This window comes from Amblyomma maculatum, chromosome 5, assembly GCF_055883805.1.
Source record: "Amblyomma maculatum isolate TAMU_Amacu chromosome 5, ASM5588380v1, whole genome shotgun sequence".
NCBI classification, from domain to species: domain Eukaryota; kingdom Metazoa; phylum Arthropoda; class Arachnida; order Ixodida; family Ixodidae; genus Amblyomma; species Amblyomma maculatum.
In genome coordinates this window covers 121,277,021-121,349,109 of record NC_139348.1, presented here as the reverse complement: position 1 = coordinate 121,349,109, position 72,089 = coordinate 121,277,021, and the positions used below count along the sequence as shown (strand labels likewise).

General features: G+C 43.1%; 2 protein-coding genes and 1 long non-coding RNA gene across 3 annotated transcripts in view; 1 reads left to right on the top strand and 2 right to left on the bottom strand.

Annotated features, from left to right (window-relative positions):
- The window catches only part of LOC146189367 (uncharacterized), an 84,356-nt gene extending 72,960 nt beyond the window's left edge, over positions 1-11,396 (bottom strand). The window contains exon 1 of the mRNA XM_084604208.1: positions 11,340-11,396. The gene's annotated coding sequence lies outside the window, so the exon portion shown is untranslated. The remainder of the gene's footprint in view (positions 1-11,339) is intronic.
- Positions 11,397-53,640: 42,244 nt separating this feature from the next.
- Positions 53,641-57,541, top strand: LOC146189366 (4-vinylphenol methyltransferase 2-like). The gene is made up of 3 exons (XM_084603251.1): positions 53,641-54,271; positions 56,200-56,365; positions 57,350-57,541. Exons 1-3 carry the CDS (start codon positions 53,726-53,728, stop codon positions 57,520-57,522), a joined length of 885 nt encoding a protein of 294 aa, XP_084459377.1. The 5' UTR covers positions 53,641-53,725; the 3' UTR covers positions 57,523-57,541.
- A 3,670-nt stretch (positions 57,542-61,211) lies between these two features.
- LOC146189365 (uncharacterized) lies at positions 61,212-71,208 on the bottom strand. The gene is made up of 3 exons (XR_014707653.1): positions 70,976-71,208; positions 65,959-66,048; positions 61,212-61,740 (listed from the first exon to the last, which is right to left on the bottom strand). It is a non-coding gene; the product is annotated as an uncharacterized LOC146189365 (long non-coding RNA).
- Between the last annotated feature and the right edge of the window lie 881 nt (positions 71,209-72,089).

The following is a 72,089-nucleotide window of genomic DNA, read 5'->3' as shown; positions in this document are numbered from 1 at the left end:
CTCAAAGCAGTTGGCGCAAATTACATGACCTATTAAAGTTGCCGAGGTGAAAAGCTTGAACCCATGCATAGAGAACAGTTCGCCACTGATGAGATTTCTCCTATGAACAATCTCTGATTTTGTCCGGATGTACTCCTCATGATACCTGCTGTCGTGTCCTCACTTCTGCAAAGCGTTGTTGCGTGCTACGGGACAGACATGATCCAAAATATTGTCCTTCATTCGGCTACAAAATCAGATAAACAGTGGCGAAACAATTTATTATCGCATAATAGAACATTTTATCGCCGAAACAATATTCCGAGCAAAATGCATGGCCTAATGAGCAGTCAAGGAAGTGCTGTTCACTTTGTGTTTAAGGACCTAGAGCTCTCGAAAACATGGTTACTTTTTAGGCACCAAAACCGTGCAGATATTGCTCTCACGAACCAAAACAAGAGGCGAACAGAAATTCAAATTTTTTCAATATTAATCGTACAGAGGTAAATTACCAATAAGGCAGTTAATCCGGCATTGTTGTTGTGAGCGAAAAGTCCCGAAAGTGCTTTTAACAGGCAGTAGTCGGCAGTAACATGGCGGGGACTGATTTGTCGCCGTGTTATGAGACGTCACGTGACTGCATGCCATGCCAAGATTGGCAAGAGCTACCAGCTAAGTTAGAACCGCTGAGACAACAGGTGTAGATGGGAACCGAACGAACCGAGTGTCTTGGATTACCAGTCAAACGAGCTACAAATAGAGCATGCAGGCACATTTGCAGGACTTGGTGAAAGCGGGACGTGATATCAGTTTTGGGAGGTCTCTCGGATAATGTGACAGTTTACGACTGTATAATAATAAGTGTATGTGAGATAATAGAAGCACGAAGGTTGTGATTAGCTTAGTAGCAATCTTTATGTACGAGTATGAGGATCCGTAGGAGGTGCTGCAAACGGGAGCTATGAACGCTGCCGTACCCTACACAGAAGCTTAATTACCCCCGCCCCCATCACGTTTTCAACCGCAAGGAGGAGTACAACTGTGAAGCGCACACTACTGTTCAGTTGCAGCACTGAAATTAAGCATACAAGGCAAAACAAATTCATTCTATGTCATTTGGGAATCAGAAGCTTTTTATATAGTTAGTCATTTTTTAGTCATTACCAATAGTTTTTAGGCAAGCAAATTAAGCCACTTTAATGTTGAGATACCATTTCTGAAGTGGTTAACAATGCAGATTTTGAAATAAATATCGCGCAGATGTTAGCTAAGTTGGCAAAAGGTAAAGTAGGAGCTTGAAGTTTGCTTTAGGTGCGACTTCTTTAGCCTGATATTGCTTTAAGAATGCAAAGTCAGGCTTCAAGCAAAAGTCGGCGGAACTGCTGACTACAGACCTTAGTGTTAGCGCACTGTGAATTTTTCCGACCGGATAACGCACCTTAAAAAGGCAGTGCAATAGCGGTATATTTAACACCATTGAGCATGGAAGAAAGGTGAAGAAGACATGCAGTGACAGAGAGTGACGGTCAAAGTACACTGACTGATCGGCGTTCTCTGAAAAAAAAAAAAAAAAAATTTCCTACCCCGTATGGAATTCGATACATGCCTGTTTAAAGTGAAGAAAGTTTATCGAGTGATGTGTTCATGGCCTTGGGCCTTCGCATTTTGTAGAAGACGGGAATGTCTGCTAGACGTGGAGATGTCGAAATGCCTTCGGCGCGGGATAATTACAGTGAAAGCGTTTCATTCAATAAACAAGTTTTCTATATGTTTATTATAAAACTCTCAGATTGGGTGCGCATTCTTGGATACCTTATGTGCCTTGTGCAATTTTAAAGTGCATTTGTGTATTCTATATTCATACAAGGTCTGTGATACGGGCCGAAATCCAAATGCACTCTGCCTGAGAAGCCACAAGCACTCAATGCTCAGCTTCCAGGATGCAGCAGAGGAAACAAGAACAATTTGCAGTCCTGTCGCACACAAAACCCTGTTATCAAAACTAAGAAAATAGCTAAAGTACAGAGGTTTCCAATAACACATAAAACATTGTGTAAGTATGAAGTATGCTTAAAATAAACGATTCAAGAGAAAGCATAGAAATAACATAACATCAGCAGCGTAAATAATTTATACAACGAAAACCTGTTCTTCGTAAGAACAATAAGGGAGGTAAGCTTTAGCTTTGTTCTTCAACAAATTATTAAACATAGATTTCTGTATAATATATATGACCTGTAAGTGTTTGATGAGAAGACAGGAAACTGAGTGTCGAAGCATGCTGGTCCCATAGCTGGCCCGCACATTTGAAATTCCATGGTTGTCGTGGCGAAATATATAATGGGGATTACTGCTTAATGGTAACTGAAAATAGTTGAAAAGATTAAGGTTTAATTATCTAGGGGCATAAAAACGATGTTTATGATCAAACATTCAAGTAAATTCAAGTACGGAGTGCGCTAAAAATGCGAATGTCCAGTACAATCATGATAAGAAACGTTTCAGCAGATTGGGTTGGATTTTTCCGCCTTGTTATCAACTTCAGAAGAATGGTTTAGGTTGTAGACCGCCAGATCATTAAACAGCAATGAAGATGCGAATGAATTAAGGTGTAATAGAGCAGCCATTTCAGCCATGAAACAAGGTTTCAAATTTTAAGCAATGCACGTAGTGGCATTGATATGTTCGAATGAATATTTCAGAAAGTAGCTCTACTGCTACTTGTCTTCAAGGTCATTAATCTGCACAAGCTACGTACTGCACCTTGCGACTATTTTAATCTACGACTCTCCATAGATGCGTTCCTTCATAGCTCATTCGGACCGCCGCCTTCGGTACTACTAGTGACGCCAGCCTCGCATTCACGGGACCAACAGCTGCTCCTTGCGGACCGCTGGTTTAAACCTGAACTCGCGCCACTATATAACACCGGCTTAAAGAGGGTGTGCTGCTAAACTGCAACTCATTTTCTTAATCCAGCCATGAATGATGCAGCGCCTTGACCGTCGATATCTAGACTTTGTAGCAGTTAGCGTCCGGCTGAATCAGATATTCCTGGTGATGTAGCCAAGCGCGAGGCCTAAAGAGCTTATCCTGGTTAGCTTGGTTATGCCATTTTGAACCCGGTCAATGTTATTATAGAATGACCATGTCAAGTGCTCTTTACAAGAACCCTAAAAATGTTTGTAGTAAAACCCATTCAATTACATAGTTTTGAGCATTAGGCTGAAGTTCCCAGCTTTCAGGCTTGTTGCATGCTTTGAATACAATAATCATTGACCTCTTAATTAACGCTTTGCATTGCAGATATTCATCTTTAATTTTGTGTCATTGTCTAGACAGGCAACAAAGAAAAAAAAGCTGGGATGGCTATGAGGTTCCGTAATTGCTTTCCTCGGGATTTCCCTGTGTTTGATTCTGTTCCGTTCAAAAAGGTTAAAGGTCAACGTTTCAATATACCTCGAAATATTCTGATTTACCCAGTGCAGCAGCGCTTTCGCAATAACCGCCAGAAGTCTATCGCATGGAAGACTACGCGTATATGGCATTATATTGCATCGTTATCAACTGAATAAACTTTGATCCGCCAGGTAATCTACCTTTAGTTTCTTGCGCAGTTTTAAATCTTCGATGAGAAAAGCTTCTTAACGATCCGGCACTTTTTGGCTGGATGATGTTCGTAGATACACGAGATGCATTAATCAAATCGAACAATTCACAGCCAATTATTGCGTAATTAAGCTGCTGACAAGCACAAAATAGGGCTGATAACAGTGACCTCTTAAATCTTACAAGAGTGCAAGCTTTCAGTAAGAATTGCTGAGGCATAGGAAAACCACGAACAACAAGGACTATGCTAATGATTTCATTGTAATGAATAATTTGCAGCATTGCTGAAGAATAAAATATTTTGTTTTTCTAAATACGGTCAGAAACTTCACATACGTATTGAGAGAGCTGAATATTGAAGAAAAAGGCGGTTGACTTTGGCGCTTATTGATCTTCTTTATTTACCTCTTTAATGGGAGTGACAGTGTTGCCAATTGTCATAAGATCGTCATAAAAGCGCTTCTCTCGGGACAATCGCGACGCGCTTAACTCTATGAACACTGAAAGTACGACAAAGGTAGGGCCTCACAATATTTTAGGACTGCAGATTTGCCAAAACGAAACTTGATTCGGAAGCAAAAGCGAAGATAAAAAATATGGACTGCTGAACGCGCTGTCCACAAGAAAGCCAGAATTAAGACCCTGTTGCATAATCTGGGCGTGAAGGAATGGAAATTTTCATTCTTCCATTACAAATTTCACCCTGCTTCTACGTAAGCTTGCACAAGAGCTTCCGGACAGGTTCTACTTTTTGCACGGGTGCTTGGCTTTGGTTCTATCTTTTTTCCGTATTTATTCCTGAAATGTTGACGCCAAGGGTTGTGCTGATGCCAGAACCTCGTCGTGTGTTCAGTATTTTGTGCGTATGAAATTCTGTGCAAGGCCTTCGATCAGCGTTCGTTCCGAATACCTCTTCGGGGCGGAGCAGATACTCTTGTCGCTTTTTCTTAAACTGATTTACGTGATGAAAGACCATGACTTACGATTCTTGTTCCGCGTTTTTCAGGATGCCCAGTGGTGGACCCCGCCTATCCAATATGATGGGGCCTCCGACTTTACGTAATTCCTTCTTTAATAATACTCTCTGAGAAATTTAAGTGAGGTCAATGTAAGGTACCCCAGAAAAGAAAGTAACTGATAACAATCCTTTAAGATTTCTGACTTTTTGGGTATGGGTCACTCCGCACAGGCGTGCGCAAAAGTTAGTGGGACGAAACGGGCTTCTCTACATGCAATGGATCAGATCTGCGCCTTACCGGATCAGATCACCCGGCAAGGCAGCCTGCTCGAAATTGTATACACATGAGTTGCAAGATTAAAGAACATTGCTGGTACTGTTTAGGAAAATACATTTTAGAAACCAGTAGTGTTCACAAGCACGACCATTTCCCCAAGGCACAGTGTCCCTTCCGGTTACTGCCTAAAGAAAGCTTTTCAACGTAGGCTTTGAATGTGATTTTTTTAAGATTCTCTTTGTTATTTATTTTTCTAACCTTGCTAGTTGCGCATGATAGCCTTAGTTGCTTATCTGCCTCAGAACCCAAAACAACATTTAATACTCATTTTGTGTTCGCGGCAACTGACAACAGTAACAATAATGTCAAAAATGCGTAAGGGAACGGATTAAACTAAGAAGCTAACTTAAATAAAAAGTTATACATTTTTAACGAAAGGCGAGTATGTGTGACAAAATAAATCTGAATTTATTTTATTTAAACATACTAAAACTCTCGAAGATGATGCAGAAGTTACGCAGAACAAAATAAACCGTAAAGTATTACTGTGAGCAAACAAGAAACATAAACATATAAAGAGGCACACATAACGACTGACAGGAATCATCAGACAAGCAAATTCTCAACAAATTCTCGCATGTGCATTCCTTAAATGTAGGCACGTTATCAACAAAAAGGCATCTGTTGATGGGGTATTCAATTCCACTGTGAGATATCACGTGGTAAAAATGAAGTCTTAAACGTTTAGTACGCTTAAGGACTACACCCTGGCTATAAACATCGGAGTGTAGAGTATGATGGGCCAGACGTCGATGAATGAAGAGTCCCGTAGTGACGTTATTTTGAAATTGTAAAGCAGCTAGCGGGACTGTAACCTGGAATTTTAATTTCGAAATTCATTTCGCACTCATCGGAAATGAAGGAAACTTTAGTCACATATGCACCTATAATATTACAAACTGCTTTTCTCGGGCAATTTCGTTTGATTTAATGAATTTTCTCAAATAATGTGTCCTGCTTTGGCAAAGCAAGAGTAGTGTACACCAACAGCTTGACACATTAAGGTCCATAACAATTCTAGCATTTACTTTACGCTTACGTACTTTGTTCGTCATTAGTTACAAATGCTAGTCGTAAATATTTATTTACACAAAGAGTATATTAATGTTTATTACTTATTGGTAATTTTTGACGTTTTGCCTTAATTACTTTTCAAGGCTTGCTCCCCCGGAACACTTCCATGTCTCCCATTGCACCCCACGTTTTAAAATTACTTTCATTTGGACAGATAATGGACCCTCGTGGACGTCCATGGGAGCCAACAGCAATGGATTGCCAGGATTGGATGGCGACATCGAACCACCGCACTCTCCGTAGGCTTCTCACTTAATATTTAAGGAGAAAGCCTTGCTAGGCTCATGGCCGAGCGCAGAAAGAATGGGGTCCCACAAAGTGTCCCCTCCTTCTACCATCAGAATAAAGATAGGAAAAAAAGAAGGATTGCATAAATTAGAGGGGCAAAATTACCCTAGAATCAAACTTTGATGACCACACAGAAATTAATTAATTTGAGCCAAAAATGTCAAATTTTCGTTGAAATACCGTGGACGTCGATATAGCCACGGGGCCGTGCGAACACCGCAAACATCAGAATAGCACAAAAAGCGTCAAATTGGGCTTGGTCGCTCAGGCTTTATGTCGAATTAGATAAGGAACGTTTAATTATGACTCATTGATGCTTACGTCACCAAAAAATATATTTCGGGTAAAAATAGTCAGAAACTAGTGTTCTGGCGTCACATCGATGCGAAGTCGTCGAAAGAGTGTGAAAATATCATAGAACGGGCGGAAAAAAGCTAGGTTTGTGTCCAATTATAATTAACGTATGTAATACAACGTAAATAATGCTTAAGAACACCGAGAAACTTGTCATTTGGGTAAAAGTTTCACAAAAATAGGGAATCGTGGATTATGACGTGACTTAAAATGGAATAGATCGAAGCAGTGTGATTCGTTTCAGGAATGATTCAGCTTCAAAATGTAACTAATAAGAAGACACGAATTTGCTGATTACCAAAAATGAATTCATATAGGCCTGCAAGAAGTCGCAAACAGCTTTAGCCTTAGCGTACATGAAAGTTATTTAAGTACTTCCAGAGAGTGTTTCTCGACTATTTTTAAGCTTGTGTTTTCAGACTGTCTCATTGTATACGGTGATTGCTTCGTTTATGTATATGTATTCGCATTAGGTTGTTGTCGCACTTTTTCCCTCTGTCCTAATTTTTGTTATCATGTGAGTCATTGTCGATTCTTGCTGTACTCCCGCAAAAATTTTGTTTTGCAAGCATGCCGCATAATAACCACGCCTAGTGCAGGTCTATAGCAGGTAACGTACAATGCGTAAGTCTATCTAATGCATATTCGCATACTTACTAGCGCCGCTTCATAAGAGTGGTTTTGCTATGAAACAAATATGCAATGTCACGAAGTTTAGTGGTATTATGCTTTACAGGTGTGCATGAAAAGACATGCATAATACAAAAAATATGCACTACATAAAGTGAGTAGGTCGTTGCTAGGGCAAGCACCCCGGTATGGTTCTATCGCTGCCCTTCGCCGCCTCATGTATAGATAGTCTCGACTTATTCTCGGGGGAAAAAGGAATGAATAAACAGCCAGCCTTGGCATAGGCATAGCAGTGAAGTTTCACTACTCCTCATGTGGAGGCTGCGTCACGCTAGGTAGCAAATGGTCCTACCATTAATCTTTCCAAGGATTTACTACTAACTAACTTCAGTAGACGGCGCCTCAGAAAATGATGCCAGGAATACGAAGTGGTGGCGCCATGCCATTTCGCTTCCAACTTCACATTCACCTAAATGTCCAGTTCGAGGCTGCTTTGTTATAGGGATAACAACCAATGGCATATGCACCTCCAATGGTGACCGCAGCTTTCGTTGTACAGGGCACTTTCAAAACAACACTTTTACGCAACAATAAAGCTCGCAGTGCCCGAGTGATGAGTGATTTCCCGTCGCACGTGGCATGCGGCTGTTATCTGAGTTGCAGAAGGCTTTCGCCAGCCCATCGTGTAGTAGAAGAAACATCTGGGCGAGTTGGTACGGTGACATGATGAAAAAATAGCGCTATAGACGTGGACGGAGGTCAAGAACAAACAGGACGGGCGCTGACTCGCAACTGAAGTTTATTGAAAAAACACAGAGTAGAAACAACCCAGCCAAGCAGCATCAACCCACAAATTAAACAAAAAACCAAATCATGATGACCCCACACACACACCACGTTCAAGAAACCCGACCTCATTATCTGTTAAAGCGATTGACGGTTCACTAACACATTTTTCACCCAATCGCATGTTATGCCTGGCCTCAATGGGGGCCGTTTATGGGGTTCAAACAGGCAAATGTATCAATGGTTAATTACGAGAGCACGAGAGATCATTAGAGATAGGTAGATGATCTAATTTGGTTGTACACTGTAAGGGGTGAGATGGCTGTCATCCTTTTCTAACACAGACAGGTATTTTGGATGCCCATCCGGCACAGATTAACCGGGAAATCATTGATGCCAGGCATATCATACGATTGGGTGAAAAATGTGTTTGTGAACCGTCAATCGCTTTAACAGATAATGAGGTCGGGTTTCTTGAACGTGGTGTGTGTGTGGGGTCATCATGATTTCGTGTTTTGTTTAATATGTGGTTTGGTGCAGCTTGGCTAGGTTATTTATACTTTGTGTTTTTTCAATAAACTTCACTTGCGAGTCAGCGCCCGTCCTGTTTATTCTTGACCTCCGTCCACGTCTGTAGCACTGTTTTTTCATCATGACATGGTGTATGCAGTCTTAAGTATCTAGCATAAGCTTTGCCTAGGACCCAGGTATGCCGAAAGCATGTTCGGAAACGTTGGAGGCTGGTTCGGTCGCGGTCGCGCCTTTCATATCATCATGAAGGTAGACCTGAAAGGTGCCTGTGGGTTTCGCCATGACTGTGAACGTGAAAGAAACCCACGTGTTCTAAATAGGAGTAGGAGGTAAGATGTTTGAAATTATCTTTTAGATTCACTTGTCCGCTGAGAGGAAAGCTATTACTGCCGCCTTTCGTTTTCTGAAAAATATTGTGCATTTTTGCCCCCAAAACTGATTTTATGCCTCTCTTCTTCCTCGTGTTGTATATGTACTATTATGGTAGGTACTACTTATATAGCAGCTGGTACTGCCCCGGCCGTATGTAGGCAGCGTTTGTAACGATGACAGGTCTGGCTTTGAGGTTTTCGCATGTCTCATCGCTGGCCTTTCGGGCGTTCAACGGTGACCTGAGCGAGCGTTCGCGAAGTATTGTCTTCTCGGCTTGCGCTGTGCGGTTAGTTCGTCGACGGACTTGTAGTATTCTGATCTTTGCTCTATTCTCAAAAGTAAATCCAGCAAACTGTAACTTCTAGCTTGATAATTTGCTTCACGCTGCTTCTGAGAAAAGCTAATATAGTTAAAGTGTTTATATTGCCGCCGTTCAAAACATGAACCTGCTACGAAATGGTACGATAAAATCTGTCAAACACCTCGTAGTGTGGCAGCAGTTGGCTAAACAACACGTAAAAGGTTTGTCAAATTCGTACGTACGTCAGCGCAGTCACGCAGGAAGCTTGTTCTATACTTAATGTACCCGTTGCCAAAATATACCATATTTATAGGCGCATTTCTTGAGCTCACAAGGCTGCTAAGAGAAGAAACCACAAACCCAAGGTCGCTCAATGAATTCCATAAAAAACGAGGTTGACACTCTTTTGTGTGCAGTGTTTTATCACGTATAAATAAGCTACACCTGTGCTTTCCTTTCAGTTCGCTTGGGTGAATCTTGGGAGCTGTGACGCTGCGGCTTACGAAGAACGATTTCAGTAGTGGATCGCCACTATGATCTGCACTCTGCTACAACAAAAATAAACCTTTCAATATTAAATTCACAATAAACTATCTTACACGAAAATGTGCCAGAGTGGGAAAACACTTATCTTTGATCCCCATGCGCAATACCAGGATCATGCACTTGTGCTCGCTCTCTGTCATTCTTCATCCCTGTCATCTGGACTAGCATGCCACGCGCACAGACTGGCTAGCATTCGCAGCAGCTTGAGTGTTTTTTCTCATTTTGTCGTTCTAATAACTACTAGTTGTGACCTTTCCTAACAATTTTCGAGAAATATGATATTAATGTAGCCACAGTGACTGGAAGGCTGGAGACATGTTTTCTCGGTGAGCGGCATTGTCTTGGGCTGGTCGTTAACCATACAGCCAGACATGGCGAAGCATGCAGAGGTTATAGAGGTGTGTGCTGGTTTGTTTGGTAATTCAATAGCATCCACCCTTATGCCTGTACTCTTGATTGAACATAATACTAAATTGCAGCCACTTTCTCGGAAAATGCATCTAAAAAGAGTAACATGAGGTCAAGCTGCTTTTCCCATTTTTAAGACATATTGTCCCCAGCCTCAAAATTGCTGCAAAAAGATGGCAGTTTGTTAGGGATTCTGGAGTATAACAATTAATAAAACTAAGCGGAGGTGAATATGAAGGTTCGGGAGTAAATGGTGTCCTTTCACTATTCTTGACTGAGCTAGCACCAAATTAACGTGCAAAGGTGTTGTGAGAATGGTTAGCGGGGCATTTAGGCAGTTAAACTTCAATGCTCCTAGATAGGAAGCAAACAGAGACGCGAGAAATCATAGATGTTCATCCAGAGAAGCAGAATGCTCTTCCGTTTCTTGATGAAGTAGGTGCGCAGTTAAAAGGGATAAGTATTTCTCCATAGAAATTAATGTTCACAGGAACGCTATTTTGTTTTGAGGCCGGCGTGCGCTACCTACTAGCCTGTAGATGGGGCCTCTACACTGAGCGTGAATTTCTAAGAGCAACTTCAGGCATACGTGGAATGTGCTGCTTGATATGACAGTGATGAAGTATGACATAATGCACTGTTATAAGTGCACGCACAAACACAGCATATCACTAATTATCACAAGACAAAAACCCGCCTTTCGATTGTGTGTTGGCGCGCGCCATGTATAGGAAGCCACAAACAGAAATCACAAGACATCAAAGGATACTCGCACAGTTTTATGCTGCAGAGTTTCAAGGTAGTTCTGAAGGTCACTTTTGAGATAATACAGTACTAAACACGCAGTACTCCCTAAAGTTTGAAACCCCCGGTTGGTGAGCTAGAAAGACAAATCGGACTGGTGCGCGTAAAGTGCAATGTAAAAAAAAAGGTGAAATAAAAATACGTAGTGTCCCAAAAACGCAACAGTGTACAGAAGCTGCGAATTACAGCAAGTAAAAATAAATGTGTTTTTATAAGTGATTACACCTGACTTGGATCGTGAGAGTTCAATAGGAACTAAAACAGACACGATTTCATCTGGCATATGTTCTCAGGCTTTTATTGCCAGCCCACTGGTAGTCTTCAAGAACTTATAAAGGTGTTACGCCTTATGCAGCTCTCACCTGTGGGGCTAATACCTCGAGTTGAGTGTAAAGGCTTGAGGTCAATGCAACGATACGTCAACGCGCTAGGGAAAGAAAATGGTTAGTGCAACGTTAATACACAAGAGAGAAAAACTGCTTATGAAACAAAAGCTAGGCAATTATTACCTATTGAAAATTAGGCAAAATGGGGCAGAATTAAGGTTTGTAAGGGTACGGACACACTGGCGGGAGAACGCGCGCGGTGTGCCGCTAGCGGCAGGACGCCCGCGCGGCAGAGAGGCCACATCGGTTTCGCGCGGCGGTCGCCGCGGAGGCCGTGTGTCAGCGCTGATCTCTCCTTGTGTCGGATTGCGCGAGCAAAGCCGCTACTCTTTTTCGTCCAGCAGACCGCATTCCAGTTTCTCGCTGTCCCTCGTCATCTACCGCGATGATCGTGCTTGCTCCGCAGCACACCGCTCGAGCACTCTAAACAAGGTTACTGTCCTGTTCACATCTTCCCCGACGTGAATGTTCAGCGGGCGCTCATGTATGAAAACAAGTCGCCTGCGAGATCAAATTATTTGCCGATGATCGCTCATCGGTTGATTTTCGCGTAAAAGGGGCAGTCTCAAGAAACTGTTCCATTATATTCTCTCACTGAGGCTCAGCTTTCAACGCGGAGGCACAAAATGAGAATGCTCGCTTCGTCGTCGATGGCACCGAGCGCTTGATCGTGGTTTCGCCGCCTCAGCCGCGGGAAGTTAACTTCGGTAGTAGCCACGAGATGGCGACACTGGCCAGCACGTCGCTGAGCCGAACGTCTCTCATTGGCTCATCCGATTCGCGCACGCGGCAAGCCGCTGAAAATGGCTCCTCGACCCATTCGTCGCGCGGCAGATCTACCCGCCGCCGCGGCAGGTTTTGCGGCAAGCTGCTTGCCGCCGGCGGCATGCCGCGCGCGTCTTTCCGCTAGTGTGTCCCTACCCTAAAGCAGAAAAAAAAAACTAAAGAAAAATGCCGCACCTTAAACAATTGTCTCAGTAGAGGCGTCTAGGAATCTTAAATTGTTGACATATTAGTATCACGTTGTAAGACACCAATTTTCGTAAAAGGCCACCCGCTAGGCATTTAAACAGCTACCTCCTCCCCCCTTATCCCCAAGCCTTTCAATAGTAAAACTGTATGGCCCAGTTGGCCATTTCTCTGGCTCAAAAACCAAACAAACATCGTTGGCGCTATACTCGCCCGAAGAGAAAGTAGTAGTTCTTGGAACTGTTTGAGCCGAACAATTTCTTTGGGCTTTTAGTTATTTGAAAATGCTGCCGATGTTTATTTCTCATTTCGTTCAAACCACTTTAGTTCCACGCATGTCATGAATTTCACGTGAGCAGATGTTAATTGTTTGAAATATCCGCGCCAAGTACTCTAGGGTTGGCGTCACGATCCTCTCAACCAGTCAGGAGCCCCGCGCTAGGACGGAAGGGAGCCGGTGGGGCAACATCGTCATTTTCGTTGATCGGGGGCCTTAAAATTGTCGCTAGATGGGGTAACAGTGACTTCAAAGAATAAGCAAACCTACAAGGTAGCACAAGGTGGGGTGGTGGGTGGATTATATTAGATATATAGCAAAATATATGGACCGCAGCTGGTGCTAGATTAAGTTGATGGGAACAATATCTAAGCTCTACGTCGAAAAAAAAAAAAAACAACGATATAATTTTGGCAAAAATAGGAGAAATTTTTTATAGGGATTTCTTGATATCACATTTTTCTGTAGTTATGCAGCAGTTTGCACTATTTCAATCTTTTCTATAGTATATTCTGTTGCAAGTGTCGTATAATTTTTTGTACTTCGGTAGTTATTGTTTTGTACCTGCTCTATGCTATGATTATGCAAAATTCTTTGCTGGACAAATTTATGTAGCCACAACAGCTACTCTGTCCAAACCGAGGGAGAAAGTCTCTAGTGCCAACGCAAGATTTTTTGTAGCCTTTTTTTTTACTTGAAGAGGCAGCAAAGGCAGGTATTTTATTGATAATGATGACTTAGCCCTTATTGAAAAGCGAAAAGAAATTGCCAACAATCGCAGCTGGATATATATCGATGTGTGATATGTGAGGTGAGCGCAATACACAAAGACCGCGAATTTCGCAATAATAATCCTTAAATTTAGGTCCACGAGAAGCATTTTAGTGAACGACAGTTCATTCGGATCACTTATACATGCTGACGTCTAACTGTGGCAACCAAATAATGAAACATGTTTCTAATATGCTTAGTGAGACGGTTTTAGTAACCGTTAAACTATAAGTCTTTAAGACATGGAGAACGTCTCTTGTTTCCTTTTTAAGCAATCTCGCCGTGAGGGGCACTGTAAAGGTTAATCTACACGTATGCGTAGAGAAACTAGCAGGAATTATCTGCAAAATGTGACTACGTTTTGCTATATCATTCTCCTTCCCAGTTGAGGATTTCGATGAAGATTGGCGGAAAAGCCCAGTTGCAAGAGAGACCTGCATAAACGTTAGACAACTACGAAACGTTCCACTCTTTAGAAGCCTCGAAAATTTGTGTGATACATCAAGGTGTGACGTTTAGCACGTTTAATCTCTGGTAACACCCCTGGTATTATGATGCCATAAAGTACATCCCAATAAAGTTTTTGTTGCCTCTAAATAGACTGCAACCATGACCAGTTTAAAGGCGTCCGCCATAGCTTCACGTGCCAGAAGTTCAATATTTTGGTGAAATTCTTTATAGGCTTTAAGTGTCCGGACGTCCGCGCGTGCTTCCGCGAGAAGTGTTACACTTCTTCGCGAGTTTCTGCGGTGTTGTTTACCTTTAGAGCTGTGAGTGAAGAACTTTAGTTAATGGTATATAGTGACCGATAGTGATAGCGGTAGTTAGTGATACTCATTAATAGTCATAGCGATGATGATAATCAGCCATGACCGGACCTGACCGGACCGGACATGACTTCACCAGGCGATTCACGTGTATACAAAGCTGACCCCGCAGGGCATCCAAACAGGAGTCCGTTCCGCGTCTTTCCTCAGGCGCTCCGCACCACATAACGTCCGGTCGAGGCGTCTGCGCTGCGCCCACATAAATAAATAAATAACTAGTTAGTTTGTGGGGTTTAACGTCACAAAGCGACATTATTAGTCATGGCAATGATGATAATCAGCCATGACTAGACCTGACGTAATGACCGATCATTTCACCAGGCGATTCACGCGTATGCAAGGCTGTCCAATGGCGGAACGGATCACTGCCACATCGGCGCAACTATTTGGGCCGTGACCTCTTTTCCCAAGCATTTCACCCCAGAAGAGCTGAGCATGAGGCTGGGGAAATGCCTGTACCCATTGAAAACCGGTGGGTAACCGGCGGCACGGGGGATCGAACCCAGTACCTCCCGAATGCGAGGCGGATGCTGTACCACAAGGCATTTTTTTCTTTATTTCCTGTTAACGATGATATTTACAGTGGGGCAAAGTCAAAGAATAAGGGCACAAAGCGCTCTAGCAAAAGTAAGGTTGGTTTGTGGGGTTTAACGTCCCAAAGCGACTCAGGCTACGAGAGACGCCGTAGTGGAGGACTCCGGAAATTTCGACCACCTGGGGTTCTTTAACGTGCACTGACATCGCACAGCACACGGGCGCCTTGCTTTTCGCCGCCAGCGAAAAGCGGCCGCCGAGGCCGGGATTCGATTACGCGTCCTTGGTAACAGTGGTATAGCGCAGTAACCACTGCGGCACCCCGGCAGGGCCATACATAAGAATGTACTCACCTTTCTTTAGCGAATGATCTTTACTTAGCTCTCGTTATGTATGTGTAGCAGTCTCCGTCATTATAAGACGAAGCAAAATAGGTGCATTTTGGCATTGGTTATAACACTGTTTTTTGCGACAGCAACGGTCTTTGCCGTTATCTGGCCAAACTTGTCGTATAGCCATTAATAACTCCAAACATTAATGCAGGATTACCAAGAGGCTGATGCTTTTTAGTAGTCTGTCTGGTACATTTGATGTGGTTTCATTATTATCCTGCCGTGGTGGTGCAGTGATTAGTGCACTCGACTGTTGTGTCCAAGGATGCGGGATCGAATCCCGGCTGCGACAGTTGCTTTACGATGGAAGAGAGAAGCCAGGCGGGCGAAAGATTGGAGGCGTCACTGCACTTTAAAGGACCTCGGGTGGTCGAAATTTCGGAAGCCCTCCACTACAGAGTCTTCGAATCGCTTTGGAACGTTAACCCCAATGAACCAAACCAACCAAGCATGGCTTCATTTATCCATGCGCTAGTTAAAACATGATTTCATCAGAATTTGCTATTTCTATCCTTAAGAGCATCGTTATTGTACAAGCTGAGATCAGATTGAAGTATGGGTGACTACCGATCTTCCAGAATGTATTTTTCCCGTGAAATGTAGACTATGCTATAGAGGCGGACACGCTGCAAGAAAATTTATGGCTTTTTAATCTGCTAAGAGTTTGTGGGGAGTTCGTATATCTGTCATAAGGAGCTAGATGACACTCACTTTGACATTCTCTGAACGTGTTCGGGAATACCGACGACTACATTTAGGTCTGAAGGCTCCGCTTCTTGGTGGTGAATGCTGATAGCCTAGGCTTTGATGTGTACATTCAGCGCCTCCTCTATACTTTCTGTGCAGCGTATGCCTTCGTGCGCTTCATTAAAGTCAATATGATGCGTACATTCCTGAAAGTTTGAAATTGAATTGATGTGCCTTTTTTTTCGGCCTGCACTTTTCCTGGATATCCAGTAACTTATTTCGCAATCTTTTAGATAGTCCTGGAAATTATTTCTGCAATTGTAATTACCCCGTCGACTGTACCACTACAGTAGACAGCTGCTGCTCCAGAGCTGTGTTGTATTCTGAAATGAGGCCGTTCAGAGCGAACATCTCTCCTGGTTGTAATATGAATGATTTCAGAGAAATATTTAGAGGGCGTATTTGATGTGTGCCGGAAATAACTTCTTCAACTAAATACTAAAGACAAACACGGTTCTTTGAACAATATTTTATTCCGAAAAATACTCCACTGCACCCTTTAAAAAGTATAGTCTTAAACGTTTACTGGGAATAGATATGCGCTGTGTGCAGGAATTGATAATAGAGAGCACACGACCGCCGGTTCCCCCGGCGTCAGTATATTACGGCTCTATGTTATGGAAGATGTTTCACACACTTCAATCATGGTCATCACGTTATTCTAATAAATATCAACGTGCGTGTCTGTGCATCTTGAAAGCACCAAGTTCCTTTATTAGCAAGTAATAAAAAAAATAAAAATATATTGCTTTTTGCAGCTCGCATTTAGGGATGACACTGCCTGTGAGGAAAATGACGGAAGGACACCCGTTGGAACTAATACGCCCAATGGGAAGACATCGGGAGCCTGGGCTAGGTATGGTTTCAACCGTATTTTAAACTAGCTTCTTACGAAGAATTAAGACTTCTTCATTACCTAACCATCAGTTGCGGAAAGGTGTCACCTATGCTTATGGTTCAGCAATGTATGGTCGAGCCTTAATTTCAATCTTAGTAGATCTCGCGATGACGTTATTTTTTGCATAAATAGATGATGGTTGAAGGACGGCGCAGGTGACGGATGCAGAAATTTGTCCCAGACCTCATTTGTAAACTGGTTTGTAACCTGGTCGGTAAGGATGTTGAATTTAGTTTTCTTACCTAAACTGCTTTTCTTTCCTTATAATGCAAGTAACACAGCTGTTAAGGTTGATGACATTCAGTACTGATTGAGTGTTCGAAATATACATCAAAACTGTTTTTCAAAATCTCTATGCAGCAGCATCCAATGGCTCACTTTTTGCTTTGCAAAATGGTGATTCCACTCCGGAGAAGTACAGTAGTCTTGGGGGAAGTAAAAAATATACGTGCCAAAGTCCACTAGATTCTGAAATGATATCCCACTTTATGAGACTGACCGGAACGAGTGAACGGTCACTGCTGTTTATCGCGTATTGTTTAGGCACGTTAAAACAGCAAGCACATGTAATCTGATCACGATACTGATAAACCAGTTCGAGCTATGACATCGGCTAAGGTACTAGTTAATTTTTATCCTGGCCCTATTAAGGTGCCGATTCCAACTGCGAACTTCTATTCCTTTCTTTAGAGTTTCCAGGTAGATTTATTGTGACATGAAAGTTACCATGCTTGAAAGTGAACTTTAGTGCGTTTGTCCCGCTTTCTTTATATTAGGGCACGATGTATTTTTTTACTTTTGGTATGCAGGCTGCTGACGACTCAGTGCGCTACTGCGGATTGTACTGAGAACAATAAAATACATAAACATAGGTTGCTCAATCTTTCCCTGTTGTTTTATTTATATGGTATTTCTAATAGAAAACATGATAGTACAGAAATTACGGGTACGGCAAATCTCTCCTGCGACCTAACAGGAGTAACGTTGAGGATGAAAGGAATTGGAGAGCGACGAAAGACTTTTTTTGAGACACATAAATTACAGCGGATGAGTTAACCTCATTAAATCATGGTTTTCTAATAAAATAGAGCGTGTCTTTTCTGAATCGTATTTGGCAGATTTTAACTCGCTCATGTCACTAAAAGCTTTTAGCGACATGACATTGGAAGATTCCTGATCAGTGTGGACCACTTAGTGCTCGTTAACGTGCTGTTACATAGCACAGCAGAGATGGTTTTTATCTATTACACCTAAATTCGAATATGATCATAGCAGTAGACATCGCGAATGAAGTCCAAGTATCCTCCAGCTATCATCTCTCTATTAAGGCGAAAAACTAAGATTCAATTTCATGTTGTCCATTCATAGAATGAAGCTCTCATTTAGACAAGACAGGTGCAACGTGCATAAACAATTCGTCAATGGCACTAACAGAAAAGAAATCTGACATCTGGACACTCATGAAAGCCATATGTAACAGAAGGAACTTTCCGTGCTTTCTCTGTGTTCTTGGGGATCGGCTGGGTTCCTTCCCAGGGTTTTTTTTCTTCGCATTTGTTTCTTATACTTTTTTCTGTTCTATTTATTTTCCTTTGCCTGGTTTTGTTCTAGGGTATTGCTAGTTCTATTTTTCTGTTTGAGGATTAAGAATATGAAGTAGAACCATCAGAGGTGGGCGCATGTACGCTAGTAGCGAAGGCTCCATAGGCGCCCATACGTTCAAAACATGGTGGCTCATGGGCACTCCAGCACCTTATGAACCTGAGGGGTGAACGAAGTTAGTGACGTTGAATCACGTCAAGACTGCGTATAGCATTGGCGGGAACTATAAAGTATCATTTTTCTGGGTGCACTCGGTCGTATTTTAGAGGTCATTTTTTTGAAGGGTGCCTTTCAGCGCTAGCGAACCTTTCTCATTCTATTGCATTCCAATTATACTGTTTAAGTATAACTCACAATCAAGCCCAGCAATCAGAAGACGGCACAAAAATCGAACAAACCAGCACCTCTTCCAAAGGGACATTTTAAGCATACTTGTACAGCATGACCTGTAAAACACTGGCGCAACTCCCTTATCCAATTTGCAATAGAGTTTCGAAAATATTCGTGCTTTATTATGTCAAGGCCACAAATACAATGACAAGGCATTCCAGCAAAGTTCACAACAAAGCCAGCACTGACTAATATATGTAAGTTACCAAGGCGCACACGTAAGAGAGACTACATATGCAGACGGGAGCTCATGTGTGGAAGTCCTGCGAGAAAAAGATGCAGTGTGGCACCGACAGTATATAGTCCTCGCTGTTTCACAGCGTGTCAGTCCATCGTATACCGGGAGCTAAATTTTATTACAGCCAAGCGCTTTGAAAGAAACAAAAACGTGCCACAAGAGCGCAACCAGGTAGTGCTGGCCGCAAGTAGAACGCGAAAATGAAGGACTTACAAAACACCGTAAGGATCATATCTAATAGCAATGACTAAGAAGCAACTTGCGCGCAAGACAAAAACGTCGCAACCAGCACGTGTTTTACAGGCGAGCTAACTTTGTAACATTCCGGGAACACCATCGCAGTCAACGTGACGGCAGCGATCAAAAACTGCTCCGTTGCCTCCTTCGCAAGCACTCAGCAAGGCCTTCAACGTTTCACCAATGCTGATGCAACATTTAAAGGGGACGCAACAAGGTGGCGGCAAATTTAAAAAAAAAAAGTGGTTTCGTTTAGTTTGTAGGGTTTAACGTCCCAAAGGGATTCAGGCTATTAGAGACACTGTATATGGGAGAAATCCAGAAATTTTGACCACCTGGTGTTTTTTAACTGGCACTCACATCTCACAGCACACGGGCGCCTTGATTTTCGTCTCCACCGAAAAGCGGCCGCCGAGGCTGGGATTCACTCCCGCATCCTTGGACACAATATGGAGTGCCGTAACTATTCACCACCACGGCTAGGCTAAAAAGAAAATGAAGCATTTTATGAAAATAGCTTAACAAGGTAAAAATATTTATGAATATTGTGTTAGTGCATGTCTATTTTAATTTCGGATTTTATAATTCTCTTATTTGAGTATTTGGCCCTCCGGCCTTTGGCTGTGTCCCGCTGAACCATTTTTGGACCCAGCTTTCGCCATCAGTTCACTTCCGCCATGCCATCGGTAGATAGTCAGCGCAGCGTTTGTGCGTGCGCGTCTCCTGCCCTCTGTCCCATTTTTGGTGCACTGTTTTCATTAGCACACCACTAATAATGATGAGAAAATGAGAAAGTATAGATCTGGGAAAAGTAAAGTACGGCAGATTATCACGTCAGCAGCTGCTTGAAAATCGGGTGCTAAAACCAAACGCTTTCGAAGATTGTTCCTGTCAAGACTTGCGTGAGCAAAAACGAAATACATAAATACATTAATGCGGAGTTCGCAACCCTTAAATTTTTTCGTGTCGCAAATCTCTCCGATATATAGTGCCATTGCTTTAGACAATATGTTTTATTAATACCGGTGCAATCGTTTTGAACACTGTATACGAGTTTCAGCCTGTAGTGTTTTCTACGATTTGTAGGAGTCTTCACCCAAACCTTTCTCGTGTTTTTGAGGTCAATATTTTTGCCGTTTCCTGGCTCCACTTTTCAACAAACATTGCCGCACTTTTCAGTATTCTTTCTAACTTATCTATAAGAGCTCAAGCCAATGGGACCTATGGCACACAAGCCTAGTCTAGCACTTTAATGATATGAGTGAAGTACAGTGTTTCTTTCAGTACTTCGGCAGCACTGCTAAGCAGAATTTTGTTGCATTCACATAAGTGTGGTTTTCTTTCTCAGCCTTTGCAAAATGTGACAATTTTTTACTATTTTCGTCACTATGCCCAATATTTGATTTAGTGGATAAGTTTGTATAAATTCAAAGTTTTACGCATTGTGACACCCCTGCCGACTCCGACCCGTCGCATCCCTCAAGCTGCTCAGAGAACAAGGCTTGCTAGCTTGTTATGTCGAGAGTAAAAAATTTACCGAATGATTCATTTCCTAAAGGGAAGCGTCTAAAGCTTCCGTATAATTTATCTCAAAGTCCTTTATAGCGCTATAAATGCTATGGCGAGACATAGGTGATGTTCTCTTTTGCGGAATGTAATTCCCAAAAAGAAAAATTGACACGATACGAATAAGCACCGATGTATACTTTCATTCGTAGTCGTAGGTAATTTGTTTTGCTTAGGAAAATAAAAACTGTCGTTTCCTCTCTGTTTTCCAGTAAAAATGGGCGAAAATGCTTTGAAATATAGGCGGAGTACTTATAAATAACTCAATATAGAGGGAACAGCGGTTTGATCACGGGAGATAAGCAGAACCGCTTTATGATTGAAATTGAACATTAATTGATAGCCGAAGCGAAGCTGCCTTAATATATAGGTGGCGCCGCGTTTGCTTGTTACATCGCGTTTAAGCAGGCGCGCATGTAAAGATAGCCTAGGCAGCACCAATCACCCTTTCAACCTCCCGTCGAGACGTGCGCTGTAATTGGTCAAGCGCCGAATTAATCTGGAGAAATAGCTCCGCTGTCGTCAGCGGTTAGCGCACGCGACTACTGAACACAAGGAAGTGGAATTGAATTCCGGCAACGGCGGCAGATTTTCAATGGATGCGAAATAAAAGGCCCTCGTGTGCTGTGCGATATCAGCGCACGTTAAAGAACCCCAGGTGGTCGCATTTTCCAGAGCCGCCCACTAAGGCGTCTATCATAACCTGAGTCTCTTTCAGTTAAGCCAAACGAAACGAAACCAAATGAAAATCTGGAAAATGCTAACCAGCTTCTTTTCTGTCAGGCGGTCACCTTCGATTGCGAGCAGTGTGAAACGAGCGACTATTAGTGCTCGCAAAGATACATGCTCTGAATGCGTAAAAAGAAGTCTTCTTCAAGTTTAGCGCGTGCTTCCTTCCCACCACGCCGGCTTAAAACATGTGCGCTTATTTCATGACAGTTATGAAGGACATAGATGGTGTTGTATTAATTTCAAGTGATGCCATTTTATCAGTGTCTAATGTAAAGAAGATAACTTGAAGATATTTGAAAAGCCTTTTCTGAACACTCGATACAGCGAACCATGGTGCCGAGTTTAAAAGTATGTAGATTGGGCTCCCTTTTTATTCTGGTTGCAGTAAATATCACATTGTAATTATTTGAACACGAACAAAAATTTAAAAAGTGATTATTTTGCCTTCTTTACTTGCCCACTTACTGCGCCTTAGTGAGCAAATCCCGTGCCCGTTTCTTGCCAACACCATATGCGGACCGCACCAGCGTAACATTCATGTCATTTGAAAAAAAAAATATCTGCAATGGTTACTTGAAACCCACATTAGGTTTGAACTTCATGGTTAGTGAGAATGGCTCCCGACTCAATGGTCACAGCTTGGATTTCTAGATTTGACTAATGAGACCTTCTTAAGGAATGCGGCTACGTAGAAGAATGTGTGCCGGTTCCTCTTCATCACTCAGAAGTTTCTAACCATGCAGGCTGACGCCAGCACTAGGTTTTGTTCCGAATGGGACACTTGCTATCAGGTTAAAATAGTGCACGTGTTTTAAGCGCTATGTATACACAACACAAGCACAATCCCCTTTAATATGGCCTCATTGAAGTGGCTCAGTGGCTAGCGAACTCGACTGCTCAGCGGAGGGGCCAAAGCTCGGCTCCAGCGGCTACATTTAAATGGAGGCAAAAAGAAACGTGCCCGTTTACTGTGTGATATCAGCACACGTTAAGCAACTCCCATGCCCAAAAATTTCCACAGCCCTCAACAACGCCGTTTGTCATAGCCTGAGTTTCTTCGGAATGTTAAGCTTGATAAGCGCAACCTTGTTTAGAGTTCACTTGCCGCATCGTCCTAGGGCTAACATTTTTTATCTGGCAGCGCGCCTAGGTAAATTCCTCGCAGGGTAATACTGTGGCATGACTTAGTGGCTAAATTGGGAAGGTAACTTTGGTGCATGAGAAAATCCATTTTAATCCTCTCTCTAGCTTATACTCTGAAAAATAAAATAATTCACTATATTTGTCGCTCTACGGTGCTGCATTTCCTGTTATTTAACATTTGTGACTTGCTCTACAGTATACAACTTCTGTTATGACTGGGACCCAATTTATTTTGCGGCCTAGAGTAAGAACAGAATTAAACAGATGCGAATCAAATCGCATAACTAATGTAGTCTGAACATTGCGCTGAGTCGTTATAGACTGCGTCTGCTGAACTTTATTAGGTTCAAGGCTCGGTCATTGATTTTAACTGCCGTGCTCTACTACTACCTTTTTTATATAAGAATTGTTCTTGGTATCTCGCAGGCTTACATCCTGCCGTTTGGATCAGAAGGCAGCCGGGGTAAGTTTCGCATTTCGTCCACTCTCACGGAATATTGCAACGTGCGGACGAAACTTTTGTACACGTTATGAAACCAATGCTCGTTAAACAAAAGCAAGTATCATAGCGCTGATTTTCACATGTTTTCTTTTTTATGCTAAGCCATATTATACCATACCACACGTGTACATCTGAGGACGTGCCGTAAAGGAAGGGAGGTAGATGAAAGTGAAAGCAGAAAGGTAGAAATAGGAGCCGTAGTGGAGAGCTGCTGAGTAATTGCGACCACCTGGGGATCAATAACGTGCATTGATATCATAACACATGGGCGCCTCTCAATTTCAATTGCATCAAAGCGCAGCCTCCTGCGATTCAATGGATTCCAAATACCAACTAAGCTAGGACGACGGCTGTTCAATCTTCTACTTTTTTTTGCCATTTATGCTGCGTGTAACCTATCCCTTAGAGTGTTACCAGCGTCATTTGTTACTTTGCTGCGCACGTAGATCGTCTTGTATTACCGCGAGTACCGCGCGGAACATGCTCTAAAATAGAACGTGGAAGATCGATGATAACCAATTTCAGCTATGTATAACATCAATGCGGCCAGATTCGAGGCTTTCTTCGGGCTAGTCAGCACTAAGACTTAGAGACTATTTGGGGCTAGTTATGATATACGTACGAAGGGAGCCGACAGCCACTAATATTAAAAGAAACCCATATTTATTGTTGTTGATCAATAAGAAATAATGATTCAATAATACAAAAATGCAGAATACAGTTTAAAGAGAAAAAGAAAATGCAGCCACATCTTTGCCAATGAAATACTACCCACGACTTCCGAATTTTGTACTTTGTGTTGTAGCAACTGTTTTACGGCGACAACTGTTTAGTCTTCTCATTTATTGAGTGCTAGCTTTTTGTGTAATCTATCGTTCACATTGTTCACCGGTGCCCCTATGTTCAATAAAATAATTATTTTCTTTCTTTATACGCAGTAATGGATAGCATTCGCAACTAGCTCGGATTGGTAAAACACGTGAAAGCCAACGAAAGACGGTCCATCTAGTATGCGAGTTGTTGTGGCTGTAGGAAGGAGGAAAAGAAAATGCACTGGCCTGCTACTGGCTCTGTAGCTGAGCCACCTCAGCTGCCTCGTGAGGACAGAGGAGAGAAAGTAGGGAAGAAAGAAAAAGAAGAGAAAAACGTGCGCCGCAACAGCCGTCGTCCACCACCGAAGCGGTGGCGGGTGCAATGACGGCCTACAACAGATAAAAATTCGATGGCAGGGCAGTCCTCGCCGCAAGCGGCAGTGGCCCACCTGTCCCAGCCTCATCAGGGCCAGGATCAGCCACGCTCTGTCCCCCTTCTAGTATGCGAGTGCTTTGAATCTGGGACGCTGATAACGTCATCATCAGTGAAGGAGTGCGCAAATCAAGACCTAGCATTTTAAAGAATTAGTATGAGTCCGTTAGTGCGTGTATCCAGACACTGCGTTTTAAACAAAGCGGGCTGATAACGTCATTATCAGTACCTTAGTACCGATGATGATGACCTCGAGCCGAGATTATCAGCACCCGACGTAGCCCGAATGCACCCCCTCCCCCATCTCCGAGCGCGTGGTAGGAAGTTTTCTGATGCATCTTTTTTCACTGCATTACGAAAGGATACTAATATATCTTTGTCAAACTTTCAGACACATGAATGCGCCAACCATCCCGGGATCGCTGCATCGTATAGACCCCAACTTCGGTATTTGAATTCATTTTCTGTGTTTTTTGCACATGTGGAATGCGCTTCTTGTTTATTGACATTGAGCACGTTTTCAAAAACTTCACAGTGAGTAGGAAGCCAAAGAAAATTTATGATGGTTTAACTCCACTAATACCGATTAAGAAATACGACCTCACTGTTTGGCAAGGATTTGCTTGGCGGTTTACCAATGAGAGACTGGCAAATATAATAGTGAGTAGGAAGCCAAAGAAAATTTATTAGAGACAGAATTTAGAGACTGGCACAGAGTTTAGAAAAGTGTTCATTCCCCGAAAGAAAAATTTCTTGGCTTCGGTGAAGGCGTCATGTTCTGTCTCACTGCTTTGTGGATTTACAATCCTGAGCATTGAGAGTGCGGTACATAGGCCATCGGTTCGAATACTTATCGCAAACTAGCCTGCAACTTAACTAGTAGATGATGCTAAATGGAAAGCGAAATGGCATTACACCATTCCGAATCCTGCTTTGAGCGTCATTCGAATGGAGGCAGATTAGCATTCGATGCTTTTATTCGGCTGCTACAAGTGAGCATATGATGCCAGAATGTTGGAATGAGATTCGTGATTTAACGGGTTTGGGAAACACATTCGCATTCGATATCGAAATGAATGCATTATCTAGGCACAAAATATGAAGCAGAAATAAGCAACTCGAAGCAACAATGTGCGCACTGCCAAAACGACAAGCTTTATTCTGGAGTTTTGATAAAAACTTGAGTGTGCCTTGAAAGTATTCGCACCGCAGGTTGCCGTGAAAAACCATTACACTCGGTCACAGCAACAGCGTCTCTATTGTTGCGAATGTCGATCAATTTGAGTTTTCGGTTTCTTTCTGGACGCGTCTTCACTGCGTTTATCTGGGAAGTATTTAAAGCTGTAACTGAAAGATTAACCTTTTGGATGCGAACCTAATGAACCGCGTGTCACCGTGCGTCTCAGCGTTGTAATCCGCGCTCCGGTTTTTTTTCTCAGCCATATTGTTTTTTTTACATCTATTGAATGTGTGAATTCTAATGTTCTCGGCTTGGATTTTGATGGCTAAAATGCTGCAACTTAATCTGAAATATTTTTGACACTATATTATTGCCTAGAAATGTTTTATTCTGCTTTAAAATTCTGCATAACAATTTCAGAAGGATTTTACTCGCACTCATTTTCCTTACTCAGGAATTTGTTTTTCATTGATCGTAATTGCTATCAATTCCGAATCGTATTATAGGTAACCTTTGAGCACCGAAAGGAACCGAATGACATTCGATGAGTCGAATACTATTCAATTCGAAGGACAATAAATCTATTATAAGAGCGGTAATAATCGCGTTGGCCTAAATTTAAAGGGAAGAGCAAAGTGCTGAAACGTACAAAATTCTAGGCTGTTAGCTACAGCACAAATAAGAGGCTTAATTACGTGTCCAGCAATTGGTTTAAGTTTTGTTCAGTCCTGTGTCATTAGACGTTCTTCACTGGCTGTATCAGCCTCGCTATAGCAAAGGACTTCATGATGAGAAGCATGGTTTTACATGATTGTGTCAGAGCTTTGCACTTGCAATTTTTGATATCAATATGAAATGTTGAGCGAAGCATGAAGTCAATAGAGAGATCACATTGAGGGCCGAAACATGCAAGGAATCTTTCAGAGTCGCGATGCATTGACTGCAGACAATCAGCTGGAAACTTTGTTGCTTATTGACGAATACTGGAGGGGGGAGCGGCGGGGTGACGTGAAAACTTTATTCTAATACAAATACGTAAAAACAAACAAACGAATGTTTGAAATCAGTTTTTTCAAATCACAGGTCGCCTGTGATGTCGTTCCTTGGTGCAGGGAAGCCATAAACATCCTAAAAGAGAATTGAGGCAGTAACAGACGTTTGGTTTTAAAGTTGGGGCACTTTAAAACAGCCGCAAAATCTACGGAGGCATGAAATGTTGAGTTCGTTTACTTGTTTTGCGAAGCACAAATGGGTCCAGTCATAGGTGGGGGTTGACGAGTTGAAGAATGTGCAAAAAATGCCACGTCAGGTCGGACGCAATATAGCTTAAAACGTTCCGATAAATGTTTGTGAAGCAGGACAGACACCAGAATAGTCTGCTATTCGCTAGCTGATTCTACGATTTGGCCACCCTCTCGCGTAACCCGACATACCGCCTCGACCGCTACATTGGCTCGCAAATGGCGTTCAGTGGAGAAGAAATGTTTACAATAAACACAGCCATCAGCCAGCGCAATAAACAAACCGGGCACGGTAGCAGAGGAGCAACATTGTGTTTACATACCCAGGTACCATTTGCGGTCGCCGGAGCCGGAGGCGGCCGTGGGTACCGTGTGAAATGGCGTATGCAAGAGAGCGCGGTTTTCTCTTATTCGCTCGGAGTAGGGTGTTGTAACTAATTTGCATATGTAAATGCTGCATAGGGTGAAAGCTAGTAGTACTAAGGAACTTTCGCTCTTGCAGCAGCATGTCTCGCTACGCCAGAAGTTTGTAAAATTTGAAGTAACACCCAGCGGAGAAAGGAGACTTTTCGGTCATGTCCAGTTCCCCAACCGCAGTTATCAGGGCGTCTTAAAAACTTTTTAGGTTGCCCTCTAAACTACTCAACATACTTTCTGAGACAATTCTTGAGACCATTCGCCACATTTTGTGGCCGGCCACCTCGGTCTGCGAAACAACTAAACTATTTCGGTACAATTTCGGTGTTTTGTTTGTATTAGTTTGTATGGTTCGCGCTCTTTACTCGTAACCCTGTATGTATATGGATATTTTGAAAATATTCTACCTTTCCAATTATATTTCAGTTTTTCGGTTTGTTCTAGGCTGTTTGTGACTTCGCTTCTTGAAGAAGCCCCACCATAAATGTCAAAGCAGAGCACTACCGCCTTGTCATTTTGCAATGCAATGTATTCCTATAGGGCTAGCCTTCTTTTCTCTCTCTCCCTCTCTCTCTTTTTAGCGAAGCTCATGAGCGCCCACTTTGTTAACATGTTTTTGACTTGAAGACCGCTTCCATGAGGCAGGCATTGACATAGGCCTAAAGTCCAGAAAGCCGTGTTAGCACCTAATCATAGGTGGGGAATTCCCTTAGCGACTTGGTACAACAAAAAAAATGAATTATGTAAGCATCCGCACTTCCTCATATATAAATGGGTTTAAATAGCATTTTGCGCGAGATTCATATTGCCCGACACATCGCTAACCTCCTCTTCCACCTACCGGCTCAAAAAAAACACCTCTTTTAAAAGTAGTGCGTACATGACTTTCACAGCAGCGACTTTTAAAAAAGATGCTCCTGTTTAAAAAAGTTCAGTTCGCAGTGAGCGCCTTGTTGTATATCCTTTTCTTACCATTGTCCGTGCGCGCTGGTCCATAGCGGTTAATCTGTACCCGCTAGCCGAATAAGTTGTTCAAGCATAGTTCCCTAAACCTCTCAGCGTGTGAAACAACTCACGAAAATACAACTTTTACTGTATTAAAATTGTTTACTGCTTGAAATTGTTTTCTTCAGGCTGGAACACAAAGGTGTATTATAAAATTAAAAGTCGAAAGGTTCTTCGGGGTCACTCCCCAGAAATGGCTTCTGTGGTAAGACTAATATTGCTACGGAAACATTGTAAAACTAAGTACCTCTTCATATATATTACCGCTATGTATAGGACGAATGCGACTGCACTGATAGAAAGGCAAATATATTGCCTTAACTTAAACGCTCAAATGAGTAGAGACCAGAAAAGCGTCATGCACTCGAGAAGATCCATTAAATATGAGCGTGAGCACTGCCAAAAAAAGGCAGCCTATTTACCTAGGCAAACGTCTATTTACCTAAACGAACGAATCATTTCAGGGAGAATTTAAACAAAAACTAAGAATCCAATAGCAAAACACAAAGTAGTTGCCGACAGTGTCAACTTAACTCCTAATTGATAGATAACAAATGCAGATTTCCGGGAAAAAAGGTGCAGAGTCTACCCCTTTGCTATGAAACTCACTAATTAGAACTTTAGCCTCTTTGTTTTGCATAACTGAAGAAATTGTGTTGCAGCAAGAACATCAGAGTTGTGGCCCACACGCTCATACACAGAATAATTGGGTTCTTATGATGCACGTGGAATTTATGCGGAACAACTTTCCTTTCATATTCCAGCGAAGTGCAGCGCTGTATTTATTAAGGCCAAGATTCCCGGTACAAAAATACTAGAATATGCAACGGCCCAGAAGTTACGCATCCAAAGGCATCGAACGAGGGAGATATTCCTCCGGTATTGAATTCTGCGCCCCGCACGTGCACCTTGGAAGACGCCCAAGCCAACGTGGACGCGGCCATAAGGCCAACCACTTTGGGCACAAAATCGTGCCTTGCGCCCCTGATGATCATCCTAAAACAAACTTCGATCGCCATAAACCCGTGCGTTACATGTGCACTAATCTAAAAAGCACCAGCAAAAGCGGTTAACATTGTTCATAAATATCTCTGCCGGAGTACAACCGAAGCCAAGATAATTTCGTAATGAAATCACAGAATGATATCTCATTGCGTTCAACCACGACGGCTACTATAACTTACCCAGTGCTTCATTGTATACAAGATTTTAGATAACAGAACAAATTAAAATTGTATGACTTCTGCGCAATTGTAGTGGACATTCAAAACACTTAGGGACAAACTTGCTCGTCTCTAGTGGCTAGAACAATTATCTGAGGTAGAACCGGTTTGTCATCGTTTTTCAAACAAACAAGCTGGCAAAATACTAAATAGCAGAAATTGAGATAAAGAAGACATTTATCCAACTGCGACTTCCACACAAAAAATAAACTTACCGAAGATGTGATACTTTGCCGTATCCCATATGCTGTATATATTTGAGCTCATGCCTTTAACTTCCGTTACTAGCCCAGCCTGCTTATCAAGGAGGTGATGCCGACACCCCTGGCTACTATGGAGGGGAGCAACCAAGGTATTTTCAAACTTTTTCATCGTAAACAAAGAACAAAGGTATATAGCACATCATGATCCAGTTCACGGCCGCGGAGCACCATGCGCATGCGCAGATTGCCCTGCTATCGCCAGATGGCGCCTTAGGAACAGCCGCATTCGCACGCATGCTACGTCGGTGCCAATCAGCACGTGTGCATGACTCATGCTCAGAATTCGATTGCGGGGCACGATACCAAGTTGTGGTGCGCTATAATGTTCTAGTGCAGTTTATAGGTGCAAACATTTTGCTTAGCGGCTTCCGTCTAAAGATTTACTGAGCATGGCTCTGTGGAAATGAACCCGTACTGGTATTTTATTTTTGTAAGGAATTTATCCTGTGGCGTCTTCTGTATTTCTTATTCGCGTGATTGCAAAATTCCCTTTTTCCGGAACTACGACGTCGACACTTTAAAGAAACTTACCGCAGAGAATGTTCCACCTCCGTAATCGATATTTAGGCTTAGCCTATAGCCGTTTCTGTTATGCCGCAGCTGAGCCCTCTAGCGGCGGTGAGCACTGCAACCCACGTGGGAAGAGACATCACTTGACACTTTCGCCCGAAGTGACCTGTACGGCTGGCCGTTAGAAGCGATGCTGCATCGCCGCACAAATGTTTATGGCACGCAAGAAAATCTACAGTTATTGACAACAATTGTGACTGTAATCGAATTTCTGAATTTCGATGAGCTCACACGGCTAAAGGTTATGCTAGCTTCAAACCTCTGACAGCAAAAGACACGTATGTGTTCGAGTTAGTTTTAAGCTTATTTACAGTTAAGAAGGCTGGCATGAAGCCTATCATCCGTCACGTCATCATACAACATTAGTCGCATACTGCAGGAAAAGATCAATGAATTATCTCCAATGAAAATTGCCTCATTGTGCCATTTATGGCCACCGCACCTCAGTAAACTTCCAATCCTCTTCCATCAACCTTACAATCTGGCTCCTCCTGAGAGGCTTTTTACTGTTCAAATCCAACCATTACATTTTAACATCGTCGGTTATCCATTTCTTTAGGTTATATGCCCTTCACTGCTCGTTTCCTCGTTTGACTTCTGCCACGATATTATTAACTCGCACTTATCCCCGGACCTGGTTCAGGTGACTACACATATCTGAATGTTGAACATATCGTATTTTCACATTTCGCTCAGTGTCCCCAACCATCAGTTTTTCTTAGCCTACTCGTTTCTCCGCCATAGGAGAGCATTGATAATACGTTTTCATTTAACAATATTGGCAAACAAGCATTCGTGATCTTAACAGTACCTCACAAATGCGAATTGTCCGTAGTGGGGTCATTTTCTGTCTGAGCAGATGTAGGTCTCCTTCCTTTTCCAGTGCCTAGCATACTATTCTAAACCACCGTTCCTTTTTATACTCTAAATTTTCTTTGTTTCTTTTATATTTATTTTTAAGCTTTGAAAGTAAAATTATCGGCCAAAGAACAAAAAGAATGGTAATAGAGTGCCAGATCATCATTATTTTAAAATCTAGAACTTATATTTTAAAATTAAGGGCCGCGTTTTGTGAGAATCTGCGCTTTCTAGGTCCAATTTTCCCTCCCCTTCTCGCAAATTCGTCATTTAGTTTTCTGTGCAGCCAGGCTGGTTCTGTGCATTCTATATTTGGGTGCTTCATCGTGTGTGGCCGGGCGCATGGCCCTCCTACTCAGCAATACTACATAGATTCCACGACTGGCTTTTCCACTCAGCTGCACCAACATTCTTACTCAGACGCACTACAGCTTCCCCATGGCGCTTATAAGTCGTGAGCGGTGTTCGTGAAACGTACATGCTAACCTGTCTTCGCACGGCAAGCTTTAGCAATTACTGTGAGTGGCTACGGGAATCGCCACTGGGCCGAAGTTTTTCCTATGCTAACGCTTGTCGGTCCGTTTGAGCACTTATCAAGTTCCATTTCCGCTTGGAGGAATGTGCGCGTCTTTCGAACGTGGCAGGAAGTATTCTGGTCTCGGCATTCGTTATAATCGAGAGGCGTGGCCACAGTTATTTTTTAAGACGCAGTACCATAGCACTAATACATATTTTGACTGTACCTTCACCCACGCTCGTAATAGGCGAGCGTTTGTTAAAACTACAGCCGTTGTAAGTGGCTTCGACTGCGTTCTCATCATAGACTTTATATTCCCGATGGGAATGTACATCTTTTTCATTACCTACTTGAACCTGATGTTCAATGCGGAGGGCGCGAAGTAAAAAGTCGCATATAAATAACACAATGTATTTTTACGCAAAGCAGTACACCCCTATCCTCCCCTCTTATCTCTACTGATTGCCTTTTAGACAAGCCAGGCGCTGAAAAATTGAGAAAGAGAGAAGATTTATTTAAATCCGTCCTAGCCTGCTGTTATGGTGCAGACAGCAATGCGTCTTGCGCTGGCGAGGTTGAATTCTGGGATTGTACTAAGTGTCCTTTCTAGAAAGATGTCGAAATATAAGCTCAATGAATACTTGAATACAGCAGGAGTCCTAACCCGCCACAAGCTTGTTACCTCGTGTTCATTGGGAACGCCTAGCGTTAGTTGCTGCTGGAGCCTTAGTAACATGATTAACTCAAAGACCTAGAGAAACTTCTAATTAGACCCCATGCTTAACGCTCGTTAAGATGATCGAGTTATACAACACACTAAGAAGCATGCATTCCAAGCAGCGTGGCGGTATAAATTGGCACCTCAGTGACCAGCTACCAACTCAGCAGCTGTCAGATAAAATTATGCGATGTATGCGAATCTAACGGGGGTCTCATGGATCCCCAATCAGACATGGAACTGAACTCCTATCCACGTGGGGGGTTCGGAAGGCTTGGTCTTTCACGAAATGGGGCAGCTGGGGTTGAAGTCCACACGACCTTTCATCAAACCTTAGATTTTGGTCTATTAACTAGGTTGCATTATACCCTTAAAAGCGACGCAAGGAATGCTGAAATTATCAATCATAAACAAAATTCAAGATGGGGTGGAGAGGGACTACATAGGTTCCGCCTTAGTTATGGCCTGATTAAGTTACCTGCTTTCGCCTGCGGTTTCCTTTACTGATCCTCGCTACTGGTCCTGTACATGACGCTTTCACTACCATCTTCATTATTAGCTTAATCTGTGCCTTTCGAGCATGTCTGACTCGGAATAACATCGTCCGGGAAGGTTTGGCTCTGCTCAACCTCTCACCTAAAATGTGATTTACCAGAGTTGAGATGCCGGCTAGTCGGTTTTTCATGTTTCCTTAAACAGCGCTAATAAAAAACTTCCTCTTTTAGCTGCGTCCTCTTTCTTGGCCTGTTTCATCAAACATGTTTTCAGAAGCCGAAATTTGAAAGCTTCTGTCATGTCACGTAGCCATGTCATCAGGTTGCATGACGTCGCGGAACATTACGTCCCCCCAGTGTCCTGCCATGCCAGCTCCATGCTTATCCCTCACAGATCCACTCACACTGTCCTTGGCTCGTAACACTAGCTATGCAAGGATTTTCTGGAGAAGTGGGGTCTTTTAGCGCTGTCACTCGAGCTCGTCGAAACACAAACGCTGCATCGGCAGCTGTCATGAAAGCGCCTCTTATACAACGATAAAGAACTGAAAAAAGAATTGAGGGCCATTTTAAGGGCGATTATAGGTGACAGTGTTTAGTAGGCTCACTCTGCACATATATGCAAACATGTGTAAACTCTTTACCTACTCATATTACAAAACTAAAATACATGGGTATGTGCTCTCGAATTACGCATTACCCAGCATGGTAACCATGGCACAGTTTTGTTTTCTACTTGTGTATTGTTACGAAATTATATTACAACTCCTATTTCGAATCTTGCAGAATCGGAGGCGATCTGTCCAGCTCCGGACACGACACGTTGACAGACACAGGTACATCATTTCTTTATGTGTGCCTTATACATTGATCTAATGGTACAGTCGTAGCTTCTTTAGCGTTGTTAGGACATTTTTCATAAAATAAATTTTCCGCTCAAAGATATTAAAGTTGCTTGGTCAGTGAGAGCGGTCACATTACGAAACCGAGAAAAAACTTTTCTATGCTATGACAGGAGCACCATCGGTACTAAAGCTTTATAACGTGAAAGTAAAAGCTAGAGGCATCAAAAAAGCGCTTTCCTTGTTACAGTATATTTCAAAGACAACTCTGAGTAAGCTCCACGAGAAGTTGAAAAGATGCACTAAAAGGTCTGCTCTTTCTGGCATTGACTGTGGCTTTATACATCTTTCGTTTTCAAGCAGCATTTGAGAGACATGGCACTAGGTCATAATAAATGTTTTCGTTGCATAATAAAACCACACAAGAAGAAGGCAAGGAGAATAGCGCCAGAATAACCTGGTCTCGATGTTATCTTTCGTGCTTTTCTGCAGGTGTCCCTGGCGCACACGAAGTAATGCACTCCATCGGTGACGACGAATGACACCATGTGGCAACAATGTAGGCAGTTTTTATATTTTACATCCATTTTAAGCCAGTATGATGAACACGGGGTTGAGTTTGAAAGTGGTGCACGCGCCCTCACCTCCATGAAAGATACCATGCAGCGCCACATTATGGCTGCACCTTGGGCCACCGAGTAACAAAGAGAGGCTTGGTTTCACTTCGCCTTTTTGTCTTAGTGGCGGCTGATAACCACCACAAGGACAATCGAGGCTATGAATATTGCACGTGTAGGCAACAGGTGTGTGAACGTGGCATTACTGGTACTATCAGAAAAAGAGATCGATTGCAACTAACGACAAACTGAGTTGTATCAGTGCGTTTGCTTATCTTCATTTTTTGTTAGCTGTTCCTCTGTGCATTTATACGTGGTAATCACAACAGTAAACAGTTGATAGTCAGCGCTCGTCTCGTCTGTGTGTTCCTTATTTGTCCCTCGTTTAAGCGCTGTTTTACCATCATAAACCACCAACTCGCCCAACAAGCATCACTTCTTGAGAACATATACGCATAACGGGAACATATATGGCAGCCTGTCCAACTCGTCATTCATCAAGCCTTGAACCTTGATTGCAATCTCACCCACCGACATCAAATATTGAGCCAGAGGTTGATGGCAGCTACCAATTCGGTCATCTTATGCGGTCTCGTGCAGTCACGCCACCCGGTGACCAGTAAGTACAAGGCCATCTAATCTGCTAGCTACCAGGGTAATTCCCGTAATTGTTTGCTCACAACGCGGAGAGGGCCGACGTTGTATTTTCTGGAAAAAGTCTATTTAGCGCACTCGCCTTCAAACGCGTTATTCGTTCAATAATGGCTCGACCTCACAGACACTTTCGTCCAGAGGAAGAGGACTTTCTTCGTTGTTTGCAAGTAGCGAGTAGCTGAGGGAAAGAGAGGTATCGGCAGCCTTAAAGTATCAATAAGCAGAAAAATACGCTAGGTTAAGGAATCTACATGCAAAGTTTGTGATGTCCCACCTCAAGTGATGTGGCTTAAAGCTGATTGGTCGGATGTGTATATAGACCACACAGCGCGGACGAGTCGGAAGGTTGGCTTGAGGCTTGTAGTTGGCAGTGGATATTGACCTGCACTCATTTGTGTCTGGATTATGTGTAGCGAGGAGGTTAAATCACGTAGCAGAGTTTGCAGAAGAGCTGGAATTGTGTACTTGGAGGAGTCGCTAGTTACGGGACATGGCCGACAGTGATGGCGATTTCAAGGGTAGTTAGTAGCTGTTCTTTTTTTTGTGTGTGCAGATGAGTCTATACAACTATGAGCATCCGGCTAAAATGTAGTCTATTTACCGACGCCAAGATCTACCGTTTTCGTTTAAATTCCATCTCTCATGTTTACTGCCGTACTTGTTCTCGCAGCATTTTCTGTTATGCAGAATCATTTTCGCATCGTGTACGAGGGATCGCGAACGCATTTCGCTTGCCGGTATTGAACGCCTTTGCGAAATGATGAAATATAAACCTGCTACATTCAAGCGGTGGTTTAGTATATTTTATTTCTTTACGACCACGTTTTTTAACATGGTGTGTTAAAAATTGACACACTTTCGCCTATACACTTCGCCTTGGTGCATTCATTTCTGCGCAAAAATGCTGATGAAAGAAGCGGACTATTGGCAACCTCAACATTATACAATTTCTTGCGCCCTGAAACATGTGCCTTCGGCCTCTGCTGGTTTTTATTTTGAAAGAAAATTCTCACAGGCAGGCTTTAAAATCACATCTCACGAAAAGTCGCCAAAGCAATGCGAGTTTTATGTCACCGGCAGGCGTCCTGCTGCTCCTGCCTTAAAGCGCAGAATTGTGAAATCTAAGTGTTGCATATTTCAGTTAAACTATGTAACAAACTAGTGCAAGCTATAAACGAAACCCTGTATCTCTCTAGCAATATTTTTGTTGTTAAAGGAAAATCAGCGCTAACTATTGTAGAGGATTACAATGTGATCGTACTCATGTCAGCAGTTCATTTTATATAGGCAGTTCCTAGAAGACTCGCAGTGAATTTGCAAAAGCTGTTATATTAAATGAGATCAAATAAATCGATACAAACCAGCACCAAAATGATTTTTCCTGAAGTGTTGGTACCTGACAGCAGAAAGTGCAAGAACATTTTATTGATTGCCAGGGATACTTGACGCATTTCATGACACAATTCCTGCCTAGATGTTGAGCCATGCACTTTGTGACGCCGTAAAGATCTACATGTGATCTTGCCTGTCGAAACAACTAGTGCCGATTTGACATTTCAGGCACTTTCCAAGCATAGTGTTGCCTATTATTTATCGCCATTTTTTTCAATTTTTTCAGGCCCTACTAAATGATTCTGCGGAGTTGTTTCACAATAGCTAATGAAGAGGCAAGCGAGTGATGCATCGACAAAACGTCCTGTTTTCAGCTCCCATATCAATAAACTTTTCATCGCATAAATTTGTAATAAACGCTTATACGACTAAGTATTATTTATTTGCTGCTGTTGGTCCTCACTCTGGTCTCTCCTCATATGATTGCTACGGCATGCATGAATGGACTCGGGAAATTCAGCCTAGAAGTAGCGCGAATGATGCGACATGAAGTCAATTTATTGAATAGTGAATAGATCCATCGCGTCATTATTTCGGCAATACGAGAAATGCCTAGCCAAGGAAATTCGCTTTATGGTATAGCAAAGCCTTTGATACGTGGACATTTCTCCAGTTTTCGAGGCGATATAAGGAAGCCAGTGAATAATTTTCAGCGCTCACCGCTTTCTTGACTATGCTCGGCATTGATGCTTCAAATACTCAGTGTGGGACTCAACTTGATTCTATTAAGGGTGGTCAGATATCTATCGCAACGCTTGTTATGTTTTAGTTTCAGAGTTGTTAGGCCCATGAGCCACGTGGCGTCCAATGCAGGTTCCCAAAATTTGTGAGTTCTCTTAGAAAATAGACTGCTTTATCGCAGGTGAAGAGAAAATAATTTGGTGTTCTCAGTACGGAAAACCTATATAATTCAGCGATAGAGTCCCCGGCCCTCCAATTACACATTCTGTGGCCTCTACATAAGTATACATGCGTCTATTATGGCCGCCCAGTGTCAAAAGCCTACTGGACAGAGTAGCGCTATAGGAGCACATTGAAAACAAACACAGACACCCGCCTGCCTTCTCAGGGGCTAATTGGCTGGATTCCCTTACTGAGATAATTGAAGGTGGGGAGAGAGGAAACATAGCAGCAAGCAATAGACTTATTTCAGTGCTTTCTTGATTGTATCTTTCGAAATAAAAGTTAAATTATTTACGTCAGAAAGCCTCTCGTTGAAGACGGCTTTTTGCTTCCTAAACACTCCAGTGCCTCTCACACAGACATGAAAAGGAGAGATGCTATGCCTATCTCCCAGACTCAAGACCTGGCTCCGATATGGTAGTAATGTTTTGGCATGAACGCCTTTCGTTCCCTTTTGGGGCTTCTTATTTCCAATTAAACTGAAGAACAGGCATGTATTTTCTTATCGCCGCCCCAGAATTGTCAGATAGTCTTTTTAGAGAACAGCGCCCCAAGAACGCAGAAAATGATAAAACATTATGTAGTTATGTAGGATAGGGGGGGGGGGGGGCTCAGGATGGAGACACATGCGTCCCTCTAAAGGTAGGACGGGACAGCATTGAAGGCTCCTGTTTGCCGAATCTCGTCGTGCATCCTCGCCCACGTCTTCATTCTGAAACGCGCTGATCACTTTTCTTTTATTTGTGACTTTATTACCACAAATATATTATGTAGTATAAGGTAAAAACATGCCATAACATGTTGAATACCAGCTAACACAGATATAAATCCCCGCATTAACCGGGCCGCAAGAACTTGACTGCGGGGCCGAAGGGCAGCTTGTCTCACTATTAAAACAATGTTTTTGAAGGCTCAATCCCCATGTAATCCTCCAACCTTAACGGCGAAGTCTCGCGATGCCAGAGCCTGATAAATCGGCCATGTCATGTAGTCTCCTGACATCCCACAAACTGACGACCTGCCGGAGTGTCTCAATGCCAACTGCCAAATTTGCCATGGCCGAGCCATGGCCGTACTTGATCCCTATGTCATCCTCCAACCTTAACGAAGACGTCTTGCGATGCCAGCACCTAAGAAATCGGCCATGTCATGCTGTCTCCCAACATCGCACAACCTGACGACCAGCCAGAGTGCATCAATGCCAACGGCCAAATTCACCATGGCCGAGCTATGCTCGCGCTCGATCCCATGTCATCCTCCAACCTTAACGGCGAAGTCTTCCGATGCCAGCGTCTGAGAAATCGGCCAAGTCATGCGGTCTCCTGACATCCCACAACCTGACGACCAGCCAGAGTGCATCAATGCTTACTGCCAAATTCGCCATGGCCGAGCCATGCCCATGCTCGATCCCTATGTCATCCTCCAACATAAACGGCGGAGTCTTGCAATGCCACCGCCTGATAAATCGGCCATGTCATGCGGTCTCCTGACATCCCAAAACCTGACGACCAGCCAGAGTGCATCAATGCTTACTGCCAAATTCGCCATGACCGAGCCATGCCCATGCTCGATCCCTATGTCATCCTCCAACATTAACGGTGGAGTCTTGCAATGCCACCGCCTGATAAATCGGCCATGTCATGCGGTCTCCTGACATCCCAAAACCTGACGACCAGACAGAGTGCATCAATGCCAACGGCCAAATTCGCCATGGCCGAGCCATGCCCATGCTCGATCCCTATGTCATCCTCCAACATTAACGGTGGAGTCTTGCAATGCCACCGCCTGATAAATCGGCCATGTCATGCGGTCTCCTGACATCCCAAAACCTGACGACCAGACAGAGTGCATCAATGCCAACGGCCAAATTCGCCATGGCCGAGCCATGCCCATGCTCGATCCCTATGTCATCCTCCAACATTAACGGCGGAGTTTTGCAATGCCACCGCCTGATAAATCGGCCATGTCATGCGGTCTCCTGACATACCAAAACCTGACGACCAGCCAGAGTGCATCAATGCTTACTGCCAAATTCGCCATGGCCGAACCATGCCCATGCTCGATCCCTATGTCATCCTCCAACATTAACGGCGGAGTCTTGCAATGCCACCGCCTGATAAATCGGCCATGTCATGCGGTCTCCTGACATTCCAAAACCTGACGACCAGCCAGAGTGCATCAATGCTTACTGCCAAATTCGCCATGGCCGAGCCATGCCCATGCTCGATCCCTATGTCATCCTCCAACATTAACGGCGGAGTCTTGCAATGCCACCGCCTGATAAATCGGCCATGTCATGCGGTCTCCTGACATTCCAAAACCTGACGACCAGCCAGAGTGCATCAATGCTTACTGCCAAATTCGCCATGGCCGAGCCATGCCCATGCTCGATCCCTATGTCATCCTCCAACATTAACGGCGCAGTCTTGCAATGCCACCGCCTGATAAATCGGCCATGTCATGCGGTCTCCTGACATTCCAAAACCTGACGACCAGCCAGAGTGCATCAATGCTTACTGCCAAATTCGCCATGGCCGAGCCATGCCCATGCTCGATCCCTATATCATCCTCCAACATTAACGGCGGAGTCTTGCAATGCCACCGCCTGATAAATCGGCCATGTCATGCGGTCTCCTGACATCTCAAAACCTGAAGACCAACCAGAGTGCATGAATGCCAACTGCCAAATTCGCCTAGCCCGTGCTTTTTGGCCGACAACGCCGATGAAGGTGAGCCGAATATTCTCTAGGAGGGAGCATAATTTTATGCCGCTAAATTTACGCAGCACATGTGATCCCTCAGAGAGAGGAAGAGCAACGCGGCGTCCAAAATTAAGTTTACAAAACGAAACCGGACGTCGTTCAGAGTAAAACAGCAGGCATGAAGGCAATGATTCGTTTTTAAAGACCAATACAAACCCTTGACACGAGCAGTTAAATTCGGCGCTGTAGAGGATCACTTTGGTTAGTGGGGAATGGGTCTAACTGCAGATAAAATGAAAAAAGCTTTCACGTGCAGTGAATTTTAAAATACATCTGGCGAAAAGGAACGCATGGATATTTTTGTGGAAATTTGGAAATTTGTAACAAATGTGTAGCGCTGCTTAAGTGCGACACAAATATTATTTCCTGAGAACGTGGTTCAACGAGAGGAAGAAATGAGTTTTAATACCAGAAAAGGACGAAGTGAATGCTTGAATGTTTTAAGGTAGCTAGCAGCAGCTACAAACTAATTTTCTCTGAAAAAAATTGCGAAGTGTGTTGGTTTTGAGCGTTTCACGAGTAGGTAATGATTCTGGCGTAGCCTGCATACATATTGTGCACGCCTAAATCTGCATATATTTCAGATTTTATTTAAACATCTTTTTCAGAGAGGAAGGCGAATGTAGTTCATAAGTTGCAGATTCAAATGTCTCCCTGTGTGGGTATGTGCCATCAAATTAGAGGAGAACAACAACAACAAATGTCTCAAAACGAGTATCGATGTTTTGCCCTTGCGTTCTCGAGTATTAGGGTTGGTTTTTTTTTATCGCTATTACACTCCTCTCAGCTACCATTGCACGGACTAGGTACCCCCTCTCAAAGGATGAAAGTAAAGAAGTCATGGTTTTCTTTTATTTCTGGTATTGCAAGTTAGTTTCTTTAATTTGTCCATCGGCTGTCTCAGTGGGGTTGAGTGGAGAAATATGGGAGAGGCCTTTGCCCTGCGGGGGTATAGTCAGGCTGCTGATGATGATGATGATGTCTCAATTAAATACATTTCAAACATTACAAAGTAATACCTGGCTGAGAAAAGGCGGCCGGAAGAGTACTTGGAGATGAATGTGAATCAGAAAAGGGATATGTATGATAACATGCATAAGAGTCATGAGAAATAGGGACATCGCAAAAAAACACAGATTGAATGACATCGTGGAAATATGCTTGGAAAAACTGAAATATTGACTAATATTGAAAGTTATTTCAAGATAGAACGAAATATTTTTGATCTATATTTAAGCACATTAGTCTTCAAATAGGTTCACCGGGATACTTCCAGCTCACATTTAACTAAAATCAGCGCAGGAAAAAAAAGATTAGGTACTGGGCAGTACGAAAGTTCAATAAAAAAAACTCGCAGTTTAATTCGTTAAAAACTGTCACACAGGTGTGAACCTAAACGCATACAGAAAAGAGGCATAGGATGCCAAAACATACTGTCAATAAGAATGTAAGCATGTTGCCAGGGTGACAATGAAACTTCATAGAAGCCAATCGTTGTGCATAAAATGTGAGATGTGCACCTGAAGGCTCAAAAAAAGATGATATTGTGAACCTCAATATCAGCAAAAAGCCCATATAATGCTATTACGTGACGTTTGCTTAGTATCTGCTTTTCATTGTAGCTTTAAGGCGAATAAATGAAGCATAAGTGGCCCTGGGCTGTTTCCTACCCTCCAGCGAGCGTTTCTTTCATCTGTCTTGGGCGCGTATGCTCAAATCTATGCTGCAGATTGCGAGACGCCACGCAACTCCCCGAACAACGAATTTCTTTGCTTCGAGCAGTGATCTATGTGATGCCACGACGAGGAACCCGGGTGATTGAGGTAGCAACTCACGAGGGAGCTCTATGGGATTGCTGACCGCTCGTGACACCCACTTCAAACCAAGACTAAAGCAGCGATGGGAATAAACACGCTTTTGGTCACTGGCCAAACGTAGTTACAGATGCCGCACCAAGCTCGGCGAAGAAAGCTTTTCTGTTCACTTCTATGCCCATGTTCATAGCAAGCAAAGCAAGCGTGAAGTACGATGACAGGAAAAAAGGCTTCGTGAGGGACCGAGACCAAACGGAAGAGGTGTTTTCTTTGCCTCTCCGTATTGTAGCTTGACACCAGTGGTATTACGAATCTACTGTTCCTGGCGAGGACTGAAGAAGGCCACCTGTTGGAGAAAGTACGGCCCATCAAGGCGGTACGACGAGCTTTGCAGGTGGTATAAAAACCTAGCACCAATATCCATGGCCAGGCATATCGTAACCTTGGTATCTGCAGAGCAGGCCAGTGTGAACAGCTACTGGACTGTGCGATGAAGCGGAGAGCGGTGGCAATCCTTCTTTTTCTGGCACTTGCCTATTTTGGTAAGTATATTCACGTGTATGCAGTGTATGCAAAATTGAAATGCCTTTGCAATTTTTCAATCATGTGTTTTGTAGAACCTCATACATTTTGTTATAAAATAAGATAAAAATAAGCACGTTTTAAGCAACTTGAATATTTGCAGTAGCTAACGAAGCAGACACAGATACATAATGCACTGCTAATAATTATTCTTAAAATGTAGAGATGTATGTCCACAGTTCATAACTTGCGTATATTGTTTACAACGAATTATAAATTCTACTAGAGCCGAACCTGGAGCAAGAGCTCACCAAAACGGCGAACCTGCTCATAGCGACTACTGCCGGCGCCTAAAATTTGCAGTGACTATTAGAAGTTTTTAGTAACAGGCAACTGCATTAAAACTGTTTTGAAGAGTTTTGTTAAATGATGAATAACGTTCCTCTTTTTTATCTAGTTGGAAGCGTAGCTGCGACCGATTACTTTGACAAACGGTAAGTATTTGTTCTTCGGTGTTGTGCACCCAAATAAATTCGATGAAACACATTAGCCATTTAACAAGGAAATGTGATTCCAAATCGTGTTTTAGGATTATGATGAATATCAGCCTTCGCAGGAAAACGTACTAAGTGTTTCTGCAAACAAGAAATAGATAAAAAAGTAAAACGGCTGGTGAAAGTAGACGTAAAGTCACTGGTGTGCAGACAACTTGAAACAAAAATATCCCGACCGCATAATAATATGCATCTGAGGACGTGAGAGCCGGCGAATTCAAAAAAGTATATTTGAATACCTAACAGCGAAAATCCATTCAACTCGACGATCTCTATTTATACAGCTGAAGGACATCTTTTATCAAGCGATCATTTTTTCTTTTTTTGCAGTTCAGTGTTTCAGAAGTTCCACAAGTCACTGTACGGTAAGAAGAATGTTCATTTGGTCTAGTTGGTAAATATTCATAATTGTACAAAAAGCGTGAAAACGGCGTCTTTCTCGTTCTTGTCCACCGTTGTTTGCGCTGTATTAAAATTATGAAGTATGGTAAGTGTAACATTTGGCACAATTCTAGTTTTAAGCTGTTGAGGTAAAATATTGAACTATAATTACCTCAGGAACCGACACAAGGCTTTTAAACCTTTCGATGATTTCCAAACGTCCCATTAGGCGGCTGTGAAATGACGCAGGATGTGTTCGCTTCGCTTCGCTTTTCACGCTCCTGACTACGACTTTTGCCACCACCCAGCCACTCCAATCAGCCAGCAGGAGGACTACCCATCACTCTCGCATCTCCAACATTAATATTTCATTCCTCAAAATGGAGCAAATCTCTGACTGCTGCTGCGTATACGATAAGGCAAATTGGAGTGGCGTTTATTTTAAATTTTTCATTGCTCACAATCTCATGTCTTGTGACTTGTACCATAGGGGTACGAATTAAGTTTTTTTAAAAGATCAGGATGCACGTTTTAAAAGTTTTGGCCACTTACAAAGTACGTAGCTAAAAATAATGAAAAATAAAAAAAAATTGAATGACCGCGCCTTTTGGCCTTGACGATAAGCAGCTCTGAAAGGATATCTATTTGCAATTTCGCATTGTACAAAGCCCCAGAAATTAAAAAAAGTCAGGAAACCTAACACGAGGACTGAAACATTTGAACGTTAGGAAGGTACAAATAATCATATAGCCTAACCGTGTTATGGTTCGAGAAGCATCCGTGATTATTTATATTTATGATCTGATAACTGTCGTGAAAAGGGCTCTATATATCTCTAACTACTTGAAATTAGTTTTAAATATAAACAAAACGCACCACTGCACTCACGCACACAGACGAACTGGCAAGCCTCAATATCAGCTTCCCAAGGCAAAAGTTTAGCTCCAAAGAACTTGATAATGTCAACTGCTCTTTGTCTTCTTAGTGCCAATAACAAGCGAATGCTACGTTTGCGATAGAGCAAATATTTCGCCTACAAGGTCTGATGTCAATGTTCTATCGATTTCAGAAATGCAGCAGCCTGAATTTCTACAGAATCAATTGTAAGTGTATTTTTAACACTTTTAACTTCTCTGCATAATGACTTTAGGAGATAAAATTTTTTGTTTTTATAGAATTTTATCATCTTACGTATCATACTCTTCATTTCTGCCCTTTCTGTCCCTTTTGCGACAAAATTAATTATATCGGGTAATGAACTCAACGCCACCGAGAAAATAATTTGTTCGCGAGAAATGATATAAAGCAACGAACTTAAGTATGCAAAGCAGAATGCGTTTGTAAAAGTATTTTTTAATTCACGAGAAAGTTGAAGACATGGTGGCTATTTGTGCTGATGATAATTAATCGGAAATTTATGAAGGATTTTCTTTTCGTTCCAGCCAAAATATGCATCACAGCCAAAACATGCAAATGGAGGCTGCATATTCACATGGCTGATTCCCCGTGTCTTAGACACAGCAGTGAAAATCTTTGAGCGCGTATCCAAGACCAAAATCAGCCAAATAAAGAAGAAAATACCAGAAACAACGTTTACGGCTTGCCTCACTGACAGTCGAAAGCCCCAATTCTGCTATCTCATCACAGTTATCAGTTTCAATACCATGCGGCCATGTTGAAGCTGTTTGCAACTGTAGATTCCGAGGAACTCCCGATACTGAAGCCAGGATCGAGTTCATATTCCCACGTTCTTGGTCCAGGCTAGCTAGGCACGTGATATGATATCCTCGGAGTGGAAGCAAGGTCCCTGTTTCCCCTATGCCCCCCTATGCAGGCGACATATTGTGATCTGTGCTTCATATTACACTCAGAGGGACTAATATTCTGAGACGAATCAATTTCTCGCTCTACACGGAGACACAATCTGGCCTATTGAAAAGTGCAGAAAACCACTCTCCCATAGCGACGGGCCACGTTATTTATGTTATGAGATGAATTGGTGTTTATAAGGGATGGCAGAAACTTTCTTCACATCACATGAATCGTTGCGTTGAACAGCTTTAAAGTTAATTTTAAATATTTTTACAACTTTCCAGAAGCTGCAGCTAACACTCACCTCAGAATATTAACCCCCTTGCGTATAATATTAAGCACCGATCACGATGTGCCCACTGCGTGTGTGGGTTTGTGTATGAGTTTCCTTTATCTTGCGTTATAGTGTATACTGGCCACACGGGCTAATATATAAATGTACGCCTGAAGGAATATTTGAGGGCCGTATCATCCGACACGTACTCGCACGTGGCTGTACATTCCAGAAAATGCTACGAAGTAAAAAGTAAGAAAGACAGAAAGAAAGATGAACAAGGCGACTACCCCCTGTTTTCACAAACAAGTATTCTTTTCTGTCTTCGGGACAGGTTACCACGAGAAGTTAAGGAGGCCTATCTTATCAGAAAAAAAAGATTATAGGTGAACCAACCAGCCGTCTGTCTCCATTGTAGAATGAATTTTTATATATCGGTAAAACATCAAACATAATGCAGTTTTTTTTTTTTACTCTCGCAGTTTCGGGTTGGTGCGTCTGTTTGTTGTTCTGTATATATTTCATCTGTTTGTTCAAATAAACTTAGTAATGAGTTACCCTTGTCCTGTTCATTACGAGTTTAGTCTTCTCGTTTTTAGCGCAATGCATTATTCCAATCATGCCTTTCTTGCACATAATGTTGAAAGTCGACATTATCAAAATAATGTCGATAGCTGCCATTGTGTTATCCAATATGCAATTTTCTAGTGTCTAGACAAAGATTTTCTTCGGCCCTTTAAATGAGGCATAGCGGGGACGGAAAATTTCAAAACAGTGAAAACACGCAGTGTTGATTCTTAGACCAGTAGTTGTGTAACCTCTCATAAACTTATAAATATAATGGCTTATCTTGCTAGCCCCCACACCCTGCGGCTCTTATAAAACATATTGCCATGCGCATATAATAGATTATGACAACAAACAAAAGTGTCACGCACGCCAAGGTAGGTTCTGCTCTAGTCTTGCCAGAGAAGCTGGGCTGGCTATGCTGGCTCAAGAGGTCATGCACGTGTCGCCTCATAGTCATCTTGCATGCTTCCTGTTGGCTTCCATAGAAGCCAAGGCATACGACGACACATTAAATGTCACGGAAAAGGGGGAGGGGGGGACATTTGGGCATTCTCCTTCTGGTCATAAGAGCGGTACATAAACTACTCGAAGGTACCATGAAACGCCTAAATTTAGACAAAGAAAAACGGTAGAGATATACGTACTCCCTCATTAGTCACTTAATAGCAAGAGTTTTTTAGTTAACTTCATTAAACCCAGAGATATCTTGGAATATAAATGGCGCACCTCCTCTCCCTCCTCATCTAAATTTCTTCATCATCATCATCATCATCAGCCTGATTATACCCACTGCAGGGCGAAGGCCTCTCCCATATTTCTCCACTTAACCCGGTTCTGTGCTAGCTGCATCCACTTGACCCCTGCGAACTTCTTAATCTCATCCGCCCACCTAACTTTCTGTCGCCCCCTGCTACGCTTTCCTTCCCTTGGAATCCAGTTTGTTACCCTCAGCGACCATCGGTTATCCTCTCTTCGCACTACATGTCCTGCCCATGTCCATTTCTTCTTCTTAATTTCCACTAGAATGTCGGTAACTTGAGTTATTTCTCTGACCCACTCTGCACGCTTTCTATCTCTTAATGTTACCCCTACCATTTTTCGTTCCATAGCCCTCTGGGTTGTCCTCAACTTATGTAGAACTCTCTTGGTTAGCCTCCACGTTTCAGCCCCATAGGTGAGTGCAGGCAAGATGCAACTGTTGTATACTTTCCTCTTGAGCGATACCGGTAAGCTGCTAGTCATAATCTGCGAGTGCTTGCCAAATGCGCTCCATCCCAATCTTATTCTTCTTGTTATTTCCTTTTCATGGTCCGGATCTGCGGTTACTACCTGTCCTAAGTAGACATATTCCCCTACTACTTCCAGTATTTCGCTACCTAATGTAAACTGCTGTTCCTTCCCGAGGCTGTTGAACATTATCTTAGTCTTCTGCATATTGATTTTCAAGCCTACCTTTCTACTTTTCCTGTCTAGGTCATCAATCATTATTTGCAGTTCATCCCCCGAGTTCCTTAGCAAGGCAATGTCATCAGCAAATCGCAGATTACTGAGGTATTCTCCATCTACCCTTATCCCTAACTGCTCCCATTCCAAGTCTCTGAATACTTCCTCTAAACACGACGTGAATAGTACTGGGGAGATTGTGTCTCCTTGCCTAACACCTTTCTTTATGGGAATTTTGTTACTTTCTTTATACAGAACTATGGTTGCTGTGCAGCCACTGTATATATCTTCCAGTACTTTCACGTACGGCTCGTCTACCCCCTGATTTCGCAATGCCTGCATCACCGCCGATGTTTCAGCTGAGTCAAATGCTTTTTCGTAATCAATGAATGCTATGTATAAGGGCTGGTTATATTCCGAGCATTTTTCTATCACCTGATTGATGGTATGAATATGATCGATAGTAGAGTACCGTTTCCGAAACCCTGCTTGATCCTTTGCTTGATTGAAGTCTAAGGTTGTCCTGATTCTATTAGCGATTACCTTAGTAAATACCTTGTACGTAACAGACAGTAAGCTGATTGGTCTGTAATTTTTAAGGTCCTTAGAGTCCCCTTTCTTGTGAATGAGGATAATGTTTGCATTCTTCCATGGTTCCGGTACCGTCAATGACACCAGGCACTGCGTATACAGGGTGGCCAGTTTTTCTAGCACGATATCCCCCCCGTCCTTCAGCAAATCTGTAGTTATTTGATCCTCTCCAGCTGATTTCCCCCTTTTCATAGTTTCTAGTGCTTTCTTGACCTCGTCTTTCGTCACTGGTGGAACGTCTGACTGTTTTTCCCTACCGCCAATCTCATTACGGTCCTGACTACTTTGGCTACTGTAGAGATCTGTATAGAACTCCTCGGCTACTCTGACTATCTTGTCCATATTAGTGATGACATTGCCCGCCTTGTCCTTTATCGCATACATCTGGTTTTTGCCTATGCCCAATTTCTTCTTTACCGCTTTAAGGCTTCCCCCGTTCTTTACAGCATGCTCAATTTTCTCCATGTTATACTTCCTTATATCGGCCACCTTGCGCTTATTGATTAGCTTTGATATCTCGGCCAATTCGATCTGGTCTGTTGGATTAGAAGCTTTCATACTCTGGCGTTTCTTAATCAAATCTTTCGTCTCCTTAGACAGCTTACCGGTATCCTCTCTAACTATCCTACCGCCTATTTCTACCGCGCACTCAGTAATGATATCCCTGAAATTATTGTTCCTTGCTTCTAGGGTAATGTCGCCATCCTCAGTTAGAGCTGAGTACCTATTCTGTAGCGAGATCCTGAACTCTTCTGCCCTCCCCCTCACCGCTAATTCGTTGATGGGTTTCTTTCTTACCAATCTGTTGCGTTCCTTCTTCAGATTTAGGCTAATTCGGGACCTCACCATCCTGTGGTCACTGCATCGCACTTTCCCGATTACCTCTACATCCTGCACAATGGCGGGGGTTGAACACAATATGAAGTCGATTTCATTTTTAGTCTCTCCGTTAGGACTTTTCCATGTCCATTTCCGGTTCTTCCGTTTGCTGAAGAAGGTATTCATGATTCGTAAGTTATTGCGCTCTGCAAACTCAACTAGTAACTCCCCCCTGCTATTCCTAGAACCAATGCCATAGTCACCTACTGCCTTGTCTCCTGCCTGTTTTTTCCCTACCTTGGCATCTAAATTTCTTGAGTCACCATAAAAAAAAGGAAAAAGACAACAGCTGGGAGACTCCTCGCTGCCCATAAAAACGTCATCGGGTGACGTTCGGTTCTTCGACTTCCGCTTATCGTGCCCGTTGTCCTAGCGTAGATTTTCTCACCCCCCCCCCTCCCCTCTCCCTTCCACACCACCCACAAATTCATCGGTCTGTGCCTTTCCATTCTCGTCTGCACTTGCATAGCTTTCAACCTTGTGAAGTGTCTACCTCGGTCCGGAGAACGGGTCGTTCTCGAGCACATGCGTAGAGGGGGACAGGCTGCTGTATAAACCGGCAGCTGCCGCGGAGAAGCCCGTGCCTTCATATTCCTATCCCATCGAGCACAAATTAGCGTGCAATTCTCCCAGCGCGGCTTTCCAGATGACCCCTTCCTTCTCTCACACTGCTCGTCTATCCCTCGTGTCTGCAGTGCCGACTTCTGTGGTTTGACCAATGGCGGCTGGTCTCCTCGGCGAGTCGGCTCGATAGCCAGCAACAACTCTGCGTGCATGCTGGCAGAGCAGCGTCCGAGTTGAACGCGTACAGACACGGCGTCGTCGTTTTTAGCTGGAACGAGAATTTTAACGATGGTCGGTGAGGGGCATCTGTTGTGGTGCATAAAAAAATGGAATGCACTTCTCATCGGCGTGAGCATAAATTGATCATTTTAAAAGACAAATCCGAAGTTTCGACATCGGATTACCGCTAGGTGAGCACGAATTACTTGTTCGGGAGTCTTAAGAATTGAGATTAACAAAAGGGTAGTGTTGCAAATCTTGAAATTATTTTGCCCATCGTTTAGGAAGTGCCAAGCCGTAACGTGCACGCGTATTTTATCTCACCGTCCGAACCAGAATTGGCAGTGCAGAACAGCAAAGCAGTTCTGCACATGCAGTTCGGCACCGCAGGGTGCCACCGATTTCAGCGGCTACACGCAAGAATCAAGCACACAGACAGCACGCGGAGGAGCATTCTCGAAATGGTTTTCCAGCGTAACAAGGAATTCACCAACTAGAAGCTTCTTGCGATACGTATTGCCAGACGACAGAGATGTGTTTCCAGAGAGTTCATGTCGGTGTTGTGTGATAAGGTGGCGAGAACCACACGAACATGCTGCTGATATACATAGTTGACCAGCTAATTTTGCAGTGACATCGATATATAAGTTTAACCTTCATTTGCAAGAATCCTACAGTTATTGCAATGTAATACTAGGATAAAAGTGCGCCAAATATGAGCCCTGTTGGAGATTGCTGACACATACTGAGTTTCTAGTAGAAGTGACTGCATCGATACAAGCAAGTTTCTGCTACATGAATTGGCATATCAGCTGACGCCAGGGCATATCGACTCACTCCGTCAGCTTGTACGCCAGCCCCGCTTTCCGACGTCGCTAGAATCAATCATCTCTTTATGTTTTATAAAATAATGCTGCTGACAATAACGCACTATCATGCGTAAACCAACATTCCGTCCGACGTGGATTCCATGCCAAACAAACAAGGCCTAGCGACCACCAGGGAGTAGCGCACGTCAATAATGCCAACGTGACGACGCCTGCAGTGATCGCGGATGACACATCTGTGAGCCTAGAGGCATCCGGTGCTGCACGTATCCAGTTCGTATGTTTGCACTCTAGAGATGCAGGTGAGGTTAGCCCTTTCTTGACGTACTTTTCATTTAATTAACAACACGTCGCACAAACGATCGATGCTGCAAAGAGGGGACGGGGTTGTTGTACGCTGTGTCGCTACGCCATCGGTCGTAACTAGGTTGACGCCGCTTACTTTTTATGTTGCTCTTGAAACACGATCTAAAGCAGAAGAGCACGATTGTTAGGATGTTGCATTGGCCCAGCTAGTGCGCTTTTCACACTCCTGCGTCAACGCACACTTTCAGTCCACTGACGAAGCGCCAAGCTCAGGGACTCACGCAGGCAGAACTAGAGCAGACGCCTTTCGCAACTACCGGAAGTCTGTCCGTGACGTCGTGGCCGCCGTGGCTTCAGTGGCTTCAGCGAATGGCTGCCTCTAGCGGCATGTCACTCTCCGTAGTTGTGATGTATGATCTAAAGGAGAATTAGTTCCAGATCTCATCGCTATGCGAAGGCCGATCGGCCCGCCAATCTAAAAAATCACTGCTTTTAAATATCAATAATCAATCGCTGGCTCGTTCAAAGCAGTTATGCATTGGGAGAATGCTCAAAAACATTTGTTCTAAACGTCGAAAACGTTTTTCAGTGGCCTTTAGAGCCATTTTATAGTCCCTTAAGCTGCGGATCACCAGAGGCTGTCTACCCGCCTAAATGGACAACAAATCGGTACTGACTCCTCAAGCTGAGGAGTGCCACAAGATTATTAAGTTTTAGCTCGCATAACTTCGGAGCGAAAGCTCTGCTTAATATAAAGGTCGATTTTTTTGTTTTGCTTCACGACGGGCATGTCTCTTCCAAGTGCTGTCCGGCACCTAACACGGTCGGAACCTGATTGGCCTAAAGTTATGTGGGATACACATTGGCAACTGTGTGGTCGTCATTTTTAAGAGCGACGGAGTGCAATAAAGTGAATGGTACGTAAGAGTAGAGCAAGAATTTTTGCTTTATCTCCGGTGACACTGCACACGTCATAACCGCACTTCGCTTCTGTGGCAAGATTCCTAAACACTTCTTGAGCTCAGTTTCGCTTTCGTGCGAGAGAAGTACCTGGTTTTCTAGTGCTGGAGGGGTGTAAAATAAGTTTTTGCTTGCTTCAAAAAGTGACATAACATCGTCTTCTTCGGGCTTGGAAGTCTCCTTGAAGACTAACCATCCAACTGAAAACTTCAATAAAATTTGTGTGAATTCAAGAACGTAGTCCGCATAATAAAGAGAAAACGTTTTATTGCAAACTTAAATTATCATGCCAATATGTAAGGTTGAAAGTGAATTTTCTTGCGGCGCGTCGCTCCTGAAGCAAGGTTTATAACTTTCTTTTACTCAATGAACGTCAACAACACAACGGGTGTGTAAAAGTTTTTGTAAAATGGAATGTTGCATACATTTCGCGCGTAAAAAGTAATAGATCACAATATCTTATTGAAGAAAAAAGGCGGCAAGTCTCTATACTTGCCACTTTTGGACAATACAAAAACGGCATTTTTCACCTCTAGTGTTACTACACCGTATTTTGAAAACTAAGTTTTGTTCCTTTGTGCTGAGAGATTTACCACCTAAATATAGAAATTTCATGGCAACAAAAAATGGTCATGGAACCTCGATACGGAACCTCGTCCGTATCGCTCATGTAGGTATTTAAGATGGTAACGGCAAAAAGCACTTTATTACTAGCGTTTCGGTCAAAGACCGGCCTTCTTCAGAGTGAACCCCTGGCGAAGGGCGGTCTTCGGACAAAACCTTTGTAATAGAGTGCTTTTCGCCATTACCCTCTTCTCTTATCGCCAGACCCAGCATCCGATACATCGACGCACTATATATATATTGCGCTAGTGCGAAAAAATAAAATGTTCCAGAGAAACCACACATGATAGTGGCTGCAAAAGCACACTGACACCAAGAAAGAGTGTTTGCTGGCTCTCTTGTTTTATTTACCTCAAAATGAAACATTCATTATCCCTGTATTTTTTGTCAAAAGGAATTCTGTGTCACTATGCAGATTGATGCCCTCAATGAGCGCATAAAGAAGCGCATTGATATGCACTGAACACAACATGACGATGAACCTAGGAATTCAGAAAACCTCGCACAAAAAGTTCCAAAACTATCATTTACCACACATCACGCTCCCTTTGGTGCCTTCTCCGCTCTTCACGTTTTACCATCTTCTTTAAAGGAACGTACACTGTCCTACTCGTTTTATTCGCTTGGTAAGAAAGGGACGAAAAAAAAGCCCATTAACAAAACACTGACTTTATCAGAGAAAATGAAGAGAGAGAGATATATATTTTAATGGCAACAGGAAGAGAAAATTAAGGTTTTTAAAGTATTTTCATAGCCATGAGGCTCAGCCTATTTAGCTTTCTTGTAGCGATTTTGAGGCCGTTTTGCTTTGTACTAATGCAGCGCATCTGATGCTCTCGCTGAGTAGTTCGCCTAATTTTGCCCAGCTCGGTTCGGATAACGAACCTAAAAACGTATCCACTCCACAGTATTGCTCTTCCATGTAAATGCTCTCTGACGGCGCTTCACTCAGGGACACTGCGAAGAGTCGACACGAGAAGCGTTACCGAGTGATACGTCTCCCTGTATCAACTCTGACCACATGAGCGAGCGAGCACACAGAGAGGCTCCACTTATCAGACAAACACTTGGTTTCGCGCTTATCGTCGCTGGCCTTTGCACTTGATACCGCTTATATGCTGCCACTGAAACGTGGTCGAAAGCCGATCACGGTGCATGCCTCTGTAGAGGTTGACTCTTCTTGAAGTCGTAGCCTGCATTTTCGCTCTGAAAAAACAAATCACGCGTGACTGTCATTCCTGACGCTTGGTGATCGGGGCTTCTGAAGTAGTAGTGAAATTGTCACTGCTACCAGCCATGCCATCTTCCCCTAACCAGAGCGCCGAGGAATCTATGCACCCGGGCGTCGACTTGAGGGCTTACGCCAGCGTTGAGTCGTATCCTAGTCAGGAAGACCTCAACGCTTGGGCCAGAATCCGCTTTACGAAGGCATCTCGAAGACATGACCAGCACCTCGATGTGGGCTGCGGTCTGGGAGCGTTTACGCGTAACCACTTGCTTCCCTACTCCAGGCCCTGCAGAAGAATGGTGGCAGTGGACAGTTCACGCAGAGTGATCGACTACGCTCGCGAACACTCGTGGCATCCGGACTTGACGTACGGTGTTATGGACATTGACAATGACGATGACGTGGCTCGGCTCCTGGAGACGTATGGCAAGTTCGACCGCGTATACTCTTTCATGTGCTTCCATTTTGTGAAGGACCAGGTGGCGGCGTTCAGGAACATAGGCAAGCTCCTAGTAGATGATGGAGAGTGCGTCGTCGTATCTTGCGTTGCCACTGCGCTCACAGACATTTGGCTTCAGGTGCACGAGACTCAGAAGTGGAGGTCTTTTATTCCGGTGAGTCACTGAGTTATGATATAAAATAAGTGCAACTATAATTTCAACTTTAGAGCTGCGCCCTGTGCATTCCACGTGATTCTTAGCACAACCCTTCGTTTAGTTCTTTTATAACTATAACGGCGCAAACAGCAAGGACACTAGTATATGAGCGAAAGTTACTGGCAGGAACGAACTATAATTGCGTCTGTGACTTCCTGTTCAGGTCATTAGAGTAGAATACTTGCTGTGACCTGGTATTCTTTTTCGAATCTAATGCGCACCAGACTAGGTAAGAGCACTAAAGAAGTGCAGTAGATATAAAGGTATATAGATTATTAAGAATGACCGCTCCAATCAGATGATATGTATGGGTAATCTTGGCGCACTTCTGGGCACTTACGAGATTTTGGATTCTTATGTGATCGAACATTACGACTCTTTATTTCATATTGTTTCGTAGGAAGTTCAGTCCGCGATACCTTGTTAGACGCATCAAAAAAGCGGCCTCAGTAACTTGCTAATTATTTACACCTAAAAAGTTCCATCTAAGTGATAGCGGCATTTAAAAAGCTACTTGGAATACAAAAAACAATGAGTTTCCGCTGTTTTGTCTCTTGTCCTGTCATTCCGACAGTGTTGTCTTTTATTATTTGGAATCGAGACCTAGCTATTAACCCTTCACCATATCTGTCGCTTTTGTCATCGAAGCATAGGCACCACCGTCATCCTAACTCCCGGACGGCGTATTTCGCACGAACTGATTTATTCCAGCAAGGTGGAAGCAGCAGGTGCCGTGTGCTGTGTTCAGCGACCACTGTGAAACACTTCTCTTGATTTTGTTCATGCAGGTAAAAGTTCGCTCTAAATTAATGTAGGTGCTTACATTTGATTTTTTTTTGCCGCAAAGGAAGAAACGCGGCGTTCATTTCGTATAGTTTCCACAAAGCACTGCGCTGATAATGACTGCTGCCCTTTCCACACCTCCACCCGTAGCTTTTAACTCTGACCACGGGTCCGCGGATATTATACTAAGTATACCTGCCAATTATACCTGCAAACCCGGTAGCTTAAATATTACCTTACTTTTTTGGACATAAACTGAGAGCTGGCAGCTATTCATCTTGTTTACTGAAGAGAAGGTCAAGTGGATCAGGGTCAATGATTAAGATTATAGACATATCCTCCATCCATTCCTTATGGGTGATTCCTACTCCCAGAATTCTGGCTCACTCACTCTACAACCCATGTCTTCCAGCATGGTGTCAGAGGAGCACAGTTAGTTTACAGTGCACCGGTTTCAATACCTATATCCTTAAACAAAATTTATCTTTTCTCTGTCAGATAAGCGAAAGGTGACTTCTTCGATTGTTCTAGATAATAACAGTGCTTTTCAAAATTTCCTTTAAGCAAGTTTCTAAATGTTGTTGCGAACTCCACACCATTTTATATTTACGTTTACAGTATTTAATTTTCTTCAGTGGCATTAAATTAGCGGGCCTAAGCCAGTACATGCATGTGCTGATATTAGCCCAATTTCATGCAGCCGGTGTCAATGGCGTAGACGTTCGAACGTCGGCTATACAGATGGTCATGCCCAAACCACTGCGCAAGCTTTGCGCTATCCTGACTGCTTTTTCTGGCGCCATGCACAGGCTTCGCCCTATACATTCCTCCTATTCGAATGAGCAGTGCATTTGCTCTTCATATCGCAGTGAGATTTCCTGTAACAGGTCTCCAATAAGATCATTTCACTTCACAATTTTTGGACAGTTTGTGATGCCTATAGGCAAAACGAAGCTTTGTTCTCTGAAATATTAGATACTGAAATCAACAATGATGTCTGCACTATATTTTTTGTTTACGATTATTCATATAGATGGGCCCACTGTAGCACTGCCTTTCTGAGGAAAGTATTCCTCTTTTTCCTCCTTTCTTTGTGTCTTTAGGATCCTAAGAAGATATTTTCAACTCACTTTCGCTTCAACTGTGTCACGCCAGCAGCGGAAATAGAAGAAGAGACGAAGCTCCTTATTAGAGACGCCGGCTTAGAATGCATCAGCTGCGAAGTTTACGAGAACTCCTGGACATTTCCGGACATCGAAACAGTTATAGGTAAGCCGCTCGAGAATTTTATTCTCTGCTTTAACTAACAGCACCAGTCACACGTGGCAGCGAAACTTGTAAGCAGTATAATGATGCACTGTTGGCAACATTGTAATCCACAGGTGATGCCTCGTGGTTTTAGTTTCGGTAGAGGGTTTTTATTTTACTTTTCATAAAATCGCCCAGAAGGTGCAAGAACTTGTGCAATATGCTAAAGCATCGAGTAATAAAGGCCAAACTGGGGTGAAAATATTGAAAGATGCTGAGCTGTTCTTAGAGAATAAATTTCTCGGATGTTTAATTAGCAGAAAAGCGAGCATGAGCAAGTGCAAACCGATGATCGCGTAGCGTAGGAGCAATTAATAACAACCTCAGTTCAGCTTTCAAAGCCCAGCGATTTCATTTCTGGGATATGCTGTCTTGGTCGTTGTGGACGGCTAACCTTCTATGTCTCTTGGTAAGAGAGGGTTTCGTGCCCGCATGCCTCCGACAGCTATAATATTCATGTATTCTACAAAAACCCCTCTGCCCGGCTTACAAACAAGCTGATTTTCCAAGTGCGTAAAGAGTCCAAGCTATTAGGAAAGAAAAGGGCTGACTGGTGAAAACATACAAATAGAATTCGGAACTATGTCTGACAAAAACTCTGCACGGCGGTGTATTTGCGTCCTTCCAAGAACCAGTAGTCGTTAGTGCCCAATGACTCATACTTCAAGCGTTTTCTCTATTCAGTGCAAATTTACAACTCGCGATACTACACTGATAAAATAAATTCGCTGAGGCGCTGCCACTGGTCAGCAAATCTGTAAGTCTCGGCCCAAAATTCGGGGTAGTTTAGGTTGAATTCTGCAGCTACAGGTGAGTCAGTTGAATTTAACAACCAAACTATTTCACCGAATTGTAAGGAAGGACATTCTTTTTAAAAATGTCTCACTGTACTAAAGGTCGTAAAGCATGTGCATAATTTAAATGCCGTCGTGCTTTCTCTTTCAGATTTTCTTTTTTCCATTTTTGGATCTCATGAAGTGGTGCCTGAAGAAGAGACGATTGCCTTTCGCAACGTTTGGCGGACGATTCTCGAGAGAAAGATGGAGGAGAAAGAAGACGGCAGCCGACAACTGAAGTTTCTAATCTACGCGGCACATGCTCGTCATCAGCAGGAGTGAAAGAGAAGAAGATAGTGTTAAATTTCATTTTTGAGGGCTCCACTGATTATACTCAGGCAAAATAACTGCCCATGGCGTAGTTGCGCGCATGCATGTAAAATAAGCTCAGTGTAATTTAGAGCAACTCTACCTCTGTGCTAGCCTTCTACTACCAAATCAGCCATCCCTGTCTGCCCTGTTGCCGATGGTTTCTTGCGACTATTTGATAACCTTACTGATGGGTTCTCGCAATGGCTCAAATCGTGACATTCTCAAGAGACCGATGTCGGCTTGCTGAATTGAAGAGTATACCCTCATATCGTCGCTCTTCACTCTGGCAGTCAACAAGGATCGGAAATTCATTCTCTTCTCTTCTAAAAGCCTAAACTGTGATAAAACTTTCTCATCATCGAACTGTATAGAGACGGTGATATGTTATTATTATGGAGATCACGCTAAGAATATTATTACTATTCAGAATTAGGATACGTAGCTAAAGTGGGGCCAAATTCATCACCGCTAACTCATGCTACATAGCCAGGTGCTTTCACTGCTCAATCTATCACTCTACAAAACAGAAATGTGTTTCTTCTTTCTTTATTCCGCACAAGTAGGTTGTAGATAAATATTGTTTATAATATATGACGAATGGCAAAAGACAAAGAGCTTTGAGAACAAACTTTTCATAAAAGAGTTTGTATAATGACCAGTTGAATAAAACATTCTTTTGTATAACTCTAACAACATAACTTTGTCAGATGTAATGCATGACAAATGTTTCGCTCTCTAGATCACCAATAATTTATTGTGGAGTAAACACATTGATACTATGAAACCGAGTGCTTACATAGGCTGCTTTATTAGGCCAATTTTAAATTATCAGGCTCCACTCAACCAATCACCTGCCTATGTCGCTGCTGCTCTGCCATAAACATCGCATACCATGTCCAATGAAAGCACGTTACACAATAACTTGGGGCCTGCTCATTGCATCTAATATTATAACACGTTGAATTCGCAGGATTTCTTTTTCATAATTATTGCTGCGTTTCTATCAAGAAATTCCGTGGGCAAAATGCATTTCCATCGATAGGCCAAAAGAAACACTTATATACATGGATGTTCTTTTCTTTCTCAATAACAGGAAATGGGAAGATTAAAACATTCCATAATACAAATTCTCCACAGCAGTTAAAACAAGACAAACCTCGCAATGCAGGCGTTGTGCCGTAAGTTACAGGATTATTTGTAACATGTGCGTACTCATAATTTCCGCGTGTAGCTGACTTGAATACAATTTCAATCAGTGCATCCACCAAGAATTGCAGGCCTCAACCAAAGAACCCTTAAAATAACTTCCACTCATCATTCAGCCCTCAAGTATGCTGTTTTCCATGCATGCACTCAACCTATTATGGTTTGGATAAGACTACAGCATATTAACAGGGTGCCCCAAATAATATTGCTCAATGTTCCAAATCATCTTAAGCGTCCTTTCCAACTTAAATCAATATACCCGATAAGACTGATATAAGGCGTTGGCCAGTGGTTTTTTAATCAGAAGAATTAAACAATATCTCGACATCAAGTAATTATTTTCAATAATATGGCTTTAAACGCTGAGCAGTGAATAAGGACGTTGCCGTGCGAGAATATTCCACCCAAGATACTCTAGCGATGCAATTTTAATGTAGCCTTTTTTATTATTTTTGTCAAGAATGAAAGCACTTGAAATTAACAAAGGGTGACAGCGCTCCTTGCCCACAAATGTTTCCGATTACTACACTTCCATCGACTTTGCTACTTAGAGACAGAGAAACGTCTACGGTTGACGGCAGCCCTATATAATGGCTTCGTGGCTATTCAACATGAAGCTGATGGCGTCTTTCTTTGAGCCAGCAGCAGCGAAATATTATAGGGACAATAAAGCTCTGCTATAAGGGTATAGCTCGAAGCGTAGGCTACCGCCCTACATATAAAGCCCCGCTTTAACCGAGCCGTATGAACATGCCTGCGTGGCCTATGGATAACGTGAATACAAGGGCCTTGGCAGGCTGATTCTGATATCTCCCTCTCATATGAAACGAGAGGCCCGAATTGGTAGCTCGAGCAAAACGTCACATCAGACAACTCTACGTCCAGTAAGTGCACGGCCATAGCACCTTCCAGCCATCTCCTGCCAACGCCATGCTCCTCATTCTTCGCTCACAATGCCAATGCGGCACCGACGCTACATTTTCAATGAACGGAGCTTTTAACGCCAAACGTCACAATCGTTTCTGCGGCCATACCAGCTGGCAATAACTTGCCATTGCTTTACAACGATGTGGATGAGAGCTCGGCAATCACGGCCAATTCTGAGGCATTGAGTCCGCTGTTGCTATTTTTAGCTTTCCATGCTTTCATTTTTCGAGAATGAAAAATGACTACGCTAACCCTACCCATCAGAGTCAACTGCGTCGGGTCAATTCCTGCCACTCGAGAACATTTCCATTCACAAGTCAGCGTTTAAAGCAATATATTGATTGAATGTGTTGTTCTCGCCTAATTACCGAAGTAGGCGGATGTCAAGTATGGTTGACGTTTAACCCTACGCAAGCATGGTTGCAAGAAGCGAAAGCACTAGCCCGCTGTTAGCGTGTGACCTCCGCGATATCGGTTGAACAGGTGCTGTCTCGGAAGGCCCTATACTTGTATATATAGGTAAGACAGAGAGAGCCCCGGCCGCTTCCGGACGGCGCTGCCAGCTTTCTATCATGCAAACTAGGATCTGAACTTCTGGACTAAGGCTTTCGCAATTAAACATTAAGAGCTGGTTTACCTTGGCTAAGCATGAGTGCACTGAGGGAAGCATTATTTACCATTCGTTTCATAGTTTTTCGCCGTTTTCATGCGTAACGCGAGCCCCAATATACAATTGGGTGCCGTAAACCACGCTGAAAAAGTCGCCGCAAGCCACCAGCTAACGGCCACTTGGCTCTTCCACTAACACTATTCCCGACAATAAAGTTTTCTCTCTCTCTCTCTCTTTATTTCGCTCAAACGTTATTGGTGCTTCATGAAAAAGGTGTAAATAAAGCATTTAGTGTGACTTTGTCGGACAAAACTAGGACGACGAAATCCAAAATTTAGTGTGAAGCACGGGCAATAACCACGTGAACGATCACGCATTCATTTCTAATACTTGAGCCGTTGCCAATTACCCACTGTGGATATGTGGCATGTGTACAGAGGGGAGAAAGAGAAGAAACCAACTACTGGAGACGGAGCATAGCTCAAATGCAGTGGCCAGTGCAGCTGGTCTCATAGCCTTGACGCGGTTTCTAAATCTAAAGGCTGCTTACTTTTTTCCAGCGGTTGCTCCAAAGAACTTTCACAGCCCCACCGGCGGAATATGATTAAGTGGGTTTCTGGATCAACAATTGCTAGCCGATATTTAAGACAAATCGTGCATCATTCACTTGAGTTTGGTATGAAATATAACGAGTGTTATTTTCTTATGTTAGGCATCATCTTTGCACATGAAAATGAACAAGCAATTCCTGACTACGGGCGACTAACAAGAGTATATATTTATCAATTTAAAGCCACAGGCACGTTCCTTTGCCAGGGACTGTTTCCTTGCTTCATATTCAAGATAGACCAATACTTGCCACTCCCGATAATTTAGGGCACCATTTGTGACCGAAATGAACACAAGCACAAAAGTCTGCAAGTACGTCTGAATAGTCGTTTTATTTTCTCAAGACAAGCAGAGCTCTATCTCTGCTGCATAAACATCTCGCGCGTAAATAAGCCGTGCTTAAGCGGTACCGATTTTAGAACAAATCTTGCACTTCTGGCCTTGAGCTCACGATAGATGATTTTAATGAATCCTAATGATTCCTTGGTGTCTTGCTTACCAACAATCAGAAGAGAGTGCAAATGTGCATCTTCCGTGCTTTGCCAAATTACAGCAGCATAGTTGCCCTGCCCTCGAGAAGTAGGCAGCTTGGGCAGGAACTGAGGAGCGACTCTAGAGGTAACAATATAATATTTCGTGCTGGGAAATTTCGCCCAGCCTAAAAAGTTGCTAATCAGTGTGAAGGCGAAGCACTCGTTGTTATCCGGTATTGCGAGCACGGAGGGTGCACATGCAGGTAAGTTTGCGGACTCCGACACATCTGCCAGTCTGGTATGGTCCCCGACGGTAGCAGCGATTCCTGCACGTCCGGAACGACGGACAGCCGGCGCGACCCACTGTGAAAAAAAAAAAGCGATAAAAGTTATTTCCAGTGAAGAGCAACTAGAGCACGATGAAATAGAAACGGTAACAAATTTTAGGAATAATCATAGTCGTGCGATTATCCAGTCGATTCTGCAACACACGTTTCCCTCAATCATAAAATGAGCTCCACGACATTGGTATTTAATGTTACGGGGCGGGAAGCCAGTGCACATCACGAACAGAGAACAGGGAGATATGACGTCCAATGACTGTGAAATGAATTAAATGAATCGCGGCGGGGCCAGCGCGAGCGCTTCTGCCAGCGCCACTGCCAGCTTCTTTCTTGTCTGTAACATGAGCCGGGGTGACTGGGCAATCGTCCCGACCGTGGACGAGGAAGTTTGTCGATGTCGATGAGATCCATGGCATGACGATGGACATGACTGGATGGCTGAAGAAGAGGAAGAAGGAAAACAACAACGGCTTGCCGCCACGATTATTCTCGGATGAAGCCGGGCTCAGAATGCTTTCGGGCCGCAGGTCACCAGCATCCGATGACCGAAGCCCAGGAACTCAGCGCATGGCATAGGCGGGGGGATGTCCTCATATGTTGCGTCGTCTTCGGTCGGTGCACAGGGTCTTCTATAGTCAGCGTCTCAACAGTGGAGTCACCAGGTTAGTCGACTCTCATGCAGTGTCCTGTGGTCGTGTGGGCGACGTCTCAGGTTGTTGCGATCATTTGGTCTCTCGTTTGTCGTGTCTTGTGGTCGAGGCAGCGCACGGGTCGGAGGAACGGCAATGTCGGGTCGGGTCCGACAGGCTGTGGAACAACTAGGCGCTCCATGGAACCTGCTGCCGATGGTGCACGCAGACACAGTGCGTCGAAGCTTCGGGCCAGGATGACGAGTGATGATGACGTACAGCACACCTCCAACCAAAATGTCACAACGCGGGGTAGTACAATATAATCGCGCTACTGGTACAAAGAAACGAATCTCTAAAAAATGTAACGCTCACTAGGCAATAAATAGGATAGTAAAAAGAGATCCTGGTCACTGATAGGGCTTTCCTCACTGCTTTCATGCTTTAAATCACTGCAAAAACGAATGGTTTATTTAATATATTGTATTTGCAGCCGCACACGTTTAGATGTAAATAGCGAAAGCTGTGTGTACTTAATTAGAGCCTGCCGGTCATGAACTCAGTGTCATCTTGAGGACATTAGTTGGTGCAAAAAAATAACATCTAAAAATAAGCGTCTTTATTTTGTTCACAAATGACCTAAATTAAATAATATAAATTAAGTCATGTTATGCTAGAATGGCAACAGGCTCCTAATATTTTTCGCTTGGGTTAGATTGAAATGACCAACGCTACACATAGCACATTATAAATCTGGGCGCCGGACAATTTATAATGAACAGAAATGAGCCAGATCCACTGGTGACAGCTTTCTGAGTCAGTTTATACATTCTAGTATATTGTGCGTGGTTTCATTTACGCTATCTGTAACGCTGCTTTATGGCCACCTTCAACGGATATGAAAGCATCGCTGAAAGTCCTGAGCCAAGAAGGCGACCATGTAAAAATAAAATATCGCCTCCTCTCTGAGGAAAGACCAATGTGACTGCGTGGAGTGCGGCGTGAAATTTTAAAATTGGGCTGGCTCTTCCCGTCTTATCAAATTATAGATTGCTATCTAAATGGCACTCTAAAACTGGAAACTATCGAAGTGGCGGTGGCCTTGTTCTGTCGCCTGTTTTCACATCCATTTGCTCATGACCATGCCTTTTCGAAACTACATTTGGCATGCATAAACTGCAGATTTCATTTTTAGCAAGTTTAGTTTCTACGTGCAGTCAAAAATGCTTCATACTGGTTCCTTAGTTTTATTGTGACGTTTCAACCAGAGCTGGCCTTCATCAGGAGTGAGAATGTAAACAATTCTGCTATATATATATATATACATACGGTATCATTACGGGCTTACGCCATTGTTTTCAAAGAGGCCTACAGCCACAAAAACAAAGTAGCACGGAGAAGGACGAAATCATTTGCGGTGTAATCTGTGCTACACCTAGATTATTGCACTGCAGGACGTCATTTCTACTACTGGCCCTTATGTTGTTGCCTTAAACAACATACTGTTTTTAAGGAAACTACTTTTAATCAGCACGTGCTTCATGCTGTCGCTAAGTACATTTAGTAACGGCATGTGATAGCTTAGACATATACTTCATGCTGGTTACATCGGCATGTCGAGCAAAGATCTAATCAGTGCATGATGCACTTCTGCTAGTGGCTTGCAGTCAGTTGTTAACGATTGGGACCAAAAGACTTGCGCCTGAACACTGGCAACCATTGTGATTTCTTAGATTCAATGTTGATGTCATCACAGACTGTGAGGAAAGTGTCCAGTGCTCACGCAATACATCGGCCACCTCGCGGAGCCACCACCACAATTCTTGTTCGGACGGCTTCGCACTTCGGGCTAGAAAATCGCCCAGAATAGTAACCATGTGCCGGCACAATATCGTCTTTGTAGGTACGAATTGGAAGAACCGTTCGCGGCTAGCACTGCTTTATTTGACGGTATTTTTGAAATAGCACTTACTAAAACAGCACACGAGAATTTTTGAAACTCATCTGAGAGTTAGGGAAGCTATGGATATCCTGCAGCCTTGGTGGACAGTAAAGGACACTGAGAGTGGAAAATGTAGGCGTTAAATGGATTTCTGCATTAGAAAAGACTCACTTACCATCCGACCATTGAAACAGCGAACGGACAGGCACAAAAAAAAAAAACATACAGAAGCCAGAAACGCAGACAAATTGATAGACAGACGGGCAAAAGAGTGATCAGGCAGAAATACGTTCAGGACCCCGCCGGGGTGGCGCAGTGGTTACGGAGCTCGACTACTGTTCTCAAGGAGGCGGGATAGAAACCGGGCCTCGGCAGCCGCTTTTCGATGTAGGCGGAAGGCAAGGCGCCCGTGTGCTGTGCGATGTCAGCGCACGTTAAAGAACCTTGGTGGTCGAAATTTCCGGAGTCTTCCACTACGGCGTCTCTCATAGCCTGAGTCGCTTTGGGACGTTAAACCCCACAAACCAAGCCAAACGGGAAATACATTCAGGAAGAAAGAGAGCCATAAACGAAGGTAGACGGACGTACAATTATACAGACAGTAAGGGAGACAGACATACCGCAGTGTCGAAAGCAGATAACGGGACAAGTTGGTACAGGCATACATGACCAACAAGATCACGGAAAATACGGACAATAGAGAAAATATGAACGTGCCAGGCGCTCACTTCAAATTCTACTTAACTCCATGAAGTAAATTACACATAGCAAAATAGTATATTGTTTTGTTATGCGTAATTTTCTTCCTTGAGTCAAGAAAATGTAGAAGTGAGCGGCTGATCCGTTCCTATTCTCTCAGTTAGCCGTGGTTTCCGCGATCTTGTTAGCTATGCAGGGTCGTCTGCTAGCTCTATAAATATTTTAACGGCCAGCTTTCGCCTTCATAGCTGAGTACGTCTCTCAGGACGCAAAGATCACAAAAAAGCTATATTAAACACCTCTTTAAACAAGTTAATCTATAGCAGTCAGCAGCTCTGTTTAGTTTCCTTTATACACATAAGCATAGATCGGTAAGGCACAGCTTTATCTGAATGACCGCACGTCATGCATAAAAGGTGGAACCTGTTCCGAAGGCGTCCATGTGTGCTGTGTGTTCTTGGTCTTGGTGTGGTCAAGGCTTCGAAACCTGGCTCAAATTTGTCAACAATTATGCTTTGGTAAAATTATGTAGTCATTCTACAACGTGTCAAACACATTTACGGAAACTGCACTAACAACGGTGTGCAATGAGCGATGCCCTCCCCCCCCCCCCCACACACACACACTTAATTCATACACGAAATATTTTGCTGTATTAAGTTACTCTGTGCCTCAAAAACATCAGGCAATACATCACTGCTATTTGTCGAAAAGATTCACGTTATTTCAAGAGTGTATCAAGCACCTATATTAATGAAATAAATTATATCATTCGAGCAGCAACCTTAACTTCCTATTGCGTGCAACGTTTTATACGTGTTCATTTTAAATGTAATGCCGCGCAAACGTAACATGACACTGCTGGTTGAATTCAAACATATTGTTTATACCACTTGAAAGCTGCGAGGGGTGATGAGTAGCGAAGAACTCGAAAGAAAAAGTATGAAGAAGCTGTAGTGCTACCCACACAGTCTGTACGACGGTTCTGGGCTGGTTGTGGTGGCAGCGGGCTCACTTTCCAGGACTGCAGCTGTCACACTTTCAGAGTGGACGCAACCTGTAAGGATAGCAAAACAAGCTGAATATTATTGTCAAATGTAGCCATTAGCTAAAGAGGTTCATAATAAACCATTGACGTGGCCTTCAAAAACTGTGTTTACCACTCTTAAAGTGTAAATTAGAAAAGTTTAAAACTTCGAAAAATTGACCGTACACAAGACTATGTTGACGCTACGCAGACCCAAATTGTTTTGTCTCTGCTGAGATTATTTTCTTTACATAATCATAATAATAATCAGTTCAGAGGAAGAGAAAGGCGCAGTATCTGTCACACTTGTTGCTGTGGATACCTGTACCGCGCCCTAAGGAAAGGGAGGAAGTTGGGAGTGAAAGGAGATAGAGAGAAAGAGGAGCCGTAGTGGAGGGCTACAGAGTAATTTCGCCCACCTGGGGATCTTTAACGTGCGCTGACATCGCACAGCACACGGACGCCTCTTCGTTTCGCCTCCATCAAAACGCACCCGCCGAGGTCGGGATCGAACCCGGGTACTCCACCACAGTAGTCGGCCGTCTTACCATTACACCACCCCGGCGGGGCAACACACTTCTCAAAAAACTAGGTTGTTCAGCAAACGAGTGAATGTACTTCTTTTGTTACAAAACATGTCTTCCTAGACGTGCGTTTTTCGTTTATCGCTGGTATGATTGATAATAAACGCTTACAGCCTGGCAAGCTGCGCTCAAACCGTGCTCTTCCCGTTTCTTTTGGCAAGGTAAGAAAGAGAACACAAAAGAATGAAAACACATGTACTTCAGGCCGGTTCACTATCGCCTATACCCGGGGAAGAACAAGGGGGCAAACAGATGCTTAAATGAAAACATAATAGTGTATAAGGAGTCACCGAAAACCTCAAGTATGGCCCATAATCTCTGTCATACGGACTGAAGACTCTAATCGTTTTCAAAGCAGTGAAGCAGATACACGCGTTGTATAGCTCTGACAATATGGTTGAAGGTTCTTGCAAAAAAGCATTAAGCCAACAGGTTCCTGAAAGCCAAGTTCGGAACTTTCCAGTATTTATATGAGAGGCGATGTGGCCGATCACATTTTAAAGTGCAAACAAACCGCGGCAAAGTGCCGTTCCTTGCAATAAACTCGAGACAGACGTCAATAAATGTAGCTTCAGCTACAGGCTGAGCAGGAAAAAACCAACGAAGGTGGCTGGTTCACCGTGTTTCTTTAAAGTCCCAGTCGAGGGGAATCGTCAAAACAATGATCAAGTAAGGGCCATTTCTGAGCTACGCTTAGCATTTTTTTCCTCTTTTTAGTATTGCCCTCCTTTACTTTAATATCTATTTACAAAGCGAGAAACACCAAATTGCATTGCGTAGCCTGATATACGTGTGCAATGGGCAACAGCGCGATTTGAGCATACCCTAAATAATTTGCTCTGCTAATTTGTTCCGCGCTGCAGAATCATCCGGCGCTTCGTCACCGCCATTTTTCGAAAACTGCATACGAAGATTCACGCTTTTTCAAGAGTGTGCAAGCACCTGCATCAGAGAGGCAATGCTATTGACACCATAACGGAAGCATAGGTCACCTAAATCTGAGCTTTTCATTTCGCACTCTTTGATCCGCATTTTAAATTCGCTTATGAATACGAGCTGTCTCTCTATAGATATCCCTTCAAGCATGGCCCGCACCGTTCACGCGAATGTTCTCCAATTATATCGAATAATCCTCTGTCGAAAGGCAGCTATTATTAGTCCTCCTCCCGTTCAAGGCAATGCAATTTGTTTTGGTTATTGCCGCTTTTCTTTTATGTTGATGCTTCACTACTTAATTATTTTAACCCGGAACCATTTAACAGTTCATGAGATAGCGTCCGCAGAAAGTATGCGCAGGAACCGTGCAGTCTAAGTGACCGCTCCCTGTGTCAATTTTTCAAAAAAACCTGGGTTTAAGGGTGGGAACCGAACCAGGGCTCCCCGCGTTGGAAACGGGGGACACTTCACTACGTCACAACGGCTTAACGTTTCAATATGAATAAAAGCACGTGTAATGAAGGCACAGGTTTCTTAGATCTTTACTGAGACCGCCATGAGTAATTATGAAATGATTTTTCAGACGTCGAAATTAAGCGAGGAGCATAGGCTTCCTGTGAATTTTCTCCGTGGTTCGTGTGTGGTCGTAATACCATCATATGGCACCGACAGGAACCAGAACCCCCCCACCCTTTATCACCTTGTATGGCACCTAGGTGATGGGACTGAGCGGCACTCATGCTTTCGCCTTGGCCCAGTGCAGGTTCGGCAGTGCCCTCCTAACAATTTTTATACATGCTCCTGCTGCTTCATCATTAATGTGCCAGAGTGTTCGAATTTTGTATGTTCTCTAACAAAAAAGGAATCTGTAAGCATTGGAGTCCAGTTTACGAAAATTTCGAAGGTTTCTCATTTTTTTACCACGCAAACCTATAGGTTACGCACATGCGGCTGCCACTTCTTATACGCCTCAAAACATTTGATTATATCCAGTTCAACTTCAAATGGGCAAGCTCGTTATCTATTCCGATTGAACAAAGTTACTTGACATAGCCCTAGCTGCGCAAATGCGGGGAGTACAACACTACGTTACCATGTCTTAACGTTTCAATGCCTGTCTCGTTTTGCAATGCTGCAGCCATGTGTATTTCTAGCCACACCACCATAATTCGGGCTGTACCAAATGAATAATGCATTATTCATGCCAAAAATCAGTTGTTGTTTTTTTTTTTCAATTATTTATTATGCAAAGCGGGCATCATTCAAAGCTCGTATCCGCATGCGTTTTATGCATTTGGGTGGGTGATCATATATACTAGTTATTTCAAGGAAGCCACGTACTAAAATAAAGAAAAAGAATTGGACGTTTTGAGATATGAAGACGACTTCAGTAGCAACGCAGTACCAGTATTTGCTGATATGAAAAAAAATGTGAACGATATGAACCAGTGGGCTAGTAAACTAATATTTCATAAAAATATTAAAGCTATTTATGTTAGGCGCCTGGTTTAAGTCAGCTGTTTCTATCAAGCTACTAACCATAACAATAAATATTTTTAAAATTTCTAAAACGCAGTTCCATCGGAGCTACAGCCTAGCAAAGTTTTGTTACCTTAATTCTGACAGAGAAGCGCTCCTTCAAAAATCTCGCGTTGCAAATAACGCCCCCCGCAGTGCCAATTCATGGCTCCAGTGCTAACCTCTTCCAGCCTCCGCAATTGGAGCCGCAGGCAGCTGCGAGCATTGCAGCGCAAGCTTTACAGGCGCCATGATTGACAGGGCTCAAGCCGGTGCTCAAATAATTCGCAGGTTTGGTAAAGCGTGTTGTGTTTTCCCTAAATATATTTTATATTAGTGTATTCACAACTTTAAAAAATACTTTTTTTTTTGAAATTCCAAAGCACATAAGTGCGTTGCTAACATCCGGCTTCAAATATTTTTTTGGGAACCAGCGCTTTATTGCCATAGTAGAAAACGAATTACAAGCTCCTTATCTGAAACTGTTGGGCCTTTTTTCTGCTTTCCGCCAACCCATGCAATATGGGGCTCAGAAAACAAGGCAGTTCTTAAACATATTTTCGTCTTTGCTGCAACGCATCTTATTTCTCATGCATCTCTTTCTTGACTAAAATTTCAAATATCGCTTAAATGGTTTTAAAAGACGAAACCGCTAATTGGAAGCCAAGAATATGCTATTAAGTCTAATTCCGCGCTTGGAATGATGCATGAATAACATATACGTCTACAAATCTATTGAGCCAATCTGACTTGAAGCCGGCGTTCAAGTTTATGAATGATGTGTAGCCGAAAATGATCTAAGGAGTATATTGTTCAAAAATTGGGGAGTTTGCTTCTTTGTGGGAGAGAAGGGGGGGGGGGGGGGGGGTCTGGACCTTAAAACTGATAGTTTAACCGTGTGGCTATAATTTATGAGGGCACAGAAAAATTAAGTTTAATACCATGTGCGCTAAAACAAGGCATCACACTTTTGCGCATTTTAGCGAAAAGAACGCACAAAGCGAAAGAACATTTTCTAACTATTGTTGCTGAAATGAAATATGCAAATGGCAGAGAGAAGTTTGATCGCATTTTCTTAGACCTGAACGAATTTATCCGCGAACTCGTGATGACGCACAAGCTTGGATTGCGTCGATAATTAGGTCGGTATCCATCCGGAAGTCGATGCAGGCGCAGTCACTGTTCGTGAAGCTCTGGGGTTTAGAGATACCAGTGGCCGGGTGAATAAACCGGCGGTGGAAACTAGCAAAAAACGACTGGGAGATTGGTGGCTTAAAAGCAGAGAAGTGATATAATGTTAACATTGTAGGAACAAAAACTTAATAAATAGAATGATGGTTTAGTTAACCAATCTAAATCAATAATTAAAATATAGGGAGAAAAATGAGCATGATAGCTACTGCTACCACCCAGTTTCAAAGGGGACGCTCCTATATTCTATTCATCCATCTATCCAGGAAGTTTGTCGCGGACGTGCTAGCAGCATCGATATCCCTCTGTGCTGTATTTACTTGAACATACAAGGAGAAGTAGGTTCGTTGAATCGAGACCAGCTACATTTGTGCAGAAAATTAAGCAAGTCACGTGTACGTACGCTATGCAGAAAGACAAAATATTGCACAATTTCCACATCATTTTACACAACATCTAAACTTCTACGCGTAAAACGTAGGTTCATTAATGGGCAAGTAAAGAGTTACCACAATGGCGAATTATTCAGAACATATATTTAAGCCCGGTAATGGCGGCTAGCTGCTCTTCATTCAAAAGTGCATCATTCATATACACTACGTAGTGCCATAGTCAATTCTGTCTGGTTACTTTGATACAAAACAAAACTATGCCACGACGTCAGGTCACTTGTCAAGGCCTTTTGAAAGAGCGCATAATTTAAAAATAATTGCACACAATGAACGTACCTATCAATGCCAGCAGCAGGATTGTAATCCACAGTGCCTTCATTCTAAATGAACAGACACGTCAGCGAACGGAAGCAGCAGATGGGAACCACTTTCAGGAAAGAGACTTTTTTCCGGTCAGCAGCCACAATGGCATAGTGTGAGCGTCACGTGTGTCAGAGTTCGACTGTGGCAGTATTGCTTCACATCGCGCCTTGACGCACTTCGAGCAAGAGCACACAACACCAGTGGACAACCTTGCCGTTCTTTTCTGCGCGCTTCCGTCGGCGTCTCTTAACAGGACGTGTCAAGAGGTGGGTGCTCCCGAGACCGATAAGATAGAAGGCGCCTGCGGTTGAGCTGGAAGAACCCCGTCTCAGACTTTTGCTTCGAAGCAGGTCAGCTTTCCGTTCTTGTTTGCTGTTCGCCGTGCGTTATGAAACTAGACGTTTCGCTAGGGTGTGGCAACCATGTCAACTTGTTATCCTCGTGAAGAAATGCGAGCTCAAAAAAATAGTTCAATATGGGTGCCAATTTTTCTAGTTGGCCTAATTTCTCGACTACATTTTCTCTTTCCCGACAACGATGTGCGTAATCAAACAAGAGAGGTAGTTCTGCAAGAGATTTTTGAGATGTTAGAACTGTTATTTTTTGATAAAATCAATCTGGCATGCGGTGGCGCACTAAGACATTTTGAAGAATTGTTTTCCCTTTAAACACAGAAAACTACAAGACTCATTTGTGACATGTATTTTTACTCTAGGCTCTCAGACAGAAGTATACTTCAAAGGCTACCATGGCAGCTACGAACCTAGAAATTAAAAACAGATTACTGCTGCAATAGGATGAACACCACTTTAGTCTCATTTGCTATTGGAGAATTGCGTAATGATCACCACTTAGCCTAAATATAAAAATAATTGTTACAGCTTTCGGTAAATGTGTGCAGCATACTCACTGTAGTAATAGGCGGGCCATTGTTGACCATTTAGTAAAACAAGTTTTGGGCGAGTTGGTTACTTATCTGGAAAGACTGGAAGCTTACCATATAAACAAAAAGGTGCGATTATTGCGTAAGCGATACTTCAATTCACTTGTACAAAGCAGAATATGAACTCTTCTCTGCCACACGATA

What these genes read in the sequence shown, in the direction of transcription:
- LOC146189366 (XM_084603251.1), top strand. Translation starts at nt 53,726, where the DNA reads ATGCCATCTTCCCCTAACCAGAGCGCCGAGGAATCTATGCACCCGGGC. An exon ending in AGTGGAGGTCTTTTATTCCG is followed by an intron (nt 54,272 to 56,199) that starts GTGAGTCACTGA and finishes TTGTGTCTTTAG; the next exon opens with GATCCTAAGAAGATATTTTC. An exon ending in GGACATCGAAACAGTTATAG is followed by an intron (nt 56,366 to 57,349) that starts GTAAGCCGCTCG and finishes TTTCTCTTTCAG; the next exon opens with ATTTTCTTTTTTCCATTTTT.